Source organism: Tauraco erythrolophus, unplaced genomic scaffold (genome assembly GCF_009769465.1).
Source record: "Tauraco erythrolophus isolate bTauEry1 unplaced genomic scaffold, bTauEry1.pri scaffold_77_arrow_ctg1, whole genome shotgun sequence".
NCBI classification, from domain to species: Eukaryota; Metazoa; Chordata; class Aves; order Musophagiformes; family Musophagidae; genus Tauraco; species Tauraco erythrolophus.
In genome coordinates, this window is record NW_028238644.1 from 35,194 (window position 1) to 100,313 (window position 65,120).

The following is a 65,120-nucleotide window of genomic DNA, read 5'->3' on the forward strand; positions in this document are numbered from 1 at the left end:
CTCGGAAGGGTGCTCAATTGATAGCAATAACGCTTCACACCGAAAAGGGACCAGAGAAAACTATTGCCCTCTTCCCATACGTCATGTCAGGAGTCCCACCCTTGCTGGGAAGGGACGCCCTAGCTCTATTAAAAGCCAGAGTGACAAATTTACCGTAAGGGCCACTGCCGCATACCCACTTCCACCAATCAGACTGACATGGAAATCATCTGACCCGGTGTGGGTCGAGCAGTGGCCCCTGTCGAACCCTTGAATGGATGCTCTTCTTGAGCTAGTTGACCGCGAACTACAACGAGGTCATATAGAATCTTCCATTAGCCCATGGAACACCCCAGTTTTTGTAATACCCAAACGAACCGGTGAGGGGTTTCGTCTGCTCCATGACCTGCGTGAAGAAAACAAGAGAATTCAGCCAATGGGTCCTGTTCAAACGCTGTTGCCCATGAACTCTATGATACCGGAAGGACAACCATGTGCTGTCCTTGATATTAAGGACTGTTTTTTCTCGATACCTCTGCATGAAGAAGACAAGGAGCGGTTTGCTTTTTCTGTTGTGTTTCCAAACAGCCAACACCCTAACCTGCACTTCCAGTGGAAAGTGCTGCCTCAAGGAATGATCAACTCGCCTACCATCTGTCAGATCACGGTGGATCAGGCGTTAGCACCGGTTCAACACAGTGACCCAACCGCGACTATCATTCAATACATGGACGACATTCTGATTGCCGCGCCAACAGGAAGCCAGGTAGACCAGCTAGTGTCAGCGGTCTCGGAAACCCTGGAAACAAATGGGTTTGAAATCGCGAGCGCAAAAATTAAAAGAGGACCATGTGTGAGTTTTTTGGGAATAGGGATCACGAGTTCTTACATAACCCCTCCCCAAATAAAAATCCGTCGGCACATCAAAACGCTGCATGACATGCAACAGTTAGTGGGGTCCTTGCAATGGCTCCATAATATCGTCCTGATCCCTCCCGAAACCATGGCCCCCCTGTATGATTTTCTAAAAGGAAAACAGCCGTGGGAGCAAAAAACTCTGACGACAGAAGCAATGAACTCTCTTGACTTTATCGAACAACAGGCATCATCGAGCACGCTCGCTAGGTGGAACCCAGACGTACCACTTGACCTGTATGTACACTTCACAGAAGGAGGGGGAGTAGGGGCACTAGCCCAAGGCCCCCCTGAAAAAGCTCAACCAATACAATGGATAGTTCTGGGAAAATCGTCACGTGCATTTTCTCCAGGAGTTGAGTGCCTTGGTAATCTTATCATGAAAGGCAGGAAACTTGCCCTAAGACACTTGGGCATTGAAGCCGCCAGGATATACCTGCCCTTCCGCAAACAGCTTCCAACGCGATCAGTAGCAATGTCAGAATACCTGGCCATAGCAGTAGCAATGTCAGAATACCTGGCCATAGCACTCGTCGGATTCGGTGGAGAAGTTCAGTATGCTACAAAGCCTCCCTGGACCCAAATGCTGACAATTGTCGACATCGACCTTCCACAGAAAATCATGGATCGACCCCAACAAGGACCAACAGTCTTCACAGATGCATCCTCAGCGACCTCAACTGCAGCAGCAGTATGGCAATCAGAAGGAGAATGGCACTGCATTAAAATGACCGATTATGCGCTTTCAGTCCAACAGCTAGAAGTGGCAGCCGTGGTACTCGCGTGCGGACTGTTCCCGATGGAACATCTCAACATAGTGACTGATTCGATGTTCGTGGCCAAGCTTTGCCTAGCGATGTTGAGGCCCGGCGTGTCAACATCCACAACAGCCCTAATGCTAGAAGAAGCACTTTTTTCCCGAAAAGGCACGATATCAGTCATCCACGTCAACAGCCATAACCCAATCAAAGGGTTTTTTCAAACCGATAATGATAAAGCAGACGCCGCTGCAAAAGGATTATGGACGCTAAGAGATGCACGTCAGCTACACAAGTCTCTCCATATTGGAGCTAAAGCGCTAGCGAAGAAATATGGGATTTCAGTCACTGATGCAAAACATATAGTGGCCACATGCCCCCACTGTCAGAAAGCGCCGCTGTGGTCTAGTGGAGTCAACCCCAGAGGTCTTAAAGCCTCTGAAGTGTGGCAGACGGATTTTACGCTTTGTCAGTTGCTGAAACCTCGAGCGTGGCTAGCGGTAACTGTAGATACATATAGCGGAGTGATTGTAGCTACACAACACCTTAAGACCGACTCCAAAGCGACCATCCAACATTGGCTGACGGCCATGGCATGGCTTGGCGTCCCTAATCAGATCAAAACGGACAACGGTCCGAATTTTGTTTCTAGATCAGTCTAGGCATTTATTCTGAAATGGGGTATTACCCTGACACATGGTATCCTGTATAATAGCACAGGACAAGCTATAGTTGAACGTGCGAACCAAACTCTGAAATCTAAACTGGAGGTACTAGAAAAAACAGAAGGCTTTACCAATGCCATTCCCCCGAGAGACCAAGCACGCCTGCTAGCAACTGCTCTGTTAGCACTAAATCAATTTCCCAGGGGGGAGGAAGTGAATAGCCCCACCCAGAAACATTGGGCCACCCGAGCACTAGAAGGAGGCCCGCCAGTCATAATTAGAAATGAGCTGGGAGAATGGGAACAAGGGTGGAAACTAGCTCTGACAGGGCGAGGGTACGCTGCCGTCAGAAAAGATGGCAGAGTTAAGTGGTGTCCACTTAAGTCCATTAAACCGGACCTCCAGAATAAAGCTAATGAAAACTCTAAGTTTTTGTCCACAGGACCGGATCATCGGACGCCCCCGTAACCCATACACTCCGGTGGCAGGAGAGGACACCCCGGTGACAGGAGAAGACGACAAGTCCACAAGCATCCTGTCCACATCTGACAGCTCCGCATTGGCAACTTCCAAACAACGGCAAAATAGCCCCCATAGCGAGGGGCCGCGATGTTTTTGTGTTATTTTACTTCTGGAGCTTGTAATGCCATCTAGTGGCTCGTATGAACATCAACCATGGGAATGGGTGCTGATGACATGGGAGAACCAAAAGATACTACAAAAAATCGTTACCCCAGGGCCCCCTAGCTTTCAGGTGTTACTCTGTGAACTAGCTCCAGTATTCCCCTGTTCAAATGATGCAAGTTATTATATATGTCCCAGCTCTAACCCCGGCAGATCTTACTGCAATGCCCCTGATCAATACCATTGTGCCTACTGGGGATGTGAAACTATAGCCACAGATTGGACGCCAGGGGCAGGGCTGGATAAATATTTAAAAATACAAGAAGGACCCTACGGGTGCGTCACCCCCCCAAAAAAAAACCCTGAAACCAGGATTTGCAGCGACCCATGGGATACTCAGAAATTGGTGTCACTATCTTATGTTAAACATAACCAATGAGAACGACTTGGGGTGGACTATTGGAAAAACTTGGGGCCTTAGATACTACGAAACCAGTAAAGATAGGGGGAAAATGTTTTCTATTAGAAAAACAGGAAGTAAAGAGCGGCACAGCGATTGGCCCTAATGCCGTAATCGGCACAGCAATTGGCCCTAATGCCGTAATCAAAAACAATAACCAGCGAAGAAAAGAAAGCTTGCCGATCCCCACCCGCGTTCCAACCACTCCCCTACCAGCTACGCGAATAGTTCCTTCAAGCGAACCAAGTATGAATCCCCACTATCTGCCTGACATGCCATTTTTTGATGTGTTAGATGCTACCTTTTGGTCGCTAAATCAGTCAAACCCGAATCTCACGAGCTCTTGTTGGTTATGTTACGATGTGTATCCCCCCTTTTATGAAGGCGTTGCCCTCAATGTTCCCTTTAACTACTCATCAGACAGCAGCCCAGCCCAATGTAGGTGGAACACACCACGAAAAGTAATCACCTTGAACCGAGTCAGAGGCCAGGGCGTGTGTTTTGGTAATACCACACTGGCAAACCAGAATGGTGCTGTTTGTGTGAAAACTGTTGCGATTGATAAAACCTGTAGATGGGCAATCCCGTCCGCACCTGGAATGTGGATCTGCCAACAGTCAGGGATAATCCCATGTGTGTCCCTTAGACTTTTTAATGACTCTGCTGACTTTTGTGTACAAATTTTGATTGTTCCCAAGGTCCTATACCACTCAGAAGAAGAGATGTATCATTACTGGGGAGAAGATGACAACAGACTCCAAAAAAGGGAAATATTGACAGCTGTAACGATAGCGACGCTGCTTGGTTTGGGAGTAGCCGGCACGGCCACAGGAGTGACCTCCCTGGTGAGCCAGCAACGAGGCCTGTCTCAGCTGCAAGCAGTCATCGATGAAGATTTGCAAAAAATCGAGAAATCTATGACCTTTTTGGAAAAATCCCTCTCCTCGCTTTCAGAAGTTGTTCTACAAAATAGACAGGGACTAGACCTTCTATTCGTGCAACAAGGAGGTCTTTGTGCTGCCTTGAAGGAGGAATGCTGCTTTTATGCCGACCACACTGGAGTGGTTAGAGATTCGATGGCCGAACTGAGAGAGAGATTGGCTCAAAGGAAGAGACAGGGAAGCCAAACAAGGGTGGTTTGAATCATGGTTCAGCCATTCACTGTGGCTGACCACCGTGATGTCTACCTTAATGGGCCCAATCGCGACAATCATGCTGGCATTAATCTTCGGACCCTGCCTGTTAAATAAGCTTGCGTCGTTTGTGAAGAGCCGACTGGAGAAAGTCAACATTATGTTCGTGGAACACCAACAATTGCTCTAAGAATGTACCCATTTAGCGTTACCCCCAGTCACACCCCGTTGTTCCCAGTCGCCTCCCAATAACCACTTACCCAATGTGCCTTATGTCCGTTATTATAACACTAAGATGTATATTTTTAAACTTTAGATTTTTAACTCTAGACTTTTTACCTAAGATTTTAGATTTTATACTTTAGATTTTTATATTTTAGACTACCTCGTATACTTTAGATTTTTAAACTCTGGACTTTCTAGCTAGAATTTTAGATTTTTTAGACTACCTCGTTAAGCATAGGGAGGGGGGAAATGTAGGTAGTTAAGGCCTGGCGGTCGGAAGATATCGCACTGTACGGATAGTTAGGACCCCACGCTGTACGGATAGTTAGGACCCGCCCCCCATCCAGATAGCCGATAGTGTTCAGCTCATGATGTAAGCAGACGGAAGCGATGTTGCAAACCTAAGCTATATAACACTGTGTCATTTACTAATAAACGCCATTTGCCATCCACCACATTGGTGTCTGTGAGCTAATGGCCCGAGCGGCTCGCGATCGGTCGTGTCGTCCCTGAACCAGGTCGTCACACCTCATTAGGCAACATGTAGGGAGATAATCAGGGGGGCAAAAGCCCAACTGGAACTTAGAATAGCCTGCTCCGTAAGGGACAACAAAAAGTCCTTCTATAAATACATTAATAACAAAAGAAGGGCTAAAGATCACCTCCAGCCCCTACTGGACACAGGGGGTACGTTAGTCACTAGGGATGAGGACAAGGCTGAGGTCCTTAATGCCTTCTTTGCCTCAGTCTTTAATAATAAGGTTAGTAGTTCCCAGGTGAGCTGGCCTATGATGTCTGAGAGCAGGGAGGGAGAGCAAATCGAAGCTCCTGTGATCCAAGAGGAACGGGTCAAGGATCTGCTTCTTCGGCTGGATGCCCGCAAGTCTATGGGGCCTGATGATATCCATCCGAGAGTCCTCAGAGAGCTGGCGGATGTCATTGCCAAACCCCTGTCCATTATCTTTGGGCAGTTTTGGCTCACTGGGGAAGTTCCGCTGGACTGGATGCTGGCGGATGTTACCCCCATTTACAAAAAAGGGCAGAAGGAGGATCCGGGGAACTACAGGCCTGTCAGTCTGACCTCGGTGACGGGCAAAGTCATGGAACAGGTTATCTTGAGTGCTATTAATGAGCACATACAGGTTAACTGGGTGATCAGGCCCAGTCAACATGGGTTTATGAAAGGCAGGTCTTGCCAATCAAACCTCATCACCTTCTATGATGGAATGACCCACCTGGTTGACGAGGGAGGGGCTGTGGATGTAGTTTGCCTTGACCTCAGTAAAGCCTTTGATACAGTTTCTCATAGTGTTCTGGTTGAGAAACTGATAACTGCTGGCCTGGATAGGCACACCCTCCTTTGGGTTAAAAACTGGCTGGATGGCCGGGCCCAAAGAGTGGTGGTAAATAGGGCTAAATCCGGCTGGAGGCCGGTCACCAGTGGGGTTCCCCAGGGCTCAGTGCTGGGTCTAGTTCTGTTTAACATCTTTATCAATGACCTGGATGAGGGGATTGAATGTACCCTCAGTAAATTTGCGGACGACACCAGGTTAGGAGGCTGTGTCAATCTGCTCGAGGGTAGGGAGGCCCTTCAGAGGGATTTGAACAGACTGGATAGTTGGGCTGAGGCCAATGGCATGAGCTTTAACAAGGCCAAGTGCAGAGTCCTTCACTTGGGGTATAAAAACCCCAAGCATCGCTATAGGCTCGGAGAAGAGTGGCTGGAGAGCTGCCTGGCAGAGAAGGACCTGGGGTTGTTGGTTGACTACCGGCTTGATATGAGCCAGCAGTGTGCCCAGGTGGCCAAAAAGGCCAATGGGATACTGGCGTGTATCAAGAATAGTGTGACCAGCAGGAGCAGGGAAGTGATCCTGCCCCTGTACTCGGCACTGGTGAGGCCGCACCTGGAATATTGTGCCCAGTTTTGGGCCCCTCGCTTTAAGAGAGATACTGAGCTCCTGGAGCGAGTCCAAAGAAGGGCGACTAAACTGGTCAAGGGGCTGGAAAATAAAACTTATGAGGAGCAGCTAAGGGAGTTGGGGCTGTTTAACCTGGAGAAGAGGAGGCTGAGGGGAGACCTGATTACAGCCTACAAATACTTGAGAAAGGATGGCAGGGAGGTAGGGGAAGGGCTCTTTACATTAGTGTTGGGTGATAGAACAAGAGGAAATGGGTATAAGCTTAGTCAGGGCAGATTCAGGTTGGATGTTAGGAAGTATTTCTTCTCTGAAAGGGTTGTCAGCCACTGGAATAGGCTGCCCAGGGAGGTGGTTGAGTCCCCATCCCTGGATGTGTTTAAGAATAGGGTGGATGATCTACTTAGCGATATGGTTTAATGGGGATTAGGGATGGTTGGACTCGATGATCTCTAAGGTCTTTTCCAACCTAGAAATCTATGAAATCTATGAAATCTATGAGTGTCCAGAACAACGGCGCCAAGGGAACGCTGGGTGGTGCAATAGCCAAGGAAAGTGATCGCACATGTAAAAGAAGATTGACAAGCGGATCCACTGGTTGTAATGAAGTTAGGGAAGGAACAAAAGGAAATGGAATTTTTAGTGGATACGCACGGGGGCAACATATTTGGTTTTAAATCAGGCCTTGATGCCTTTAGGAAATGATTACATTGTAGTAAAATGAGCAACTGGCCGGAGTGAAAAGGCTTACTTTTTTGAACCTTTAAAATATAAACTGGGTAAGCAAGTGGGCATTCATAAATTCTTGTATATGCCTAACTCCCTAAAAGCCCTTTTGGGAAGAGTTCTATTAGAACAATTGGGAGCCACGATAAAATTCAAAAAAGGTGAAATTGCTCTGGAGGTAAATGATCATCAGTATATACAAATAATGAGATTGCTTTTAGTTAATTTTCCCACAGAAGGAAAAATGAACGCGGAAATCACCGACCAGATATATCCCGGAGTTTGGGCAACTGATGTTCCAAGACATGCCAAAAATGCCCAGCCGGTGGTAATAATTTGAAAAACAGACACAGAGCAGTAAGAATTAAACAATACCCACTAAAAAAGGAAAATAGGGAAGGGATTCGCCCAATCATAGAACGATTCCTAGAGTTAGGTTTATTAAGAGAATGTGAATCAGAGTTTAATACTCCTATCCTCCCAGTTCAAAAACCAGATGGTACCTATAGGATAGTTCAAGATCTGAGAGCCATTAACAAAATAACGGAAGATCTATACCCCGTGGTTGCTAATCCATATACCCTGTTAACCACCCTGACTCCTGATTTGACTTGGTTTCCAGTTTTAGGTTTAAAAGATGCCTTCTTTTGCCTCCCTCTCCATGAAGCCAGTCAGAAAATTTTTGCTTTTGAATCCCAAGAGTTGTCGAAAGACCCAGCTCACCTGGACGGTGTTGCCATAAGATTTTAAGAACAGCCCTACGATCTTCAGGAACCAACTAGCAAAAACCTGGACCTTATCACGACCAAGACCAGAGAATCCTGCGTTGTCTGGACTGTAAGTTTACTAAATTTTCTTGGGCTTCAGGGGTGTAAGGTACATGTAACATTGCAACAAGTTACATATCTTGGGTATGAAATCAGTGCCGGTCAGCGTTTCCTGGAACAAGCCCAGAAAGAAGCTATATGCCAGACCCCCCCAACCACAGACTGTGAAAGAGCTACAAACTTGCTTAGGAATGATGGGGTGGTGTCGGCTCTGGATATAAAACTATGGCTTGCTTGTTAAACCACTGTATTCTTTAGTAACATCCAGCCAAAAACACCTCCAGTGGGATATGGAGTCGAACCAGGCATTCCACCACCTGAAAAAGGCCCTGATGTCAGCACCAGCATTGGGACTCCCTGATGTGAGTAAACCATTTTTCTTATTTTCCCATGAGAAGCAGGGAATAGCATTAGGGATACTGGCACAGGACCTGGGACCATACAGACAAGCTGTGGCGTACTTTTCCAAACAACTGGAGGCCGCCGCAAAAGGATGGCCCAGTTGCCTGAGAGCGGTGGCAGCAGTCATCCTGAATATCCAAGAGGCCCGGAAGTTTACCTTAGGCCAGAAAATGACTGTTTTTGTGTCCCACGCAGTGTCTGCGGTCCTTGAAGCAAAAGGGGGACATTGGCTCTCCCCGCAAAGGTTCCTGAGGTATCAAGCCATCATGATCGAACAGGATGATGTTGAAATTATAACTACTAACATTGTTAACCCAGCTTCGTTTCTTAGTGGGAACACCAGAGAACCAGTGGACCATGACTGTCTCGAAACAATTGAGACTACACACTCCAGCCGCGCTGACCTCAAAGATGCCCCCATAGAGGGGGTAGAACACTGGTTCACAGACGGAAGCAGTTATGTTTTAAGTGGAAAGCGACATTGGGGATACGTCGTCACCACTTCAGAAAAAGTACTAGAATCAGGACCATTATCAGCTGACACCTCAGCACAGAAAGCTGAAATGATAGCCCTGACTCGAGCTCTAGAAAGAGCTCAAGGAAAAGTTGTGAATATTTGGACTGATTCTAAATATGCCTTTGGAGTTGCACACGCCCATGGAGTTTTATGGAAAGAGAGGGGGAATGCTGAATTCCCAAGGAAAAGCTATCAAGCATGCAGAAGAGATTTTAAAACTTTTTAATGCAGTACAACTTCCTGAAAGAGTGGCAATTATGCACATCAGGGCACACCAGAAGGTGAGCACAGAATTGGAAAGAGGAAATGAACTGGCAGATAGACAGGCAAAACAGGCTGCTAGAAAAGAGATAAAGGTAGAAGGGGCACTAGTCCCCAACAGATGCGTCTTTAGAAGGTAAGCCAGAGTATACAAAGGAGGACTGTAAACTCATTACAGATCTAGAAGGATCATATAATGAGGATGGATGGGCCATGACACCACACAGAAAACTTACAGTTCCTTCTTATATGGTTTGGCCATTAGTCTGAGAAGAACACAAGAAAGGCCATTGAGGGGGCAGAAGCATTATACAAATATCTTATCAAAAGTATAGTGGCTCTAAATCTGTATACCACTGTTAGACAAGTAACTCAGCAATGTGATCTCTGCCTCCGGACTAATCCAAAGACCATTGCAAAGCCAGAAATGGGCCAAATTGGGAAGGGGTATGGTCTGGGACAACATTGGCAAATTGATTTCTTGGAACTTCCTAGAAAAGGGAGGTATCGATATTTGTTTGTACTAACTGATACCTTTTTAGGCTGGGCAGAAGCCTTTCCATGTAGAACAGCTAAAGCTCGAGAAGTAACCAAAGCATTACTCCAAGAAATAATACCCAGGTTTGGAGTCCCAGCAGTAATATCCTCAGACAGAGGACCACACTTTATCTCTAAGGTAGTGCAACAAATTAGTCACCATCTAGGAATAAATTGGCAATTACATACTCCATATCGGCCACAATTGAGTGGTCAAGTAGAGAAAATGAATTACTTGATTAAACAACAAATCGCCAAATTGGGACAGGAAACTAATTTGGCTTGGCCCCAATCCCTGCCTCTGGCAATTTTACGAATATGAACTAGACCCAGAGCAAAAGAAGGGCTGAGCCCATTTGAGATTTTATATGGGCGGCCTTATGGAGTACAAAAGGGGGTGTCTTCACAAATTGGTGAAGAGATTATGACTGCCTATCTGGTGGCATTAAGCAAACAACTCAGAAAAATTGAAAAACATGTATTCGGAACTCGAAGCAGAGGTCTAGATGGACCTGTACATGATATACAACCTGGAGATTTTGTATATGTCAAGTCTCTTGCAGAAAAAACTTTGAAACCGCAGTGGGAAGTACTGTTCCATTCCAAGTACTGTTCCATTCCAAGTACTCCTCACCTTCTACACAGCAATCAAGATCAAGGAGCAGAATGCCTGGATTCATCACTCCAGAGTAAAGAAGGCCCATAGATCTCCATGGAAGGTCACACAAGTCCAACCAGGGAAATTACTTTTTTTTTGGTTGGTGCACCAACCAAAAATATAGAGGGCATTTACCAACTTCAAGGAAATGTAGGAGAAAAAATCAAAGTAGGATGCCGAATGATTAATGGAATCACCCATAAAAAGGCATCCCAAATTACTATCTCAATTACTCCCACAAATAAAAGCACAAAGATCTGTGCTTCTAAAGAATTAGACAGTTGGCATAATTTCACACTAGTACAAACCACTGAAGTGGTTTGTCTCTGGGCCGATAGTGCTATTGGACTGTCATTCAAATTTAAAATAAATGCCGTAGCTGGGCCCGTTACAACAATGCCCTCTGCGATAGTTACACATCATAAAAAAGATGTGTCTATCACACAACCTACACCAGCACCTAAGCTCAAACTCAAAATTTATGAAATTGGTCCGTAGGTATTAAGAAACACAGGACAGCAGCAAGTGTTATTCAACCCAGAATGGTCTCTCAAAAGGGGTTGAGTTATCAATGCAAATTAACAATTCAGAAATCCAGCCATTGTGTTCTCCCTTCTTATGAACCTCTTGCGAAGGATAGACTACTTGGCTAAGAAAGAGGAAGGATATTTTTCAAAGACAAAAACCAAAAGACCTGACGGGACTGTTAGGAACAGGGTTGGGAGTTCTGAATACCATAGACTCAGAAGTAATAATGAACAAGCTGGCCGCTTGTTCCTACAGATCTGGCAAAACTGCAATGGCCCTTACAATCCTCCTTATTGACTTTAGGAGCTCATCAGTGGTTAGCATCACAAATCTTACCAGACTGGGAACAAACAAACATAAGAGATCACAATATAATTGTAGACGTGATTGACAGGCTACAAGCCAATGTCTCGCTAGCCCTGAATTGTGTTCAGGCCCAACTATGGATGCAATCAGTAACCACCCCTATTATAAGAAAAGGAGAAGAAGGGATATTTCCCACTGAAATCCGAAAGGTAGTCCGGGATGGTGCCACAAGTAAAGAAAGAGAGCTTCAGTCCAGGTGGAATATGGCAAATTTTACTTATAACCCCACCACGCACACAGTTGCGGCCTTTGTACTAACCATTCATAATGCCCTAATAACTGTGATCCATTCCATCATAGCTTTAGGGATACACCATGACAGAACCCTGCTTTATCCTTTCAAACATAGAACACGGGCCCAAAAGGAAAGAGGCAGATAGCAAACCATAGATCTAGAATCCTGCATTGCACAAGAACAACGAGGATTTCTATGTGACAGTAATACCATACGAGCACAAGATATCTGTCTTGATACTGATCAAAAGGTGTGTCATTTTGAAATTCGCCCTGATGTTGGCTCAGACAATCATAATATATGCAGGGAAAGGTAATGCATGTCTACGAACAAAATGTAGCTCCATATTTGTAGAAGGGATGGAAATAGAAACTAAAAATCATTCAAACTTCTGCATCTGTAATTTCACTCAGATCACGGGATGTGACTTCCATTATTCTGCTCTCGTCACATCCCATCAAATTCTAAAGTCAGACTATACATTGATCTACGAGTTATTACCCACACATATAGAAACAAATTTAACTCTGACAAAGAAATTTCTGCAACATCCTGGTTTAATGCAAATACTGGAAAAATTAGAAATAGCAGACAGAAAACTCTGGTGACAGTTCATTATGATGCAAATGAGATAAGAAAATTGTAAAAAGAGTAGAAAAGGATGGAGAACATAAATGGTAGGAAGCACTTTTTGGATGGTCACCTTCTGCTACAGGACTTTTCAATCATCTAATACATCCTGTTATATACTGTTAATAGCTACAGCTGCTTTAATATTGTTACTAACACGGCTGTACATATGGGTTTGGCGCATGTTTAAAAGGGTATCTTCAAGGCACAAAGCATTATATCGGGAAACTTAACGCAAGTAAAAGAATTTACTTGATTTAATAGAAAAGGGGGGACTGATAGGGGGATAGGTATAGGAGTAGGTATAAGACCATATAAAACTATATTAGCTATTATTTCTATGGATAGTTATAAGAATAGGCCTAAGACTACATAAGACTCTGGAATACATAGCTCTGTGAAATGTTAGAAGTTATCAAATACTAATCCCTGCTTTGAAATACTACCTGAAAAGAAGGCCAGTGAGAGAGACAAAATAAATGATGGCAAGATTGTAACTCGTGATCCATAGGGAGAAAAACAGACAAAGAGGAGAGATAAGGACTAACAAGAACTAACATTTGTCTTCAAACAAAAGAAGTAGGAGACATGCAGATGTCCACTCAAGGCCAGGCCAGGCTGGGAAACGGTTTGGCTCTGCAACCTCAGCTGAAACAGAAATTTTAGGGAAGAAGTGAAAACACACAGTGAGGAAGACCTAACGGCCTTCATCCTGAAGACCCCTGCCCACAACCACCAGGAGGCATGTCGAGGAGGAGCCTGAGATGGATCCTGAGGCGAGGGCTATGGAATTGATCTCCTGGGAGAGACTGCCCTTTTGGGGAGGGGGTTATGAGTATGTCTGTATAAATACAAGAAAACTGCTACGGCGGGTGTGCATGTTTGTGGTGGAGCGATCCCCCGTGCACCCAGCGCTGCAATAAACATACCTACTTTACAACTTTCCAAGTTGTGGACTCTGTTTCCGCACGTCAGCACCACTGTAACTCCTGGATAGAAAATCAGCAAGTTCTGTGCCTGGCAGCATGCCCTCGCCTGTGGATACCAAAAAGCTAGAAGCAGAAATTTTCCAGCTGCTGCAGCATCCTGTGAAAGTTCTTTTTCCCATGCAGGCTAGCTGAGAAACAGTTTGAGGTTTTTGTAAACTAAGACTTTATCTTGCACCTGTAGCTTGTTGTGCAGTCTTGTTTATGGTACACTGGGAAAGTTGTTTTGAAATGGGTGTCGTAGCATTTAGCCAATCACTCTGGGAGGTGGATGGTCAAGTGACCAATAGCCTTGGCCATCCCTGTGAACCATGTTATATATACGGATTTGTAATTAATTAAATGTTGGCATTGGCATTTTGGCATTTTCTCCTGGACCTGAATTCTGTGTCGTTCTTCTGTCCGTCCCTGGCACGACAGTGACATTTGGTGACCCCGACGTGATACAACCGCAACTGAATTTAGAAGGCACGTGCACTCCCCCCGAGGCTCCGGGGACAGAACTCTAGACTGAAAAGACGGGGAAAAGCTCTGTGAAAGAAAGCACGATATTTTCTGCCTTCAAAAATGTTATAATGATTGCGGGAGCTGACATAAGTGATGAAGCTCTCCGTGAATTGCTAAATTGGGCAGCAGAACATGAGTTTGTAGCTGATCCTAACATTGCCCTTAGCCCAGAAGCTTGGAAACTGTTAGAGGATAAGTTCATTCATGAAACCATGTTTGGACATAAGAACGTAACCGACCTGCTACGTACATGGGGGACCCTATATGATATAATGCAGAAGTGGACAGCAGGAAGAGAAGGAAAAGAATTACCGGGCTCTGACGAATCCGAGGGTGAAGGTTCTGAAGGGGACGATGAGTTATCTGAGGGAACACTGACACCGGACAGCACAGGCAGCATATCTGCTGCGTCTCCGTTGCCCTCGGGGACTGAGAGTCTCGTGGGGACTGCGCGGGGGTCCTACCTCTCCCCACGGGATTATGTTCCGCCTAAGTATCCTTCTCCATGCGATTTTGTGATGCTGGAATACCCCTCTCCAGTGGAACAGTTAGCAAAACTAACCGGACAAAGCAAAGTGTTGGAGTGTCCCCCACCCTTTGCCCCAGCGGCGCCCCCCCCCCTCCTATGCACTACAGCCGCCCGTACAGCCCGTTACTACAGCGGGATCTGTCCTTCCTGCGGCTCCGCCATTGCCGCAGTCAGTCATGGCAGCCAGGGTTCTACTGCAACCAGGAGGGGCAGGAGGTATCATGGCGGCGTCAGCTCTGGCACCTTTGTGTCCCTCACTGGTGCCCGTAGCACTCGGCTATCCAGCACATGTGCCAGCATCCGGGCATTTCCCAGTGCAGGCGCAGCCGGCACAGCCGCCAATGGCAGATTTCTCAGCTCACCAGCATACGGTGGTTTTGCGAGAAATATTACAGCAACTAGCGGTGCTGATGGAGGTGGTGCGACAGGCTACCGCTGCTGGACCCGCGCTGGGACGACCTGGGCTGGCTGTGCCAACCGGCCCGGCGGCGGCCCCGTAAGTGGCACGAGTTGGCGCCGTCAGCCCCTGTGGCGGTGGCCCCGGAAGTGGCACCGAGCGCGGCGCCAGCACGGACAGCGGTGCCGCCGCAAGCTGCAGCTTCCCAACCTGCATTGCCGTGCATAGTTCCGCAACCATCCACAGCCTCCGCCACTACACCGCCCGCTGGCCCGGCTCCTGTACCCTGCCAGTCTTCCTCATCTGTGAGACCATCGGATATACTCCTGCCCAACAATGCAAGCAGTGTTACTACAGACACGCTTACTGCACTGCGGGAAACTGTGGCGGTGGTCAGACACCGGCAACCAGTAACACAGCTGGCCTACAATCGTCCTTGGACGCTTCCCGAATGTAGTGTGACTATGTGTCTAAAAAATTCAAAACGGTTTTGGGAAGCGATCAAGAGGCGGGCTCTGGAGGCTGGGGACTGGGATTTAATAGAGAAAGTTGGGATGCCTGAAGATGAAAAGGGACCTGAACAGGTTGTCATAGTGCTTCAAAGTGCTGTGCAGGTAGATGAAGGTGGTAGTGAACCCACAGAAGGTATCATCCAAGCCTTTCCTGTACAGAAAGCTCTTCCTAACTCAGGTCAGTCTGACACACATGAAGTTATCACTTGGAGAGTGGTCCAAGATTTACAATCCAAAGTGGCACAATATGGGCTAGGGTCTCCTGAAGTCATGCAGATTATTAGAGTGCTGAATACTGACCTGCTCTCTCCATTTGATATTAAGCATTTAGGTCAGGTATGATTTCAACCTGTACAATATACAGTTTCTGAGGCAAATTGTAGAAGGATGGCTGAAAAAGCTGCAGCTGGGAATATGCAAATGCCTCCAAATGATCCTAGATATGGAGTTCCAGCAGATGCTCTTATGGGAGCTAATGCCTTTTCTGATCCTGATCTTCAAGCTACCTGGCATGCTCAAGTCCTTGAGCTGGCTCAGAAAATTGGTATGAGAGCCCTATTAAAAGGCATGGGCATGGCTGCTCCTAAAACACGATATGTGAAGATATCTCAGGGGCAGAAAGAGCGCTTTTTATCTTTCATGGAAAAGATTGCTGCAGCCCTTGAAAAACGGGTCAAAGATGAGACCCTGAGGTGGCTATTGTGCAGACAACTAGCGAAAGATAATGCTAATGATGAATGTAGAAAGATCATAGATGCTTTGCCAGGGGAACCCACGCTAACAGAGACGGTTGAAGCCTGTTCCAAGGTGGGATCTGAGAATCATAAATCTGCTCTGGCTGCAGTTCTGCGGCCTATTCAATTCAAAAATTTTGATCATGAACTAAAAAGGCAACCTAAGAGTGAGAGCAAGCAAAAGCAGACCAGACAAAAGAGGAAAAATAAGGACAACAGGAGAGCCGCTCGCTGCAAGAGATGCGATAGGCCAGGCCATTTTGCAAAATGCTGTGAATCTATGTACGAAGACATTCCAGTGCATCTTTTGCTTTGCGAATCTTTAGACTTTGCTCCTATAAGCAAGAACTGTCTTCGCTGCACACCTTGCACAGCACGAAGCATGCTGTCAGTGCTTAAATACAGAAAAAAATTAGAACACATTGGCATTTTCTTATCAAAAGTTGCAGGATACAAACCTCCAGGAAGATATGATTCACTCGCTGTGTCATCCCTATCATCTTCACTAATACTTCTGGACTTTCCTTGTACAACAACTTGTGCCTGTAAGAGCAGAGCATAATTGGCTACTGGTCATTCTCAGCTCACCGACCACCATTCATAAGAATACTTAATTCTAAAAGAAGTCTAATAACCAAAAGTCAATCACAGTACATATAGACAAAGGCTCACACAGATTTTTCACAGTATTTTGTACTAGATAGTCAACCTTCCCTCAGTTCAATTTAGGCCACGAAATTCCAACTTTAGTGCTGAATTTCCTAATGGAATTTTAGAATCTACTTCTTGAAATGCTTAATGAGGTAGTTAAATAATACGCAAAATCTGGTTTTGAGAATGTTCTATATGCTTCTATAAAAGTGTTTAAACTTATTATGACAAAAAAACAGAGTCTAGAATCAACTGTTGTTTCAAAACTACACCTCAGTTCCTTGCTTTTTGACGCTGGTTTCTCTTTCCACTGCCCCTCAGTATGCAACCACCTTAATTCCTCTGTTTTTCCTCACCATTCTGTTTCTAAAGGCTTATCTTCGGCAGCTTCTGAAACATTTAGATTTTTATTAACAAAGTGAAAATGCAGAAAAAAAGCTTTCAAATATCCTGGGCCAACTGAAAAAGAAGAGGATAGCCTATAGAGGGTGGAAGCGGAGACAGAGAGCCTGGGAGGAATACTGAGAAGTTGTACGAGTGACCAGGGATCAGGTGAGGAAGGCTAAAGCCCTGAAGGAATTGAATTTGGCAAGAGATATAAAAAGCAATAAGAGAAGCTTCTATAGGTATGTAGGGCCCGGGGAGCAGACAGCCCGTGCCGAGGTACTGGCGAAGGCGGAAAGGCTCCCGCCCCGAGCCGCGGCCAGGGCGGACACAAACCCCTCCGCCGGCGGGGCCCCTCCCCTCCCCTCAGGTGGTGGCGGTGGGGAGGAGCGGCGCAGTGCGCAGGCGCAGCGCCTGTGGGGAGGGCGCGTCTCGCGTGACGCGGCGATCTCGCGAGAGGGGCGGGGCGGCGGGAGCGCTGCGTGTGGCGGCCCGGCTGGGCTGTCCGTGGGCTCGGCGCGGGTGGCGGGCCATCCGGCAGTCCCGCCGCGGGCTGTCGGCCGACCGGCTCCCCTCAGCGCGCCGCTGGCGGGGCCGCCGCCGCGGGGCGGAGCGGGAGGTGCCGCCCGCCCCGCGCTCTGCCGCTCGTCAGGCCATGGCCGCGGCGGGAGCGGTGCCGCACAGCCTGGCCGCGGCCCAGGTCAGCGCCGCCGCGCTCGGCCCCTGGCCCGGCGGGTCATCCCCGGCCCTCGGGCCGCCCGCGGGCGCGGCGGTGGCTCCGCCGACGTCGCCTGTCGGGGCCCGGCTGCAGCGCGCCGGGCCGTGCCGGTGCCCGCCGGGGAGCGGAGCGCGCCGCGGCGGCCTCGCAGCCCCGGGAGCCGGTGGGCTGCTGCGGATCCGGGGGGCAGCGGCCGCCGTCGCCCGGCAGCGGGGCGCGAAGGCTCTCTGAGGGCTCGGCGAGGTAAGTGGCAGTTGTGAGTCTTTCGGTGTTTTTGTGCGTTTTACTACTTCTTTCCCACCCGACAGTACACAGTCAGTCAGTGTGTTCATTGGAGAAACAGCTGTGCAGGCCGAAGGAATTGTGCGAGTTGGCATTAAACGTGGTTCGTTCCCGCTGCGGACTGCTGTAGCTGCTTAGGAGTGAAAGCGAGAGGTGAGAGAAGTGCTGCAGACTTGGTAGTAAAGATTAAGGGTGCCTTGTGTTGTCTCCTGCATGGCTGGTGTGGCAAGGCTTGCTTATGTTACGGTAATAGCCAATAAAAACTGTTATTAGCAAACTTTTTGTATGTTGCAGTGACTTCTCTTTGTAAGTCAGCAGGAAACATAGAAGCAAAGGAATTAAATTATATCGTTACTGTGGAAGTAATGTTTCAGTAGCCTTGCTTTCCTGGAAGAATCCTTGTGGTTTGACTTTTTTTTCTTTTCTTTCCCCTTCTTGAAGCAAGAAAGATCTAAGTTAGTTGCGTTCTAGAATTGGGCAACTTGATCTATGCCTGGCTAATCTCTTTATCGCAGTCTAGTAAGTTATACCGTGAAGCAGGGAACACAAAACGCGTGGGCATCTCAGCAAGGGCGGGCATTCTTTTCACGCAAGTTATCCGTAATCGTAGGAAACAGCAACAAGAGCTACGTTGGACCACAGTCCGCCTCTTCCGGAAAAGTAAGGGGCTGCAGAACGGACGTAATTCTGACTTTCTGTGTTTCCAGAGTCGTGTGCTGCCTCGGTCAGGTCGGCGGCTGCGCTAGCACCTGCTGAGCGTTATCAGAGCCTTTGTGGACTTTGTCCCGGGTGAAAGGAAACGGCTCGTTGCTGGGGAAAGTAGTAGCAGGAGACAGTAACTTGACTTTTCTCCTGTTTGCTTTGTGCCTGTGAACGGTCTGCTGAGTTACAGCCCTACGTGTGCGCGCAGCACAGCCGAGGAAGAGCACGTGGCGCGCTGGAGTGCAGCACTGCTCGTGAGGGACGTCCGGCTTTTTCTCGGTAGCACATGGACCAGAGCTGTCAGAGCAACTGAGCTGAGCGCGCTCCTCTGCCGGCGGGTCACTGTGTGACCCAGTTCGAGTCACTTAACCTCTTTGTTCTTTAATGAGCTTCCTGCGTAAAGGGTGAAACGCTGTGCGGGCGTCTGCTGAGCTACTGCACCTGTCATCTAGTAATCTCAATGTACCTGTGGCTCTGGAAGAGGATAGCGTAGCTTTGCCGCATGCGTCTTGATGGCACAGCCTAGTTCTGGATTAATTGGTTTGCTTGCAGGTGCTGCCTAATGCACTGAAGGAGATGACAAGCTTTCAGAAAGCTGAAAGGAGCAAGAAGGCTGTAGAACTTGAGCTGTGTTTGAAGCTTGCTGGAATCCGCCTTCTTACTGCGTCGCTCGCTGTCCTGGTACTGCTCATCTGACAGTCCGCTGAGCTCTTGAAGGCCTTTTAATAGTACTCATGGGACACCAGTGCTGGGGGATTCAGGCAGGTGACTCTCACCAGGATGGTAGCAGTAGCTTGTACAACAGAGCTACAGGCTGTTTGCTCTCAGGCATGAAATGAATTCTGTTGTTAGATTTGGAGGGTCTGCGTGGGTGGTGCTGCAGGAACCCGGTTGTTGTGTGTTCTGGTACCTGCTGCTTACTTAGGTGTGCTCTCCTTAGTCGCACTGAGTTTGGATAGCTGTCCTGGGAACCAGATTCCTTCTTAAAGGACTCTGGAGGTGCTTTGAGATACTAATACTGAAAATCATCAACTGCCTAGAAAGCCTTGGCTTTAAGCGAGGCATTCCACAAGGCCTGAAATTAGATGACAGGAATTCCCCTCACCACCCAGGCTGTGAGATGGAGGTACCCGCGGTTCAGATCCACGGCGGTACGTAGGTTCCCAGTTCCTGCAGGTTCTCTCGGGAGTGAACTGTGACAGGAGTGAGTTTGCGGATCAAAGCTGTTCAGAGGCAGGCACAGTTCCCTCGCTGTGTTGAGGCTCTTGTGTTAATTTTGAAAACATTGCAGACTGACTTTGAGAGCAAGTGTACTTCTGCAGTAGTAAGAGTTATCTGAAGAGCGTGATGCTTTAGAAGCAGCGTACCCCACTTATCTATGGCTCTCATCTTGCATCTGCACTTAACTGATGTGAAGAAATTATTTAAGGTGTTTCTAGTGTCCAGGGAGACCGTAACAAGTTCAGGGCTGGTATCCCCGGTGCCCTTAGCAACATCTAGAAGTAATAAAACCCATCAAGTAAAAGAGGAATTATTTTTACTTGTTTAGTGTCTCAGATGTAATGACTAGCCCTTTTTAAATTCCGATTTTGAACTCCAGTGCTTCGGTGGAACCCCTAATGCAAACAGCTGGTCGAACTTCATGAAGTGAGGATTAACTTTGGGCACTTGCATTCAGATACTTGAAAGAAGCTATTTTATTCAGTAAGTGCTTAATATTTCCTGGAAATTAAAGCTGCTGAGTTTGCTCCTCATGGGGATTGCTGAAGGTGATACGTTTGCATATCACTCACTGCTTTTGCGAATTACGTGTTTTCAGCTGGTTTGCTGTGTGTTTTTTCTTGTCCACTACATGGAATCTGTTCAACTTTGCTGCTCCTGCATTTTGTACCCTGGCTGGAAGCTGACTAAATTTATGGGCCCTGTCCATTACTCTTAGGAGAGCTGAATATTTCATAAAAAAATCATTGAAAATCATTCTTGAGCAAACAAATCTCGGCTCGCAGACCCAAAGAGGTCCTGGTTGCCTTTGACCTCGGCTGCCACCTGGCAATGAGGATGAGAAACTTACCATGTGCTATAGCTGATTTTGCCTCGCCGTGTATAAATAGCAGCAGTTCCTGGCAAAAGCTCGTGATCTGCATGTGCCTCTTGGAGTGGGGCATTAACTTTGCGTAGGGAGAAAACTGTGCGCTGGAAACTTGAAGTCGCTGGAGCAAAGATTGGAGTGTCTGTCCCCATAAGTCTCAGGGCCGTGACCGTGTAGTTTCCCCTTCCTTAAAGAGGAGCCTGTCTTTGTGATGAGCTTGGACTTGTATTCCATTTCTTGTTGAAATGCAGGGTTAGGAAGAGTGTTTGGGTTTTCAGGGGTGCAGGAAAGAAATGTGCACATCACTTTCCTAAAAGATTTCAAGCTGGACGGGGTATAGTGTTCTGTTTGCTGCCTGGTGGAGAGGATGGGCTCCCGCCTCTCGAGTTGGAGTACTTACTTTCGATTCCCTGAGTTTCCTGCAACTCGATGTGACTGTAGGAAGGTCACGACTGTGTCTTGGCTTTGCAGGCTGCCGAAGATTGCAGGCTGCCGAAGCGGAGGGAAGGAGGCAGCCTGCAGTCTTCGGGGGAAGCCTTTCTGTGTCCGAGAACAGCCCCTGGCGTGATCTGGGCGCGGGCTGTAGGTGCTCCTGTAACGTGGGTCAAAGCGAAGCGTGTGGCCCTGATAAGGTCTCAAGTATGTTGTGTAACTTCTTGTAGCAAGCTTGTTAATGCAGACAAGTTATCTTCCTGCTTGCTCAGTCCAAATGGCTCTTGGTGAAACACTTGCTGTTCCTTCCTAGTGCAGATGAATATAGAGTGCCTTTTTTGCAAATGCTTGGTGTTCTTCCTCTTTGTCTGCTTCTGTGGCTTACCCCCAGCAAGCCCAGCTGTGGGCACAGGGCTTCCAACTGAACACCACAGCTTTTTGCTTTTCTGTTTAAGTCTGGTGCAGCTTTTGTTTTGGGAAGCTGTTTATCGAGGTCTCTGGCTGTGCACGGTAAACCTCCTTGTGAGCAGGTCTTGATGCTGCTCTCCAGGCACCCGTTTGGTCTCGGCGCTGTCTCTCGCAGCGGTATCACTGTGTTGTGATGTAAACCTCAGCACTCTGTCTCCTTGAAAATTCAAGTCTGGTTTTTCTTCTGTGCAGAGTCTATTGGAAGGCTTTCTGCTCCTGGGTGTTGTGCATGCCTGCGTTGCGGAAATTGATACCGCTGCCAGGCATGGGACTTGGCTGGTTGCTTTTAAATTCTAGTTTATAAGCTGCACCTGTAGTGGACACTGCACTGTGTTGCCCAGAGCAAGGGCTGCCTTAGCTTTATTGGTGTAGAAGCAAACACAAAATGCTAAGTATAGGATATCTTTTTTTTTTCTGAAATTGTGGAAAATCATTTGTTTTATTTCTCCAACTTGGGGGAAAATCCAGAAAGAATGAAAGATGGTAAAATCTGGATTTGGGAAAAATTTTTGTAATGTGTTGGTAGACTATAAAGGTAATAAAAGCTACTCTGCCTGCACCGAGAAGGGCTGATTCTCTTTAGTCTTCTATGAAAAATGCTTTTAAAAGAGTTGAATCTGGACTGATAGGCGTGTCAGAGGTAGCTGTTCAGAAAGCATCCCAACAACTGACGTCTTAGCCTCCTGACTGTAAGAAGTGGTGTTCCTTCCCTGGTCAGGGATACCTGTGGACAGAGTGGGTGAGCCTGCATCAGAGGACTTTCTCTGTAGTTTAAAGCCAGATGCTAATAGAAAGGTCGTGCGGCCTCTGGCTCATGTGCTAAATTCTTTTGGCTAGCTCGAAGCAGCACGTTTGGTCTGGCTCCGTTTCTGCACTCCAAAACCGTCCAGTTTTGACTCCAAAACTGTCAAAACAACCCCACCAACTCCACCAAATTTTGAGGACTAGCCAAGAAAGATAAAGGTGGTTTCTGAAGTTTGCTTCTATATCCAAGATGCCTTTCTGGCAAAGTGGTGGAAAATGCATCTTGCCTTCCTCTGTAACAGAGAATTCACAGGGAGACGCTGGCTTGGTTGGGGAAACTATAAATAATGAAACGGTTGGAGCAGGTAGGTAATAAGAGATAAAGTGCAGTAAGGAGCTTGATAATCTGATAGGGTTAATGTTAATGTTATGACACTGCACAGCAGGAGTGATCAGCTCAGGGTCTTGCATTAATCCATGAGGCAGTGCAGGTGGTGAGGGTTGCTGGTGCTGAGTGTTTACATGTGTGTGTGTGTATATATATGTATATATACACACACTTATATATATGTACACACACACATATATATGAGGTTCTCATGAGTTCCAAACATCTGTTAAAAAACCAAAACCCAACGAAAACAAACAAAAGCAAACCAAACCAGGAAACCCCACAAACCCTATGGTTTGGCTAGGCTGCAACTTTTATTGTAAACCTCTGCTTTCGAGTGTGTAAATAGAAACTTCTGAGTCCTCCTTTGGCCTAGAAGTGACAGTGCTGGAGCTGTGTAGCTGTCCTGGGCCAGTATGTGGCTCCCTCCTGAGTGGAAGAAAATACACAGAAGCAGCGACTGTAAAATGAAATATGAATAAAGCCTGTGCCATCAGGATATCTTGGCGATAAAAGACAGCCCGGTGGTGGTGGTGGTTCTTGTTCCAGAGCTCTAGTTTAGCTCTGCAACACCCAGCTTTTTCAGCCTTTTACTTATGTTGTCATTTATCCCTCTGCAAGAGAACTGTTGGTTCTTAACTATGTTAAGGTTGTGGAGTGTCATCATTAGTGCTTTTCATTTGCAGAGGAGCCTGTTTCTTGAGCTGTGTAGCCCTTGTCAACTGGGCACCTGTGAAAAGGTGGTGTTGCTTAAGGATATCTCTTGCTGTTCTTGTCTTTCAGGACTGATGTTTGAAGCCGAAAATGCTGCAGAACACTCACCTTTAATTATTTAAGAACAGAGACACTTACTGCTCGCTTCTTTTTAAAATAAATGCCGTCCAGTTTGAGATCTTGCTTGCCTGGCTGCTTTGGATGTTTGTAGCTACTGAGTCCTGTTTTCTGAGCTCTCACCTCTGGATGAGGTTTGTTTTGGTGGTGTTACACCAGGCTGGCCTGGCAGCAGAGCGTGGGAGTGGCTGCGGAATCTCTGGTGTTCCGGATTGTGATGCAACAGCTTGCAGGCCGTTGACCTGAGTCCAGAGGAGGGCCACTAAGATGATCCGAGGGCTGGAGCCCCAGTCCTGTGAAGACAGGCGGAGAGAGTTGGAGCTCTTCATCCTGGAGAAGAGACGGCTCCGGAGTGGTCTTATTGCAGCCTTCCAGTGCTTAAAGGAGGCCTACAGGAAAGCCGGAGAGGGACTTTTTACACGGGTATGTAGTGATGGGACAAGGGGCAATGGATGTAAACGGAAAGAGGGTAGATTTAGATTGGATATAAGGAAGAAATTTTTCACTCTGAGCGTGGCGAGGCACTGGAACAGGTTGCCTAGAGAAGTCGTGGCTGCCCCATCCCTGGGAGTGTTCAAGGCCAGGTTGGATGAGGCTTTGGGCAGCCTGGTGTGTAGTGGAGGGTGTCCCTGCCCGTGGCGGGGCGGGGGGTTTGGAACTAGATGATCTTTGAGGTCCCTTCCAACCCTAACCGTTCGATGATTGTGTGACCTCCCAGATCGGGCAGGACCTACGAGAAGGTGGTCCGCCCTGCGCGCCCCCAGATGGACTGCCTGCACCCTTTATCTCTGTATGAGAAGCAAAGAAGCTGCAGTGCGGATCTTGCAGTGCCATGTGCCCATTCAGCTTTCAGTGTAAAACTACTTCGTGGCAAGGACAGGCCATCTAAGTCTTTGTATGTCTGTTCCTGTGCAGTAATTTCTCTTATTTGAATCCTAATGATAGGGCCTGCGGTTCTCTAGGTTTTTTGTCCACTCCTGTTCTTATGCCTTCTATAAGGCCAAGCATGTGCTACGGGTTATTTCTAGCACGGAAAATTTTAAGAGCCCACGTGGTCCCAGCCCTGATGCTATCCAGCCTGAAGCCTCTGGAGCTGCTGTGTGTCCCCAGCTGGCTCCTCCTGCCTGGAGAGTGCCAGGGCTGCCGGGGCGGGCTCCCTCCGGCTTGGCCATGTTCCTGGCCGTGTGATGTGACAAGTTGCCGTTTTCTGTTCTGCTGGCAGGAAAATCCTAGGCTTTCTTCCCTCCGTGTGTTTAAATGATCCCTTTGCCCCTGCAGTCCTGACCTGGCTGTCAGACTGGCAATGGAGGGAGGGTTTTGTCGCACTTAAACGTGTTGGAACGTGGATGTGGGCTTTAGGGGCTCTCCTGTGGAGGAAATGAAAGAGAATTTTGTGCTACGCCTTACAACCCTTTCAGGCAGAGACCTGGGGAGACCTGCAGCGTATGGAGTCTGTGTCTTGGAATGCTCGTGGTACAGCAGTGCTGTGACCCCAGCCCGAGGCCGGAGACACGTGCGGTGCTGGATGCTGTCCCTGTGTGTAGTTCTGACCTGCAAAGGTGAGGCAGGAGAAGGAAGATGAAATTGTTTTAAGTGTCAAGGTGAGGGAGGTAAGGTGAGATTGATGGCTAAGCAGTGAGAAATGCCCAGATATCCCTCGTCTTAGGTAAGATCTTGTGCTGTGGTCTGCAGGTAGAGCGGAAACGTGAACCTCGAGAGCGGCTGGAAAACAAGCCTCTTCCTGCTAATAGAAATACCTTAAGGCATTTATGAAACTTTAGCCTTCCTCTTATCTTCCCTGTGACCGTTTTAACGTGGTTTCTGTTTCTCCTTCTAGATATAGTTGCTGAGGCTCTAAAAATGTCTTCACGCTTCCGTAATATCATCCTATGCACCGTCCCTGGAGTGCTGGCACTCCTTGGCTGCTGGTGGGTGTATTCCCGTAGAAGAAACCCTACAAGCTCTCCTGACGAGCAAGCAGTAGGCGTGGAAGAGCAGCAACCGGAAGAAGTCCCGGAGAATGATTCGGCACCCGAAACGGGAGCGTATGCTCCTCGAAGACTGCCATCGGCATCGAGGGCACTGACGCAAGAGTCTTTGGGAATCACAGAGGAGATCAGCAATGCAGAGCAGTCAGATGATTGTTCATTTAAGCCCCCTAAGGAAAGCCAGCTGCCAGAAACTGTGCTGTCGGATACTGACTCTGTGACAGCCCTTTGCTTGGGATTGGAGAAGGAAGCCAAGAATTCTGCAGTGAGCGTGTTACCGGATAGTTTGGAGTCCAAGTCCACTTGGATCTGCCAGGCTGCTGCCGGCCGAGTTGAGACACCTCTGGAGACGGCAAGCGCGTTTTCCTCGGATCAGACGCTCGCGGAGGAAGCTATGGGAGCGGATGAGAACGCTGCCGCGACGAGCGATGCTGCGGTACTGACATCCCTGTGGACTGAGGAAGGGGATCAGAGTGTGGCAGATCCCAGTTGTTTAACACACAGCCGCTTACCCGGCCCTGTCCAGGGAGACACAAAAGACCGTCGGCTGAAGAACCGTGTGTGCAGTGAGTCCCAAGCAGTTGATCAGACTCCTGTGGACAGCCATGGAGGGTCACTGCAAAACTTGCCTTTGGTTACGGAGGGCTCTGAGTACAGCCCATGCGCATCCGAAGGTGGGAAGAACGTGCGGGACCTATTGCAAAACACGATGCTGTCCGTCACGTCGTGCCAGCGTTCGGGCTCACTGAGCATATCTGCAGCTCAAGACACGTCTGCTGAGCAGAGCTCAGCACCAAGTGCAAAACCTCCTGCTCTGAAGCTGTCTGGAGGCAGTGAAGTGCCATACAGTAATGGCATACTGAAAGAGGACGGTCCAGACTTGCGCCAGGAGGGTAGCAGAGCAGCAGGGATGGGTGGAGATCGCTCGGATGGTAAGGGATTTGAAAACCCTCCTCCAAAAACACGATGAACAAGCATTTTGTGTTGTAAGCCTTCTGCTTCAGAACGCGTTCAGATAAATCCTCTTCGTGTGTAACTTCCCCGGTAGATGAATGTTTAGCCCTCGTGCATTAGTTGGGGATGCGTTTGCTCTCAGAATTCCCATCTCTGTAGGATCCAGTGTTTGCTGGGTGATCTTCAGGGTATGCTGCAAAGGGGTGAAGCGGCAGCTCCCCTTCCAGCACAGAGCTCATTACCTAAAGCTCAGCCTGTGCCTGAGTTGCCCAGTGGAATGGAGCGTGTCTGGACGTGGGCCAGGCTGTCGAACACCTTGCTGCTTTGAGACCCGCTCATACAAATGGTTTCTGCCCCGTTGCAGGCAGCCTCTAGTAAGCACTGGGTTCTTCTCTGTGTTTATGGGCTGCTGCTGAAAGGCGGCTGCCAGGCAGGTTTCTGAGGTGCTGCTGGATGAACCAGGGAAGGGTTCTGATGCATTGTGATAAAATCAGTTGGTTGCAGACCGATTCCCTGAAGCCTTTTTGCTTGGAAGGGTAGGTGCATGCCAAGAAATGCCAACAAGGAGCAACGTTCATGGCGTTCCCCCATCTGTCTCTGTGTTGCTTTTGCCTTCTCCATGCTGGCTGATGTGTGCCTGGCACAATACAGAGCTGTCTGAGCAACCGTTGACCTGTGTGACCTTGGGGATGGACCTTAAAATCCTTTATAGGATCCTGTGGTGCCAACAGCCCTTAATGATGGGGTGTCTTTTGTAATTGCTACAAAGTAGTGGGAACGCTGCTTGTTGCGAGGCACGGGGATTGAGTTGGCCAACAATCAAGGATTAAACCCACCAAACATTTTTCACTGGTGAGGGTAACCACAGGAAGAAAATGGTTGTGGTGTTTTGTGAATGCCGGTGTGACAAGAAGGTCCAAGAGTGTGTCCTGCAGCCTGGTGACGACGAGGGCCGAAAGGTCTGTGCTGAGACAGCTGAAGGGCAGGAGAGGGGTGGAGCAGGTCAAGTGGATAACGTGGCTATGTTGGATAAGAGGTCCTACAGCTGCCCATCGCAGCCAGGCTGAGAGACTTAAATTGTCATCCTTGTCTAGGAAGTCTATGGCAAACAGCTGCACCGTTTGCCTTGGACGTTCCAGGCATCTGTGCTGTGTTAGTGGTGAAGATGAGGCAAATGCGAAGCAGCTGTTGGGTTCATTTTTCCCTTTGGTCTCGCACTGTAGGGTCTGAATACTTGCGAGTGAGTATCTTCATGCTTCTGCGTGTTAATCTGGAGGAAGGATACCCTGACTGTATCTGGGGTCTGACCAGGGGGAAACTTGTTGAGTTTGTCCCCCTCCCCAGTGGAACTATTCCTGGTATCAACTGGTTTTGGGAACAAAACATAGCTCAGCTCTGGCACCTTGTTTCTTCAAGCCCGTGACCAGGTTGGGAGGGTGGCAATCCCTTGCAACAGCTAGTAGTGGGCACAGCTGGCACTCGGGTCCCTGTGCAACCCCTTTTGGGGCAGGTACGTGCCATCAGTGCCAAGAGCAGACGAACAGGTTGCACGTCCCTCTCTGCGTGCTGAACAGCCTGCCAAGAGCCCTGCTTAAGCGGTGGGGAAATGCAAAATGCCGCGCAGCAGCTCAGCGTGGATGTGAGCAGAGCTCTCGTTCAGCTGGTGACTTTGGCTCAGAGTGCCTTGTCTCTGCTGCTGTGTAAGGTGTCACTGTGTTTGAAGGGCTCCTGCTGAACTCGGGCCTCCTTCTGTTGCGTTCCCAGAGGTGTGCAGGTTTTTCTCCAGGACTAAGAGGAAACTTTCATTCGGCTATGCGTGACGGGGCTTCGCCCTTTCTGAAATACTGGACAACCTGATACAGGAACATCCCAACTGAATGCATTGGAAGAGCCCGATGGAACCTCTCTGTGAAATGTTGTATTTTCGTGGCCTTGTGTCTGGTAGCTGGATTGTGTGGGTTGTCTGAACGCTGACACTTGTGCCTGTCTTGTAGGTTCGGATGTAAATTGCATGGATTTCGTGGACAGCGGCTGTGCCATGAGGAAGACAGTGGCTCGTCCGAACTCTAAGCTGGGAGGAGAATCCGACAAGTCTGACTTCGTTATCTGGGAAATCGAGGTCCCAAAGGTAACCAGCCGCTGGCCTGCTTGCGCATCCTGCCCCGTCCTACCTAGCCATCTTCTGGCTCTTCCAGTGTGCTGCTGGCTCAATACCATCCCAGGGAGCTCAACGGCAAATCAACAAGGATTTGAGCGTTTAGCTCCTACTAGGACTCAACAAGAGAGAAGAGCCAGCACACAACTGTAAACAAGAGGCATGCCAGGGCTACACCGGGGGTAATGTTGGTTGTTGGACTCGTTATTCCCCGTTATCTCCCACTGCAGTCTCTTAGTCTGATGCTTTGAAAGCATTCAGAAGGCTTTGAGGGCACACGATTGTTAAGAGCAGGTGATGAAGTATTTTTTTTTTCTTTCCGCTGTGTAGAAGGGTTATGCTTCAACTGCCTGTCCAAACCTTTCCTCGCAAGCTGAATGCTCATCTGAGCTGTTCTGTGGAGCTGCTCTGTCTGTCTGTATAGCGAGCTTTCTTTTGGGTTGAGAGAGAGAGAGTGTGGGTTTTTAAGACGATGTTCGTACCTTCTTCCCCGCTTTGTATGTACCAAATCACCTGTGGCTGTCCTGCACAGCATCGCTCTTGCAGTTCTGCTTCTCAGCAGACCCGAATGCTGCCAGCCAGGAACGTGAGCCAGCAGCTCCCGGCTGGGATAAGCGTGCTGCCTCGAAAGCTTGGCTGCTGCCAGCCCGGTGAAGACACAGGAACGTGCATTTTAGCAGATCGGTAAAACACAGGCTAAGGAAGCAGTTCTACAGCAGAAAAATAGGTTAATGAAGACAGGCTGTCACTTTTCTTAAAGTAGTTAACTTGACATTGTATAGGATTATCCATACGGACTGTGGCCCAACACTACTGCTCTGGTAGCTGGTCTCTGACAGTAAGTGGTGGCAGGTGCCAGTGAAAGAGTAGAAATGACAGGGCTTGCACAGATGTCTCTTCCTCACCCTGCACAGCTGCCCAGGGCCTCTGTAGTCTAGTGGGCATGGTAGCCTGGTTTACTCTTGTGAATTTGTCTGCTCCCTTTCTGACCTAATCAGCTTGTTTAAAAATTGTGAAAACTTTGTATTTTGTATTTGAATGAAAAATGCATCTAGCATGTGAGACTGGGAGAGGACGTGACTTTGCTTGACGGTAGGAAGACAGTAGTCTTTAGCAGGCCCGGTTTTCTCCCATCGTGTCTTTGTGGCGTTCCACAAGACACGAAGAGGGATCTGTCAAAGTGAGCTGTGCTTACTGAGCTGTATGTGCCTTGACGTATCAGAGAGCAGCTGGGCTCTGCGCGGCTCCAGCGTTGCCTTACGTTTATCCTGCCTGGCCCTATGCTAGAGGAGCTGGGAACGTGGGTGAAAGAAGCCACAGGGAACAGCGTTGGTTGATCTGTGTTTCTCTTCCTGACTGTTGCTTTCCTGTCCCTTTCGCAAAGGAATTAGTCGGCCGCTTGATCGGCAAACAAGGAAGATTTATGAGCGTCTTGAGGCAAGCGTCTGGTGCCAAAATTTATGTCTCAACGCTGCCTTATTTCGGTGACTCCCAAGTCTGTCACATCGAAGGTAAGTGGAATGTCTCTTTATTGATGGTCTGATACGTAGCTCGGGGCCCTTAATTAGGTGGGCAAGGAATTTAAACAGATGTAGTGGCTTCGAGAGTCCAGTGCTTCACAAAACGTTTCTGCTCAGTGCTGTCACAGCAGAGGTAGATGCCAAGTCGCCTGTGCCTTGGCGTGGGAACCCTCTATTCTAGAGGCGAGAATGCATTTTACTGTCTTTGGCTGCTGTACTTGAACCAGCACCTTTTGCAGGATCACTTCAGGCTCGAAGGAGGAGCTCTGGGATGTCTGTCAGCAAACGTGGTCTTGACTGTGAAGGACGTTAGATTAGTTGTGGCTGAAAAATACCTGCCAGTGAATTGGCTTCATACTGGAGGCTAAAGCTGTTGAAACTGAGGCCTCACAGTGGGAGCTGCTCATGTCGGTCTGATACCAGGTTACACGGCCAATCTGTTAAAACGGGAATTGTTGATGTAGCGCCGAAGGCTTCTGGTAGCTCTATTGCTTCACAAGCTGAGGGAGGGTGTCCTCAGCATATCTGTGCCACAGACTTTCTGGGGGATTTTTGTCTTCCAGGCTCCGCGCAGCAAGTCGAAACGGTACTGAGCCTGATCGGCAAGAAGTTCAAAGAGCTGTGTCTCACCAACATCTACGCTCTACCTCCACCGTCACCACTGACGCTTCATTCCCTTCTTATGACTGCCTGGGTAAGTCCCAGCTTGCTGCTGTGCTGATGTCGGGGCGGAAGGCTGTTGTGAGTCGCTGCTGTCGTAGTGCGCTCTGTCCACGTGGCTGGTTCACAGGTGCCTTCAAAAGCAGTTTGATTTGGTGTCGCTGTCTGTTGTCCAGCTTATGTAACTGTTACGGATCAGACTTATCTACCTGTTCTTCCACGACGGTTTCGATTCTGCCAGAGCTGAGAAATGTAGAATGGTAGAAACATTTAGGTTGGAAAAGACCTGTAAGATCGAGTCCAGCCATTAACCTAACACTGCCAAGTCCGCCACTAAACCGTGTCCCCAAGTGCCACATCTACATGTCTCTTAAATACCTTCAGGATAGTGACTGAACCACTTCCCTGGGCAGCCTGTTCCAATGCTTGACAACCCTTTTGGTGAAGAAATTTTTCCTAATATCCAAAGTAAATCCCCCCCCGGTGCAGCTTGAGACCATTTCCTCTTGTCCTATCGCTTCTTACTCGGGAGAAGAGGCTGAGACCCGCCTCGGTACAACTCCCTTTTGGGTAGCTGTAGAGAGCGATATGGTCTCCCCTCAGCCTCCTTTTCTCCAGGCTGAACACCTCCAGTTCCCTCAGCCACTCCCCATAACACGTGTGCTCCAGACCCTTCACCAGCTTTGTAGCCCTTCTCTGGACACGCTCCAGCACCTCAATGTCCTCCTTGTAGTGAGTGGTCCAAAACCGAACACAGTATTTGAAGTGCGGCCTCACCAGTGCCGAGTGCAGCGGGATGGTCGCGTCTCTGGTCCTGCCGGCCCCACTATTGCTGATACAAGCCAGGATGCGGCTGGCCTTCTTGGCCACGTGGGCGCATTGCTGGCTCATATTCTGCCAGCCGTTGGCCAACACCCCAGGTCCTTTGCTGCCAGGCAGCTTTCCAGACACTCTTCCGCAAGCCTGTAGTGTTGCATGGGGTGGTTGTGACCCAGGTGCAGGAGCTGGCACTTGTCCTCATTGAATCCCGTACGGTTGGCCTCGGCCCATCAATGCAGCCTGTCCGGATCCCTCTGTAGAGCCTTCCTTCCCTCCAGCAGATCAAAACGACGTGTTGATTTGCTGGCTCTTCCTCTTTCTTCCCTCATCGTTCCCTGCAACTGGAAGGATAGAGGAGAACACAGCTTGTGCTCCTGATCCCTTAACCAGTTGACCCGAGGCCCTGAAGCCTCTCTCGATTGTCCTTGGACCGTAGCAGAATGTTTCGCCAGACTCCCATTCATCTCATGGAGCTGCGTGTCTGGCCTGGTAGGCTTTTACCTACAGACTAGAGGTTTGCCTACGCAGGTCACACTTGTCTGGAGCCGAGTTGATTGTCTGCCCCCTCTGCTTAAGGGCCGCTTGGTGTGAGGTCGAAATGCCGCACTAATCCGTTGCCATTACTGATATTGTCCCTAAATCCTGAAGCTGGTCATCTCAGAATGTGGGGTGTTTTTTTCGTGATGGTATTTAGTTACACTTGGAGGAGGCTTTTATGTCAGTGTTTCCCAGAAGAGTTATTATGCTTCTTTTGCTATATGGATACCTAAAAACATTTTTTTGCTTACATTGGGCCTCAAGAATCTCTAAAGTAACTGCGCACATAGCTGTCTCCATGGATGTGAAGACAGACTTTGTTCTGGAGAGGTGAACTCCTGCTGGGAAATTAAAGGTGAACACTAATGAGAGTTTCTTTTCTGCACATGGCAGCTGTTCCTCCCGGATGGAGTCACTGTAGAGGTGGTGGTGGCAAACCAAGTTGATGCAGGGCACATGTTTCTGCAGCAGCATACGCACCCCACTTTCCATGCCCTGCGTAGCCTGGACCAGCAGATGTATGCCTGCTATTCTCAACCTGGAATTCCAACCCTGCCAACTCCAGTACAAGGCAAGTAACTTGGTCGCTCGCAGATTGTTCAGTTGAGAAATAACTTATAGGATCATGCGAAAGCCTGATGCCCCTGAGTTAAGCCTGGCAGGTTTCCCAGTGGATAAGAATGTGACAGCTCGCTTGTCATTTCCTCATATTTTAAGCTGCTGCCATAGTACAGGCGTTGCTGTGCTCTTCCTTAGCCCACTCGTCCCTGGAGCACCTCCCCAGCCACTTGGTTGCAGGCTGAAATTCAGAAGAAGTCCACCTCGGGTTATTTCTAATCAGCTTGGCATCTGGTGTATTTTTGCTGACAACGTGTGGAACTACTCCCGGATCTCCACAGTGTGTCCGTCTGCACGTGATGTGAGGTGGAGGGCGCATCCACGTGGAAGGGTTGTTAGCGCGTACGTTCCTTTTTGGAAACAGACCTCGCTATTGGCAACCAAAGGCTGGAGGGAGCTGGATGCCTGGGTAGAAGAGCACGGTGGTGGCAGACAGACTGGAGAGTAAACCCCCGTCTCCTGTGTCGCGCTGCAGGGCTGGTCTGACGGGGGTGCGTGCGGGTGGTGGTGGTGGTGGGAGAAGATGGAAGCAGCAGCAGAAATGCTGTTGATTCTCAGTAGATCACTGTGCAGCACTACTGATGCCTCAAGTGCTGGTTTCCGGATGTCCACTTACACTGAGCCTTCTTCTCTGTGCTCTTCTGTTTTGCAGTTGGTATTGTCTGCGCGGCTCCAGGCCTGGATGGGGCATGGTTACGGGCTCAAATTATCAGCTACTTCGAAGAGACCAGTGAGGTGGAAGTCAGATACGTGGACTATGGAGGATACGAGAAAGTGAAGGTGGACGTGCTCAGACAAATCAGGTGTGTAGCTCCTCTTCTATGGCCTGAGGCCATGTCTGGCCTCAGTCTTCATCAGAGGCATCCTTACCGCTTGAATTGCTTATAGGATTTTATTTTTTTTTCCTCAGCTGAAGCGGGAAATGGTAGAAAGGTTTGCCTGCGCAGTGGCTGTGGATTCCTTGGGAGCACAGCAAGCTCCTGCAAGGCTGTTTTTCAAGGGGAGGGGAGAGGAAATGGCGACTTCTGCCACTTCAGTGTGGCAGAACTCAAAGCAGAGTGAATTGATTAGCCAGCAATAAGATTCAGCTTCTCTGCCCCAGCCGCGTTGGCTGGGAGAGCCGTCTTGGATGAGGGTTTTCTTACAGGAGCCCATGAAATACTCAGTTGGGCCCCAGAGGGGGGAGAAAAGCAGTCCAGCCTCCGTGATGGAGGTGGCTTTTGCTTGGAGCCCAATGCAACTTGGCACGCTAATGAGACAGTTTATTGTTGCTGCTCAGATTGCTGGGAGAATAGTCTGATTTCTTTTTTTGACTGTCATCAATTTTAAACTGAATTCCTGTTAGAACAATTGATTAATCAATGTCGCCTTAAAGAATACGGGAGTAACTTCAAGCCATGTTTTTATTCTGATTGGTTCTCTTCTCTTTAAGGTCTGACTTTTTATCACTGCCTTTCCAAGGAGCAGAAGTTTTACTAGACAACGTGGCGCCACTTCCAGGTAACGGGGCTCTCGACGTGCCGTTGGCACTCCTCCGGCAGCTTTCGGTGGATGTCAGCTGTGTGCAAGCAGTGATTCTGTCTAAACCTTCTCCCTCCTGCTGCAAGCGCAGCCTCTGATGTGACTAGAGCAAGGATTGGAAGAATAGTTTTTTATTCTTCTAAATGTGCTAGCATGGCAGAACCTGTCCGACTGCAGGCGAAAGATGATAAATGTCCAGGCTTTTTCCTGCGTGGAGAAGAGAATGAATTCCTCTCCTATCCATACAGCAAGTTGGCAGGACTGGCAGGGTGCAGGTGAAGTAGCTGCAACTGCTCTGCCTTCTTCTGTCCTGGAGTAGCTGGAAATGCAAACTTAGTTTTCATTCTGCTAGACGAGTATCTGACATTTTCCTACGGAAATGACTGATGTGTGTAGTGCTGTATTCCAAGACTCCCCTCCAGTCACTGGGAGAATGTCAGTCACTGCCTAGAAATGCTTTCTGGTTTGCTCTTTTTCCCCTCCCCACCCCCCCCTTCTTTTCCAGTGGTGTTAGAGATGCGTGCTATATTGGGGTCTGAAACGCTGCCCTTCTGGGTGTGGAAGGGGCGGCTGCGGGAGCAAGGGGTCAGGCCAGGGTTTCGCAGTGGGGTTTGTGGCTGGCAGGACTGCAGGAGGTGGATGGGGAGGTTTAAGCTGCTTCTAGCAGAAGTGAGTGTTTGTTTTTTCCCTGAGGGAATCGACCCCCTTGAGTAGTTGTGGCGTTGTAAGGGGTTCCCTTGCCGCTGGAGATGGCCTCAGGGTGGGGGGCACCAAGGAGAAACTTTGTTTTGCAGCAATTTGGTAGGAAATAAGCAGCTTTCCTCCAAAACAAAACCACTTCTGTCTGGTCTCCAGTGTAGATTGTAACTGCATTGCCAAGGCCACGAGGGTTTCTGCTGCATCACAGGTGTGGGGTTGGCAGCGGTACCCCCGTAAGCTCTGCGGGCCGAGAGGTTTGAGCTGCCAGTGCTTGCAGAGTGCCTTTGGCACTGCTCCGGTGCCAGCCAGCCTGCGGGGCAAAGGCTTTTGAGTTCCAGTTTACGGTATTGCACTCTGTGCAGGGTCAGCAAAGTCCTGAAGCCCCTGCGCTTAGTTTATTAAGGATCAAAATAACTAGGAGGTCAGACAAGATTAGCTGAATAGTCCCTTCTGGCTTTTAAGGCTTGTAAATCTCTCATTTGTTTTTTCCTTTTCTTGCCAAAGGTGAGGATTGCTTTTCCTGCGAAGCCAACGCCGCTGTCAGCGAGATGACCCGAGGTGCTGTCCTGGTGGCACAGGTACATGAGAGCTGTCTGGGTAAAGCCTTGCTGCTGATTTGGCCGCTGCCGTTCTCCTCTCTGCCCTTAGCGTGTTGTGTGTGTTAAAGCCAAAGCCAGCGCCTGTAAGCCCGGCTGCTGGGCAGGGTTCTTGTTGCGAAATCTTGGTGCTGAGAAACTTCCGTTGTGTAGCATCAGCACTGCTCAGCCCTGCATGGCTGGGAAGGGATGAGTGTTCCCTCCCGTTACTGATGCGGGCAGGGAGGAAGGTCACCTGAGTGGGTTTGCAGAGCACAAAGTGGCCTCTTGTCCAGCGCATCGAGCGTTCGCCTGGGTCTGCGCTGCTTTGCCGGTCTCAGCTGTCTTTGCAACACTGACATGCGGGATCTGCCCTCTGGCTGGCCAGAGGGAGAAGTGAGGCTTCTGGCAGTGTCCCAAAGGCTTCTGCGTGCAGTGCCTGGTCTCAAGGAAGAGGCGCTTACCTCCTTTTGAAGTGCTTCTCGTAGTGGCCGTAGCTATCCACGTAAATTAATTGTGACGAGTGGGAAGCTGATGCTTTTGCGACGCTCAATCTCGTAACTTCCTGTGCTCGAATGCAACACTCAAGCGCATCGCTGACTCTAGCAAGGGCATGGGCTTGAGGGACTAGAGCAAACTTGCCAGCGAGGTGTCCCAGCTGCCTGGTGGCAGTAGCTAGTTTCCTTCTAGCCTACACACGAGTTTAAGCGTTGAGTACCTGATCTGCGGTGAGTGACGCTGGCCTTGCATGCTCCGTGGTCCAGACCAGAACGGCTGCACGCTGATGTTCTTCTGTGTTTCCAGGTCACAAATTATGACAGTGCAACAGGTCTGCCACTGATACAGCTGTGGAACGTGATGGGAGATGAGGTATGTATGTTGACGTCCCTGTTTTTTCAACACCGTTAGAGTTTATGATCATGCAGACTTTTTAGTGTTTATTTTATTGGTGTTTCTTGCTAGTGGCTTGTTCACCTTTTCTACTTTTTTGTTTTTCACCTGCCCTTAGGCGGTGTCAGTCAACAGAACTCTGGCGGAAAGAGGATTTGCTCAGTGGCTCAACTACTAGCAACGTCCGAGACGCCTTGACACGTCTTTCGGCAGAGAGCAGCGAAAGAAGAAATCCTGGTTCGCACTGTTACCATTTGCTTTGGCAACTTCAAACACGACCTCTTTACACCTGACTGCGGAGTCTTGTGGTCCATTGAAACTCTACTTTTTTGGCCCCAATGCCAAAGCCTGCGACGCCGCTGACCCCTTCCTCTGCACCCCCGGCGGGCTGGAGGGGCTGCACCAGCCCACGCTGGTGGGGGGGGGATAGGGTCTGTGGGACCACGCACGCCGTGTGTTTTGACGGTCTCGTGTGCCCGTGTTGTTGTTGGGAACAGGCTCCTCTTGGGGAAGGATCCGAGGAAGGAAGCGAGGGGGACGTTAAAAGTAACGGCCGCTGGCGCGAGGCGCTGCCCGGCGGCGGAGGAGGAGGAGGAGGAGGAGGAGGGGGGCCCGGGGAGCGGACAGCCCGTGCCGAGGTACTGGCGAAGGCGGAAAGGCTCCCGCCCCGAGCCGCGGCCAGGGCGGACACAAACCCCTCCGCCGGCGGGGCCCCTCCCCTCCCCTCAGGTGGTGGCGGCGGGGAGGAGCGGCGCAGTGCGCAGGCGCAGCGCCTGTGGGGAGGGCGCGTCTCGCGGGACGCGGCGATCTCGCGAGAGGGGCGGGGCGGCGGGAGCGCTGCGTGTGGCGGCCCGGCCGGGCTGTCCGTGGGCTCGGCGCGGGCGGCGGGCCATCCGGCAGTCCCGCCGCGGGCTGTCGGCCGACCGGCTCCCCTCAGCGCGCCGCTGGCGGGGCCGCCGCCCCGGGGTGCCGCGGGGCGGAGCGGGAGGTGCCGCCCGCCCCGCGCTCTGCCGCTCGTCAGGCCATGGCCGCGGCGGGAGCGGTGCCGCACAGCCTGGCCGCGGCCCAGGTCAGCGCCGCCGCGCTCGGCCCCTGGCCCGGCGGGTCATCCCCGGCCCTCGGGCCGCCCGCGGGCGCGGCGGTGGCTCCGCCGACGTCGCCCTGTCGGGGCCCGGCTGCAGCGCGCCGGGCCGTGCCGGTGCCCGCCGGGGAGCGGAGCGCGCCGCGGCGGCCTCGCAGCCCCGGGAGCCGGTGGGCTGCTGCGGATCCGGGGGGCAGCGGCCGCCGTCGCCCGGCAGCGGGGCGCGAAGGCTCTCCGAGGGCTCGGCGAGGTAAGTGGCAGTTGTGAGTCTTTCGGTGTTTTTGTGCGTTTTACTACTTCTTTCCCACCCGACAGTACACAGTCAGTCAGTGTGTTCATTGGAGAAACAGCTGTGCAGGCCGAAGGAATTGTGCGAGTTGGCATTAAACGTGGTTCGTTCCCGCTGCGGACTGCTGTAGCTGCTTAGGAGTGAAAGCGAGAGGTGAGAGAAGTGCTGCAGACTTGGTAGTAAAGATTAAGGGTGCCTTGTGTTGTCTCCTGCATGGCTGGTGTGGCAAGGCTTGCTTATGTTACGGTAATAGCCAATAAAAACTGTTATTAGCAAACTTTTTGTATGTTGCAGTGACTTCTCTTTGTAAGTCAGCAGGAAACATAGAAGCAAAGGAATTAGATTATATCGTTACTGTGGAAGTAATGTTTCAGTAGCCTTGCTTTCCTGGAAGAATCCTTGTGGTTTGACTTTTTTTTCTTTTCTTTCCCCTTCTTGAAGCAAGAAAGATCTAAGTTAGTTGCGTTCTAGAATTGGGCAACTTGATCTATGCCTGGCTAATCTCTTTATCGCAGTCTAGTAAGTTATACCGTGAAGCAGGGAACACAAAACGCGTGGGCATCTCAGCAAGGGCGGGCATCCTTTTCACGCAAGTTATCCGTAATCGTAGGAAACAGCAACAAGAGCTACGTTGGACCACAGTCCGCCTCTTCCAGAAAAGTAAGGGGCTGCAGAACGGACGTAATTCTGACTTTCTGTGTTTCCAGAGTCGTGTGCTGCCTCGGTCAGGTCGGCGGCTGCGCTAGCACCTGCTGAGCGTTATCAGAGCCTTTGTGGACTTTGTCCCGGGTGAAAGGAAACGGCTCGTTGCTGGGGAAAGTAGTAGCAGGAGACAGTAACTTGACTTTTCTCCTGTTTGCTTTGTGCCTGTGAACGGTCTGCTGAGTTACAGCCCTACGTGTGCGCGCAGCACAGCCGAGGAAGAGCACGTGGCGCGCTGGAGTGCAGCACTGCTCGTGAGGGACGTCCGGCTTTTTCTCGGTAGCACATGGACCAGAGCTGTCAGAGCAACTGAGCTGAGCGCGCTCCTCTGCCGGCGGGTCACTGTGTGACCCAGTTCGAGTCACTTAACCTCTTTGTTCTTTAATGAGCTTCCTGCGTAAAGGGTGAAACGCTGTGCGGGCGTCTGCTGAGCTACTGCACCTGTCATCTAGTAATCTCAATGTACCTGTGGCTCTGGAAGAGGATAGCGTAGCTTTGCCGCATGCGTCTTGATGGCACAGCCTAGTTCTGGATTAATTGGTTTGCTTGCAGGTGCTGCCTAATGCACTGAAGGAGATGACAAGCTTTCAGAAAGCTGAAAGGAGCAAGAAGGCTGTAGAACTTGAGCTGTGTTTGAAGCTTGCTGGAATCCGCCTTCTTACTGCGTCGCTCGCTGTCCTGGTACTGCTCATCTGACAGTCCGCTGAGCTCTTGAAGGCCTTTTAATAGTACTCATGGGACACCAGTGCTGGGGGATTCAGGCAGGTGACTCTCACCAGGATGGTAGCAGTAGCTTGTACAACAGAGCTACAGGCTGTTTGCTCTCAGGCATGAAATGAATTCTGTTGTTAGATTTGGAGGGTCTGCGTGGGTGGTGCTGCAGGAACCCGGTTGTTGTGTGTTCTGGTACCTGCTGCTTACTTAGGTGTGCTCTCCTTAGTCGCACTGAGTTTGGATAGCTGTCCTGGGAACCAGATTCCTTCTTAAAGGACTCTGGAGGTGCTTTGAGATACTAATACTGAAAATCATCAACTGCCTAGAAAGCCTTGGCTTTAAGCGAGGCATTCCACAAGGCCTGAAATTAGATGACAGGAATTCCCCTCACCACCCAGGCTGTGAGATGGAGGTACCCGCGGTTCAGATCCACGGCGGTACGTAGGTTCCCAGTTCCTGCAGGTTCTCTCGGGAGTGAACTGTGACAGGAGTGAGTTTGCGGATCAAAGCTGTTCAGAGGCAGGCACAGTTCCCTCGCTGTGTTGAGGCTCTTGTGTTAATTTTGAAAACATTGCAGACTGACTTTGAGAGCAAGTGTACTTCTGCAGTAGTAAGAGTTATCTGAAGAGCGTGATGCTTTAGAAGCAGCGTACCCCACTTATCTATGGCTCTCATCTTGCATCTGCACTTAACTGATGTGAAGAAATTATTTAAGGTGTTTCTAGTGTCCAGGGAGACCGTAACAAGTTCAGGGCTGGTATCCCCGGTGCCCTTAGCAACATCTAGAAGTAATAAAACCCATCAAGTAAAAGAGGAATTATTTTTACTTGTTTAGTGTCTCAGATGTAATGACTAGCCCTTTTTAAATTCCGATTTTGAACTCCAGTGCTTCGGTGGAACCCCTAATGCAAACAGCTGGTCGAACTTCATGAAGTGAGGATTAACTTTGGGCACTTGCATTCAGATACTTGAAAGAAGCTATTTTATTCAGTAAGTGCTTAATATTTCCTGGAAATTAAAGCTGCTGAGTTTGCTCCTCATGGGGATTGCTGAAGGTGATACGTTTGCATATCACTCACTGCTTTTGCGAATTACGTGTTTTCAGCTGGTTTGCTGTGTGTTTTTTCTTGTCCACTACATGGAATCTGTTCAACTTTGCTGCTCCTGCATTTTGTACCCTGGCTGGAAGCTGACTAAATTTATGGGCCCTGTCCATTACTCTTAGGAGAGCTGAATATTTCATAAAAAAATCATTGAAAATCATTCTTGAGCAAACAAATCTCGGCTCGCAGACCCAAAGAGGTCCTGGTTGCCTTTGACCTCGGCTGCCACCTGGCAATGAGGATGAGAAACTTACCATGTGCTATAGCTGATTTTGCCTCGCCGTGTATAAATAGCAGCAGTTCCTGGCAAAAGCTCGTGATCTGCATGTGCCTCTTGGAGTGGGGCATTAACTTTGCATAGGGAGAAAACTGTGAGCTGGAAACTTGAAGTCGCTGGAGCAAAGATTGGAGTGTCTGTCCCCATAAGTCTCAGGGCCGTGACCGTGTAGTTTCCCCTTCCTTAAAGAGGAGCCTGTCTTTGTGATGAGCTTGGACTTGTATTCCATTTCTTGTTGAAATGCAGGGTTAGGAAGAGTGTTTGGGTTTTCAGGGGTGCAGGAAAGAAATGTGCACATCACTTTCCTAAAAGATTTCAAGCTGAACGGGGTATAGTGTTCTGTTTGCTGCCTGGTGGAGAGGATGGGCTCCCGCCTCTCGAGTTGGAGTACTTACTTTCGATTCCCTGAGTTTCCTGCAACTCGATGTGACTGTAGGAAGGTCACGACTGTGTCTTGGCTTTGCAGGCTGCCGAAGATTGCAGGCTGCCGAAGCGGAGGGAAGGAGGCAGCCTGCAGTCTTCGGGGGAAGCCTTTCTGTGTCCGAGAACAGCCCCTGGCGTGATCTGGGCGCGGGCTGTAGGTGCTCCTGTAACGTGGGTCAAAGCGAAGCGTGTGGCCCTGATAAGGTCTCAAGTATGTTGTGTAACTTCTTGTAGCAAGCTTGTTAATGCAGACAAGTTATCTTCCTGCTTGCTCAGTCCAAATGGCTCTTGGTGAAACACTTGCTGTTCCTTCCTAGTGCAGATGAATATAGAGTGCCTTTTTTGCAAATGCTTGGTGTTCTTCCTCTTTGTCTGCTTCTGTGGCTTACCCTCAGCAAGCCCAGCTGTGGGCACAGGGCTTCCAACTGAACACCACAGCTTTTTGCTTTTCTGTTTAAGTCTGGTGCAGCTTTTGTTTTGGGAAGCTGTTTATCGAGGTCTCTGGCTGTGCACGGTAAACCTCCTTGTGAGCAGGTCTTGATGCTGCTCTCCAGGCACCCGTTTGGTCTCGGCGCTGTCTCTCGCAGCGGTATCACTGTGTTGTGATGTAAACCTCAGCACTCTGTCTCCTTGAAAATTCAAGTCTGGTTTTTCTTCTGTGCAGAGTCTATTGGAAGGCTTTCTGCTCCTGGGTGTTGTGCATGCCTGCGTTGCGGAAATTGATACCGCTGCCAGGCATGGGACTTGGCTGGTTGCTTTTAAATTCTAGTTTATAAGCTGCACCTGTAGTGGACACTGCACTGTGTTGCCCAGAGCAAGGGCTGCCTTAGCTTTATTGGTGTAGAAGCAAACACAAAATGCTAAGTATAGGATATCTTTTTTTTTTCTGAAATTGTGGAAAATCATTTGTTTTATTTCTCCAACTTGGGGGAAAATCCAGAAAGAATGAAAGATGGTAAAATCTGGATTTGGGAAAAATTTTTGTAATGTGTTGGTAGACTATAAAGGTAATAAAAGCTACTCTGCCTGCACCGAGAAGGGCTGATTCTCTTTAGTCTTCTATGAAAAATGCTTTTAAAAGAGTTGAATCTGGACTGATAGGCGTGTCAGAGGTAGCTGTTCAGAAAGCATCCCAACAACTGACGTCTTAGCCTCCTGACTGTAAGAAGTGGTGTTCCTTCCCTGGTCAGGGATACCTGTGGACAGAGTGGGTGAGCCTGCATCAGAGGACTTTCTCTGTAGTTTAAAGCCAGATGCTAATAGAAAGGTCGTGCGGCCTCTGGCTCATGTGCTAAATTCTTTTGGCTAGCTCGAAGCAGCACGTTTGGTCTGGCTCCGTTTCTGCACTCCAAAACCGTCCAGTTTTGACTCCAAAACTGTCAAAACAACCCCACCAACTCCACCAAATTTTGAGGACTAGCCAAGAAAGATAAAGGTGGTTTCTGAAGTTTGCTTCTATATCCAAGATGCCTTTCTGGCAAAGTGGTGGAAAATGCATCTTGCCTTCCTCTGTAACAGAGAATTCACAGGGAGACGCTGGCTTGGTTGGGGAAACTATAAATAATGAAACGGTTGGAGCAGGTAGGTAATAAGAGATAAAGTGCGGTAAGGAGCTTGATAATCTGATAGGGTTAATGTTAATGTTATGACACTGCACAGCAGGAGTGATCAGCTCAGGGTCTTGCATTAATCCATGAGGCAGTGCAGGTGGTGAGGGTTGCTGGTGCTGAGTGTTTGCATGTATATATATATATACATGTACTTATACATACATATATATGTATGTATATATGTATATATGAGTGTTTGCATGTATATATATATACACATGTACTTATACATACATATATATGTATGTATATATACTTATACTGTACTTATATATGTACTTATATATATGTACACACACACATATATATGAGGTTCTCATGAGTTCCAAACATCTGTTAAAAAACCAAAACCCAACGAAAACAAACAAAAGCAAACCAAACCAGGAAACCCCACAAACCCTATGGTTTGGCTAGGCTGCAACTTTTATTGTAAACCTCTGCTTTCGAGTGTGTAAATAGAAACTTCTGAGTCCTCCTTTGGCCTAGAAGTGACAGTGCTGGAGCTGTGGAGCTGTCCTGGGCCAGTATGTGGCTCCCTCCTGAGTGGAAGAAAATACACAGAAGCAGCGACTGTAAAATGAAATATGAATAAAGCCTGTGCCATCAGGATATCTTGGCGATAAAAGACAGCCCGGTGGTGGTGGTGGTTCTTGTTCCAGAGCTCTAGTTTAGCTCTGCAACACCCAGCTTTTTCAGCCTTTTACTTATGTTGTCATTTATCCCTCTGCAAAGAGAACTGTTGGTTCTTAACTATGTTAAGGTTGTGGAGTGTCATCATTAGTGCTTTTCATTTGCAGAGGAGCCTGTTTCTTGAGCTGTGTAGCCCTTGTCAACTGGGCACCTGTGAAAAGGTGGTGTTGCTTAAGGATATCTCTTGCTGTTCTTGTCTTTCAGGACTGATGTTTGAAGCCGAAAATGCTGCAGAACACTCACCTTTAATTATTTAAGAACAGAGACACTTACTGCTCGCTTCTTTTTAAAATAAATGCCGTCCAGTTTGAGATCTTGCTTGCCTGGCTGCTTTGGATGTTTGTAGCTACTGAGTCCTGTTTTCTGAGCTCTCACCTCTGGATGAGGTTTGTTTTGGTGGTGTTACACCAGGCTGGCCTGGCAGCAGAGCGTGGGAGTGGCTGCGGAATCTCTGGTGTTCCGGATTGTGATGCAACAGCTTGCAGGCCGTTGACCTGAGTCCAGAGGAGGGCCACTAAGATGATCCGAGGGCTGGAGCCCCAGTCCTGTGAAGACAGGCGGAGAGAGTTGGAGCTCTTCATCCTGGAGAAGAGACGGCTCCGGAGTGGTCTTATTGCAGCCTTCCAGTGCTTAAAGGAGGCCTACAGGAAAGCCGGAGAGGGACTTTTTACACGGGTATGTAGTGATGGGACAAGGGGCAATGGATGTAAACGGAAAGAGGGTAGATTTAGATTGGATATAAGGAAGAAATTTTTCACTCTGAGCGTGGCGAGGCACTGGAACAGGTTGCCTAGAGAAGTCGTGGCTGCCCCATCCCTGGGAGTGTTCAAGGCCAGGTTGGATGAGGCTTTGGGCAGCCTGGTGTGTAGTGGAGGGTGTCCCTGCCCGTGGCGGGGCGGGGGGTTTGGAACTAGATGATCTTTGAGGTCCCTTCCAACCCTAACCGTTCGATGATTGTGTGACCTCCCAGATCGGGCAGGACCTACGAGAAGGTGGTCCGCCCTGCGCGCCCCCAGATGGACTGCCTGCACCCTTTATCTCTGTATGAGAAGCAAAGAAGCTGCAGTGCGGATCTTGCAGTGCCATGTGCCCATTCAGCTTTCAGTGTAAAACTACTTCGTGGCAAGGACAGGCCATCTAAGTCTTTGTATGTCTGTTCCTGTGCAGTAATTTCTCTTATTTGAATCCTAATGATAGGGCCTGCGGTTCTCTAGGTTTTTTGTCCACTCCTGTTCTTATGCCTTCTATAAGGCCAAGCATGTGCTACGGGTTATTTCTAGCACGGAAAATTTTAAGAGCCCACGTGGTCCCAGCCCTGATGCTATCCAGCCTGAAGCCTCTGGAGCTGCTGTGTGTCCCCAGCTGGCTCCTCCTGCCTGGAGAGTGCCAGGGCTGCCGGGGCGGGCTCCCTCCGGCTTGGCCATGTTCCTGGCCGTGTGATGTGACAAGTTGCCGTTTTCTGTTCTGCTGGCAGGAAAATCCTAGGCTTTCTTCCCTCCGTGTGTTTAAATGATCCCTTTGCCCCTGCAGTCCTGACCTGGCTGTCAGACTGGCAATGGAGGGAGGGTTTTGTCGCACTTAAACGTGTTGGAACGTGGATGTGGGCTTTAGGGGCTCTCCTGTGGAGGAAATGAAAGAGAATTTTGTGCTACGCCTTACAACCCTTTCAGGCAGAGACCTGGGGAGACCTGCAGCGTATGGAGTCTGTGTCTTGGAATGCTCGTGGTACAGCAGTGCTGTGACCCCAGCCCGAGGCCGGAGACACGTGCGGTGCTGGATGCTGTCCCTGTGTGTAGTTCTGACCTGCAAAGGTGAGGCAGGAGAAGGAAGATGAAATTGTTTTAAGTGTCAAGGTGAGGGAGGTAAGGTGAGATTGATGGCTAAGCAGTGAGAAATGCCCAGATATCCCTCGTCTTAGGTAAGATCTTGTGCTGTGGTCTGCAGGTAGAGCGGAAACGTGAACCTCGAGAGCGGCTGGAAAACAAGCCTCTTCCTGCTAATAGAAATACCTTAAGGCATTTATGAAACTTTAGCCTTCCTCTTATCTTCCCTGTGACCGTTTTAACGTGGTTTCTGTTTCTCCTTCTAGATATAGTTGCTGAGGCTCTAAAAATGTCTTCACGCTTCCGTAATATCATCCTATGCACCGTCCCTGGAGTGCTGGCACTCCTTGGCTGCTGGTGGGTGTATTCCCGTAGAAGAAACCCTACAAGCTCTCCTGACGAGCAAGCAGTAGGCGTGGAAGAGCAGCAACCGGAAGAAGTCCCGGAGAATGATTCGGCACCCGAAACGGGAGCGTATGCTCCTCGAAGACTGCCATCGGCATCGAGGGCACTGACGCAAGAGTCTTTGGGAATCACAGAGGAGATCAGCAATGCAGAGCAGTCAGATGATTGTTCATTTAAGCCCCCTAAGGAAAGCCAGCTGCCAGAAACTGTGCTGTCGGATACTGACTCTGTGACAGCCCTTTGCTTGGGATTGGAGAAGGAAGCCAAGAATTCTGCAGTGAGCGTGTTACCGGATAGTTTGGAGTCCAAGTCCACTTGGATCTGCCAGGCTGCTGCCGGCCGAGTTGAGACACCTCTGGAGACGGCAAGCGCGTTTTCCTCGGATCAGACGCTCGCGGAGGAAGCTATGGGAGCGGATGAGAACGCTGCCGCGACGAGCGATGCTGCGGTACTGACATCCCTGTGGACTGAGGAAGGGGATCAGAGTGTGGCAGATCCCAGCTGTTTAACACACAGCCGCTTACCCGGCCCTGTCCAGGGAGACACAAAAGACCGTCGGCTGAAGAACCGTGTGTGCAGTGAGTCCCAAGCAGTTGATCAGACTCCTGTGGACAGCCATGGAGGGTCACTGCAAAACTTGCCTTTGGTTACGGAGGACTCTGAGTACAGCCCATGCGCATCCGAAGGTGGGAAGAACGTGCGGGACCTATTGCAAAACACGATGCTGTCCGTCACGTCGTGCCAGCGTTCGGACTCACTGAGCATATCTGCAGCTCAAGACACGTCTGCTGAGCAGAGCTCAGCACCAAGTGCAAAACCTCCTGCTCTGAAGCTGTCTGGAGGCAGTGAAGTGCCATACAGTAATGGCATACTGAAAGAGGACGGTCCAGACTTGCGCCAGGAGGGTAGCAGAGCAGCAGGGATGGGTGGAGATCGCTCGGATGGTAAGGGATTTGAAAACCCTCCTCCAAAAACACGATGAACAAGCATTTTGTGTTGTAAGCCTTCTGCTTCAGAACGCGTTCAGATAATTCCTCTTCGTGTGTAACTTCCCCGGTAGATGAATGTTTAGCCCTCGTGCATTAGTTGGGGATGCGTTTGCTCTCAGAATTCCCATCTCTGTAGGATCCAGTGTTTGCTGGGTGATCTTCAGGGTATGCTGCAAAGGGGTGAAGCGGCAGCTCCCCTTCCAGCACAGAGCTCATTACCTAAAGCTCAGCCTGTGCCTGAGTTGCCCAGTGGAATGGAGCGTGTCTGGACGTGGGCCAGGCTGTCGAACACCTTGCTGCTTTGAGACCCGCTCATACAAATGGTTTCTGCCCCGTTGCAGGCAGCCTCTAGTAAGCACTGGGTTCTTCTCTGTGTTTATGGGCTGCTGCTGAAAGGCGGCTGCCAGGCAGGTTTCTGAGGTGCTGCTGGATGAACCAGGGAAGGGTTCTGATGCATTGTGATAAAATCAGTTGGTTGCAGACCGATTCCCTGAAGCCTTTTTGCTTGGAAGGGTAGGTGCATGCCAAGAAATGCCAACAAGGAGCAACGTTCATGGCGTTCCCCCATCTGTCTCTGTGTTGCTTTTGCCTTCTCCATGCTGGCTGATGTGTGCCTGGCACAATACAGAGCTGTCTGAGCAACCGTTGACCTGTGTGACCTTGGGGATGGACCTTAAAATCCTTTATAGGATCCTGTGGTGCCAACAGCCCTTAATGATGGGGTGTCTTTTGTAATTGCTACAAAGTAGTGGGAACGCTGCTTGTTGCGAGGCACGGGGATTGAGTTGGCCAACAATCAAGGATTAAACCCACCAAACATTTTTCACTGGTGAGGGTAACCACAGGAAGAAAATGGTTGTGGTGTTTTGTGAATGCCGGTGTGACAAGAAGGTCCAAGAGTGTGTCCTGCAGCCTGGTGACGACGAGGGCCGAAAGGTCTGTGCTGAGACAGCTGAAGGGCAGGAGAGGGGTGGAGCAGGTCAAGTGGATAACGTGGCTATGTTGGATAAGAGGTCCTACAGCTGCCCATCGCAGCCAGGCTGAGAGACTTAAATTGTCATCCTTGTCTAGGAAGTCTATGGCAAACAGCTGCACCGTTTGCCTTGGACGTTCCAGGCATCTGTGCTGTGTTAGTGGTGAAGATGAGGCAAATGCGAAGCAGCTGTTGGGTTCATTTTTCCCTTTGGTCTCGCACTGTAGGGTCTGAATACTTGCGAGTGAGTATCTTCATGCTTCTGCGTGTTAATCTGGAGGAAGGATACCCTGACTGTATCTGGGGTCTGACCAGGGGGAAACTTGTTGAGTTTGTCCCCCTCCCCAGTGGAACTATTCCTGGTATCAACTGGTTTTGGGAACAAAACATAGCTCAGCTCTGGCACCTTGTTTCTTCAAGCCCGTGACCAGGTTGGGAGGGTGGCAATCCCTTGCAACAGCTAGTAGTGGGCACAGCTGGCACTCGGGTCCCTGTGCAACCCCTTTTGGGGCAGGTACGTGCCATCAGTGCCAAGAGCAGACGAACAGGTTGCACGTCCCTCTCTGCGTGCTGAACAGCCTGCCAAGAGCCCTGCTTAAGCGGTGGGGAAATGCAAAATGCCGCGCAGCAGCTCAGCGTGGATGTGAGCAGAGCTCTCGTTCAGCTGGTGACTTTGGCTCAGAGTGCCTTGTCTCTGCTGCTGTGTAAGGTGTCACTGTGTTTGAAGGGCTCCTGCTGAACTCGGGCCTCCTTCTGTTGCGTTCCCAGAGGTGTGCAGGTTTTTCTCCAGGACTAAGAGGAAACTTTCATTCGGCTATGCGTGACGGGGCTTCGCCCTTTCTGAAATATTGGACAACCTGATACAGGAACATCCCAACTGAATGCATTGGAAGAGCCCGATGGAACCTCTCTGTGAAACGTTGTATTTTCGTGGCCTTGTGTCTGGTAGCTGGATTGTGTGGGTTGTCTGAACGCTGACACTTGTGCCTGTCTTGTAGGTTCGGATGTAAATTGCATGGATTTCGTGGACAGCGGCTGTGCCATGAGGAAGACAGTGGCTCGTCCGAACTCTAAGCTGGGAGGAGAATCCGACAAGTCTGACTTCGTTATCTGGGAAATCGAGGTCCCAAAGGTAACCAGCCGCTGGCCTGCTTGCGCATCCTGCCCCGTCCTACCTAGCCATCTTCTGGCTCTTCCAGTGTGCTGCTGGCTCAATACCATCCCAGGGAGCTCAACGGCAAATCAACAAGGATTTGAGCGTTTAGCTCCTACTAGGACTCAACAAGAGAGAAGAGCCAGCACACAACTGTAAACAAGAGGCATGCCAGGGCTACACCGGGGGTAATGTTGGTTGTTGGACTCGTTATTCCCCGTTATCTCCCACTGCAGTCTCTTAGTCTGATGCTTTGAAAGCATTCAGAAGGCTTTGAGGGCACACGATTGTTAAGAGCAGGTGATGAAGTATTTTTTTTTTCTTTCCGCTGTGTAGAAGGGTTATGCTTCAACTGCCTGTCCAAACCTTTCCTCGCAAGCTGAATGCTCATCTGAGCTGTTCTGTGGAGCTGCTCTGTCTGTCTGTATAGCGAGCTTTCTTTTGGGTTGAGAGAGAGAGAGTGTGGGTTTTTAAGACGATGTTCGTACCTTCTTCCCCGCTTTGTATGTACCAAATCACCTGTGGCTGTCCTGCACAGCATCGCTCTTGCAGTTCTGCTTCTCAGCAGACCCGAATGCTGCCAGCCAGGAACGTGAGCCAGCAGCTCCCGGCTGGGATAAGCGTGCTGCCTCGAAAGCTTGGCTGCTGCCAGCCCGGTGAAGACACAGGAACGTGCATTTTAGCAGATCGGTAAAACACAGGCTAAGGAAGCAGTTCTACAGCAGAAAAATAGGTTAATGAAGACAGGCTGTCACTTTTCTTAAAGTAGTTAACTTGACATTGTATAGGATTATCCATACGGACTGTGGCCCAACACTACTGCTCTGGTAGCTGGTCTCTGACAGTAAGTGGTGGCAGGTGCCAGTGAAAGAGTAGAAATGACAGGGCTTGCACAGATGTCTCTTCCTCACCCTGCACAGCTGCCCAGGGCCTCTGTAGTCTAGTGGGCATGGTAGCCTGGTTTACTCTTGTGAATTTGTCTGCTCCCTTTCTGACCTAATCAGCTTGTTTAAAAATTGTGAAAACTTTGTATTTTGTATTTGAATGAAAAATGCATCTAGCATGTGAGACTGGGAGAGGACGTGACTTTGCTTGACGGTAGGAAGACAGTAGTCTTTAGCAGGCCCGGTTTTCTCCCATCGTGTCTTTGTGGCGTTCCACAAGACACGAAGAGGGATCTGTCAAAGTGAGCTGTGCTTACTGAGCTGTATGTGCCTTGACGTATCAGAGAGCAGCTGGGCTCTGCGCGGCTCCAGCGTTGCCTTACGTTTATCCTGCCTGGCCCTATGCTAGAGGAGCTGGGAACGTGGGTGAAAGAAGCCACAGGGAACAGCGTTGGTTGATCTGTGTTTCTCTTCCTGACTGTTGCTTTCCTGTCCCTTTCGCAAAGGAATTAGTCGGCCGCTTGATCGGCAAACAAGGAAGATTTATGAGCGTCTTGAGGCAAGCGTCTGGTGCCAAAATTTATGTCTCAACGCTGCCTTATTTCGGTGACTCCCAAGTCTGTCACATCGAAGGTAAGTGGAATGTCTCTTTATTGATGGTCTGATACGTAGCTCGGGGCCCTTAATTAGGTGGGCAAGGAATTTAAACAGATGTAGTGGCTTCGAGAGTCCAGTGCTTCACAAAACGTTTCTGCTCAGTGCTGTCACAGCAGAGGTAGATGCCAAGTCGCCTGTGCCTTGGCGTGGGAACCCTCTATTCTAGAGGCGAGAATGCATTTTACTGTCTTTGGCTGCTGTACTTGAACCAGCACCTTTTGCAGGATCACTTCAGGCTCGAAGGAGGAGCTCTGGGATGTCTGTCAGCAAACGTGGTCTTGACTGTGAAGGACGTTAGATTAGTTGTGGCTGAAAAATACCTGCCAGTGAATTGGCTTCATACTGGAGGCTAAAGCTGTTGAAACTGAGGCCTCACAGTGGGAGCTGCTCATGTCGGTCTGATACCAGGTTACACGGCCAATCTGTTAAAACGGGAATTGTTGATGTAGCGCCGAAGGCTTCTGGTAGCTCTATTGCTTCACAAGCTGAGGGAGGGTGTCCTCAGCATATCTGTGCCACAGACTTTCTGGGGGATTTTTGTCTTCCAGGCTCCGCGCAGCAAGTCGAAACGGTACTGAGCCTGATCGGCAAGAAGTTCAAAGAGCTGTGTCTCACCAACATCTACGCTCTACCTCCACCGTCACCACTGACGCTTCATTCCCTTCTTATGACTGCCTGGGTAAGTCCCAGCTTGCTGCTGTGCTGATGTCGGGGCGGAAGGCTGTTGTGAGTCGCTGCTGTCGTAGTGCGCTCTGTCCACGTGGCTGGTTCACAGGTGCCTTCAAAAGCAGTTTGATTTGGTGTCGCTGTCTGTTGTCCAGCTTATGTAACTGTTACGGATCAGACTTATCTACCTGTTCTTCCACGACGGTTTCGATTCTGCCAGAGCTGAGAAATGTAGAATGGTAGAAACATTTAGGTTGGAAAAGACCTGTAAGATCGAGTCCAGCCATTAACCTAACACTGCCAAGTCCGCCACTAAACCGTGTCCCCAAGTGCCACATCTACATGTCTCTTAAATACCTTCAGGATAGTGACTGAACCACTTCCCTGGGCAGCCTGTTCCAATGCTTGACAACCCTTTTGGTGAAGAAATTTTTCCTAATATCCAAAGTAAATCCCCCCCCTGGTGCAGCTTGAGACCATTTCCTCTTGTCCTATCGCTTCTTACTCGGGAGAAGAGGCTGAGACCCGCCTCGGTACAACTCCCTTTTGGGTAGCTGTAGAGAGCGATATGGTCTCCCCTCAGCCTCCTTTTCTCCAGGCTGAACACCTCCAGTTCCCTCAGCCACTCCCCATAACACGTGTGCTCCAGACCCTTCACCAGCTTTGTAGCCCTTCTCTGGACACGCTCCAGCACCTCAATGTCCTCCTTGTAGTGAGTGGTCCAAAACCGAACACAGTATTTGAAGTGCGGCCTCACCAGTGCCGAGTGCAGCGGGATGGTCGCGTCTCTGGTCCTGCCGGCCCCACTATTGCTGATACAAGCCAGGATGCGGCTGGCCTTCTTGGCCACGTGGGCGCATTGCTGGCTCATATTCTGCCAGCCGTTGGCCAACACCCCAGGTCCTTTGCTGCCAGGCAGCTTTCCAGACACTCTTCCGCAAGCCTGTAGTGTTGCATGGGGTGGTTGTGACCCAGGTGCAGGAGCTGGCACTTGTCCTCATTGAATCCCGTACGGTTGGCCTCGGCCCATCAATGCAGCCTGTCCGGATCCCTCTGTAGAGCCTTCCTTCCCTCCAGCAGATCAAAACGACGTGTTGATTTGCTGGCTCTTCCTCTTTCTTCCCTCATCGTTCCCTGCAACTGGAAGGATAGAGGAGAACACAGCTTGTGCTCCTGATCCCTTAACCAGTTGACCCGAGGCCCTGAAGCCTCTCTCGATTGTCCTTGGACCGTAGCAGAATGTTTCGCCAGACTCCCATTCATCTCATGGAGCTGCGTGTCTGGCCTGGTAGGCTTTTACCTACAGACTAGAGGTTTGCCTACGCAGGTCACACTTGTCTGGAGCCGAGTTGATTGTCTGCCCCCTCTGCTTAAGGGCCGCTTGGTGTGAGGTCGAAATGCCGCACTAATCCGTTGCCATTACTGATATTGTCCCTAAATCCTGAAGCTGGTCATCTCAGAATGTGGGGTGTTTTTTTCGTGATGGTATTTAGTTACACTTGGAGGAGGCTTTTATGTCAGTGTTTCCCAGAAGAGTTATTATGCTTCTTTTGCTATATGGATACCTAAAAACATTTTTTTGCTTACATTGGGCCTCAAGAATCTCTAAAGTAACTGCGCACATAGCTGTCTCCATGGATGTGAAGACAGACTTTGTTCTGGAGAGGTGAACTCCTGCTGGGAAATTAAAGGTGAACACTAATGAGAGTTTCTTTTCTGCACATGGCAGCTGTTCCTCCCGGATGGAGTCACTGTAGAGGTGGTGGTGGCAAACCAAGTTGATGCAGGGCACATGTTTCTGCAGCAGCATACGCACCCCACTTTCCATGCCCTGCGTAGCCTGGACCAGCAGATGTATGCCTGCTATTCTCAACCTGGAATTCCAACCCTGCCAACTCCAGTACAAGGCAAGTAACTTGGTCGCTCGCAGATTGTTCAGTTGAGAAATAACTTATAGGATCATGCGAAAGCCTGATGCCCCTGAGTTAAGCCTGGCAGGTTTCCCAGTGGATAAGAATGTGACAGCTCGCTTGTCATTTCCTCATATTTTAAGCTGCTGCCATAGTACAGGCGTTGCTGTGCTCTTCCTTAGCCCACTCGTCCCTGGAGCACCTCCCCAGCCACTTGGTTGCAGGCTGAAATTCAGAAGAAGTCCACCTCGGGTTATTTCTAATCAGCTTGGCATCTGGTGTATTTTTGCTGACAACGTGTGGAACTACTCCCGGATCTCCACAGTGTGTCCGTCTGCACGTGATGTGAGGTGGAGGGCGCATCCACGTGGAAGGGTTGTTAGCGCGTACGTTCCTTTTTGGAAACAGACCTCGCTATTGGCAACCAAAGGCTGGAGGGAGCTGGATGCCTGGGTAGAAGAGCACGGTGGTGGCAGACAGACTGGAGAGTAAACCCCCGTCTCCTGTGTCGCGCTGCAGGGCTGGTCTGACGGGGGTGCGTGCGGGTGGTGGTGGTGGTGGGAGAAGATGGAAGCAGCAGCAGAAATGCTGTTGATTCTCAGTAGATCACTGTGCAGCACTACTGATGCCTCAAGTGCTGGTTTCCGGATGTCCACTTACACTGAGCCTTCTTCTCTGTGCTCTTCTGTTTTGCAGTTGGTATTGTCTGCGCGGCTCCAGGCCTGGATGGGGCATGGTTACGGGCTCAAATTATCAGCTACTTCGAAGAGACCAGTGAGGTGGAAGTCAGATACGTGGACTATGGAGGATACGAGAAAGTGAAGGTGGACGTGCTCAGACAAATCAGGTGTGTAGCTCCTCTTCTATGGCCTGAGGCCATGTCTGGCCTCAGTCTTCATCAGAGGCATCCTTACCGCTTGAATTGCTTATAGGATTTTATTTTTTTTTCCTCAGCTGAAGCGGGAAATGGTAGAAAGGTTTGCCTGCGCAGTGGCTGTGGATTCCTTGGGAGCACAGCAAGCTCCTGCAAGGCTGTTTTTCAAGGGGAGGGGAGAGGAAATGGCGACTTCTGCCACTTCAGTGTGGCAGAACTCAAAGCAGAGTGAATTGATTAGCCAGCAATAAGATTCAGCTTCTCTGCCCCAGCCGCGTTGGCTGGGAGAGCCGTCTTGGATGAGGGTTTTCTTACAGGAGCCCATGAAATACTCAGTTGGGCCCCAGAGGGGGGAGAAAAGCAGTCCAGCCTCCGTGATGGAGGTGGCTTTTGCTTGGAGCCCAATGCAACTTGGCACGCTAATGAGACAGTTTATTGTTGCTGCTCAGATTGCTGGGAGAATAGTCTGATTTCTTTTTTTGACTGTCATCAATTTTAAACTGAATTCCTGTTAGAACAATTGATTAATCAATGTCGCCTTAAAGAATACGGGAGTAACTTCAAGCCATGTTTTTATTCTGATTGGTTCTCTTCTCTTTAAGGTCTGACTTTTTATCACTGCCTTTCCAAGGAGCAGAAGTTTTACTAGACAACGTGGCGCCACTTCCAGGTAACGGGGCTCTCGACGTGCCGTTGGCACTCCTCCGGCAGCTTTCGGTGGATGTCAGCTGTGTGCAAGCAGTGATTCTGTCTAAACCTTCTCCCTCCTGCTGCAAGCGCAGCCTCTGATGTGACTAGAGCAAGGATTGGAAGAATAGTTTTTTATTCTTCTAAATGTGCTAGCATGGCAGAACCTGTCCGACTGCAGGCGAAAGATGATAAATGTCCAGGCTTTTTCCTGCGTGGAGAAGAGAATGAATTCCTCTCCTATCCATACAGCAAGTTGGCAGGACTGGCAGGGTGCAGGTGAAGTAGCTGCAACTGCTCTGCCTTCTTCTGTCCTGGAGTAGCTGGAAATGCAAACTTAGTTTTCATTCTGCTAGACGAGTATCTGACATTTTCCTACGGAAATGACTGATGTGTGTAGTGCTGTATTCCAAGACTCCCCTCCAGTCACTGGGAGAATGTCAGTCACTGCCTAGAAATGCTTTCTGGTTTGCTCTTTTTCCCCTCCCCACCCCCCCCTTCTTTTCCAGTGGTGTTAGAGATGCGTGCTATATTGGGGTCTGAAACGCTGCCCTTCTGGGTGTGGAAGGGGCGGCTGCGGGAGCAAGGGGTCAGGCCAGGGTTTCGCAGTGGGGTTTGTGGCTGGCAGGACTGCAGGAGGTGGATGGGGAGGTTTAAGCTGCTTCTAGCAGAAGTGAGTGTTTGTTTTTTCCCTGAGGGAATCGACCCCCTTGAGTAGTTGTGGCGTTGTAAGGGGTTCCCTTGCCGCTGGAGATGGCCTCAGGGTGGGGGGCACCAAGGAGAAACTTTGTTTTGCAGCAATTTGGTAGGAAATAAGCAGCTTTCCTCCAAAACAAAACCACTTCTGTCTGGTCTCCAGTGTAGATTGTAACTGCATTGCCAAGGCCACGAGGGTTTCTGCTGCATCACAGGTGTGGGGTTGGCAGCGGTACCCCCGTAAGCTCTGCGGGCCGAGAGGTTTGAGCTGCCAGTGCTTGCAGAGTGCCTTTGGCACTGCTCCGGTGCCAGCCAGCCTGCGGGGCAAAGGCTTTTGAGTTCCAGTTTACGGTATTGCACTCTGTGCAGGGTCAGCAAAGTCCTGAAGCCCCTGCGCTTAGTTTATTAAGGATCAAAATAACTAGGAGGTCAGACAAGATTAGCTGAATAGTCCCTTCTGGCTTTTAAGGCTTGTAAATCTCTCATTTGTTTTTTCCTTTTCTTGCCAAAGGTGAGGATTGCTTTTCCTGCGAAGCCAACGCCGCTGTCAGCGAGATGACCCGAGGTGCTGTCCTGGTGGCACAGGTACATGAGAGCTGTCTGGGTAAAGCCTTGCTGCTGATTTGGCCGCTGCCGTTCTCCTCTCTGCCCTTAGCGTGTTGTGTGTGTTAAAGCCAAAGCCAGCGCCTGTAAGCCCGGCTGCTGGGCAGGGTTCTTGTTGCGAAATCTTGGTGCTGAGAAACTTCCGTTGTGTAGCATCAGCACTGCTCAGCCCTGCATGGCTGGGAAGGGATGAGTGTTCCCTCCCGTTACTGATGCGGGCAGGGAGGAAGGTCACCTGAGTGGGTTTGCAGAGCACAAAGTGGCCTCTTGTCCAGCGCATCGAGCGTTCGCCTGGGTCTGCGCTGCTTTGCCGGTCTCAGCTGTCTTTGCAACACTGACATGCGGGATCTGCCCTCTGGCTGGCCAGAGGGAGAAGTGAGGCTTCTGGCAGTGTCCCAAAGGCTTCTGCGTGCAGTGCCTGGTCTCAAGGAAGAGGCGCTTACCTCCTTTTGAAGTGCTTCTCGTAGTGGCCGTAGCTATCCACGTAAATTAATTGTGACGAGTGGGAAGCTGATGCTTTTGCGACGCTCAATCTCGTAACTTCCTGTGCTCGAATGCAACACTCAAGCGCATCGCTGACTCTAGCAAGGGCATGGGCTTGAGGGACTAGAGCAAACTTGCCAGCGAGGTGTCCCAGCTGCCTGGTGGCAGTAGCTAGTTTCCTTCTAGCCTACACACGAGTTTAAGCGTTGAGTACCTGATCTGCGGTGAGTGACGCTGGCCTTGCATGCTCCGTGGTCCAGACCAGAACGGCTGCACGCTGATGTTCTTCTGTGTTTCCAGGTCACAAATTATGACAGTGCAACAGGTCTGCCACTGATACAGCTGTGGAACGTGATGGGAGATGAGGTATGTATGTTGACGTCCCTGTTTTTTCAACACCGTTAGAGTTTATGATCATGCAGACTTTTTAGTGTTTATTTTATTGGTGTTTCTTGCTAGTGGCTTGTTCACCTTTTCTACTTTTTTGTTTTTCACCTGCCCTTAGGCGGTGTCAGTCAACAGAACTCTGGCGGAAAGAGGATTTGCTCAGTGGCTCAACTACTAGCAACGTCCGAGACGCCTTGACACGTCTTTCGGCAGAGAGCAGCGAAAGAAGAAATCCTGGTTCACACTGTTACCATTTGCTTTGGCAACTTCAAACACGACCTCTTTACACCTGACTGCGGAGTCTTGTGGTCCATTGAAACTCGTTTTGCTCAACTGTTCCTATTTCACTAGAAACACATACCTCACCTCAGTGACAGGCGGGATGGTACAAGCCATAATGGCAGATACTGTAGCTTTAAAGCAAAACATCCTCCCTGGCCTCTACTCAAAGTAGAATGGAAGCTGTGTGACCTCCGGCGGGTCCCCCCCGGCTCCGCCACCCGCCCTGCAAGGGCATCGCGGGACACGTGCGGGAGCCCCCGGACAAGGTGAGGACCCCCCCCGCCATTGCCACTGGCCACGCGCCCTGCTGCGGGGTGGGGGACCCCACAGCTGCTCACGGTCTCCCACCGCCGCAGGTGCCAGATGCGGCGCTCCGGGACGAGCTGCCGTCGGGCGAGAGCTTGTCGGAATCGGGGACGTCGCAGCACTTTGCCGGGGAGGGGGGAGGGAGGATATGGTGGGGAGGGGGGTGCTGGGGAGGACCCCCCGGCACTGACACCTCGCCCCGTGCCGGCACCTGCGGGTCGCTGACACGGATGCTGGCTAGTGGGATCGGCACCTTCCCACTCCCCGACTATGGGGGGGTCCCTGCCAAGAGCACCTGCAAACCGCAGGGCCGCCCCGAGCCGCTGCCTGTGCCGTACCGGCGCGGCCACCCGCCATCACCCAAGTGCCACGCAAGGCCTGGACGCTGGAAGTGCCCAGCGTGGAGGGGCTGCTGGTGGCTGGCAAGCACCGGAGCGCCCTGACATGCCGCCCTCCGGCCCGCATGGCCGCCGTGCCGGTCCCCAAGGTCAGTGTCCTGCCGTGCCACATGCTGGGGGTGTGTGAGGGACCGCCGACGGTGCCGGGCATGCACCCTTCAAGGGCAGGCAGTTCTGGATAAAGAGTCTCCCTTCTAACCACTCCCGGCAGCTTCAGGGATGCTCATCTCATTCTGTTCCTTAGGTGTGTGCAAACAGCTACTAAACCCTTCATGAAATTCTTGCCCAAAAATTTTAACCCCTTCATTGTTGGATAACATTTCTTTATCCTTGTGAATTCTTTTACAAAAGTCCCTGTTGTTCATATGTAAGAACTGTGGGTAGCACCCAAACTCTTTAGTCAATTTGGTTAATTCATACCAGAAAATAAGCTTCAATTGTTAATATTGTTACTGCTACCAGTACTACAAGCGAAGGATGTATTAATAAGTTTAACACTGTGGAATCACACACACAGTTACAGTTGGGCTTTGACCTTGATGATTTAAGCCTGTGTTCTTGACCAAGTTGGGAAACACCGATCAAGAGGAAGAATGCTGATGAAAAGGAAAAGGGAGTGTGAGCAGCTCCCATTCAGCTTAGCAGATAGAAAATGATGCTTTTTTAGGCATAGCCAATAGAAAAGCTAAAACAGGCGCGTGCACTACTGGTTGTAACCAGGCATAACTAAGCAAAGGGCACGTGGACATATGGTGGCTGTAGTGACGATCTGTAAAAGCTGCTTGTAAATTGTAATAAACATCTCTGGGATCACATCTACAGAGTCCGTGCGTTAAGCCGCTGCATAGAATCGTAGAATCATAGAATGGTTAGGGCTGGAAGGGACCTTCAAAGGTCATCTAGTCCAAGCCCCCTGCAAGGAACAGGGATATCTCCAACTAGATCAGGTAGCTCAGGGCCTCATCCGACCTGGCCTTGAACGTCTCCAGGGATGGAGCATCCACCACCTCTCTGGGCAACCTGTTCCAGTGTTCTACAACTCTCACGGTAAAACATTTTTTCCTAATATCCAATCTGAATCTACCTCCCTCTATTTTAAAACCATTACCCCTTGTCCTATCACAACAGGCCCTCCTGAACAGCCTCTCCCCATCTTTGTTGTAGGCCCCCTTGAGGTACTGGAAGACCGCTATAAGGTCACCCCGGAGCCTCCTCTTCTCCAGGCTGAACAGCCCCAACTCTTTCAGCCTGTCCTCAAAGGAAAGATGCTCCAGCCCTCTTATCATCTTCGCGGCCCTCCTCTGGACCCTCTGGACAGGAGAGAGTTGTCCCTGTGTGCTGGAAGTCGAGCCGCCGGGGTAGAAAACCAGCTTGGATGACAAAGGAGATTTGGGAACATCTCAAAAGAAAAAGGGATGTCTATAAGTCTTGGAAGAATGGGCAGGCATCCAGGAATCAATACAGGGAGGAAGTTAGGACATGTAGGGAGATAATCAGGGGGGCAAAAGCCCAATTGGAACTTAGACTAGCCAGCTCCGTAAGGGACAACAAAAAGTCTTTCTATAAATATATTAATAACAAAAGGAGGGCTAAAGATCACCTCCAGCCCCTACTGGACTCAGGGGGTACGTTAGTCACTAGGGATGAGGACAAGGCTGAGGTCCTTAATGCCTTCTTTGCCTCAATCTTTAATAATAAGCTCAGTAGTTCCCAGGTGAGCTGGCCTTCGGTGTCTGAGTGCAGGGAGGGAGAGCAAATCGAAGCTCCTGTGATCCAAGAGGAACGGGTCAAGGATCTGCTCCTTCGGCTGGATGCCCGCAAGTCTATGGGGCCTGATGGTATCCACCCGAGAGTCCTGAGAGAGCTGGCGGATGTCATTGCCAAACCCCTGTCCATTATCTTTGGGCAGTCTTGGCTCACTGGGGAAGTTCCGCTGGACTGGAGGCTGGCGGATGTTACCCCCATTTACAAAAAAGGGCGGAAGGAGGATCCGGGGAACTACAGGCCTGTCAGTCTGACCTCGGTGACGGGCAAAGTCATGGAACAGGTTATCCTGAGTGCTATTAATGAGCACATACAGGTTAACCGGGTGATCAGGCCCAGTCAACATGGGTTTATGAAAGGCAGGTCTTGCCAATCAAACCTGATCACCTTCTATGACAGGGTGATCCGCCTGGTTGACGAGGGAAGGGCTGTGGATGTAGCTCTTAACCTCAGTAAAGCCTTTGATACAGTTTCTCATAGTGTTCTGGTTGAGAAACTGATAACTGCTGGCCTGGATAGGCACACCCTCCTTTGGGTTAAAAACTGGCTGGATGGCCGGGCCCAAAGAGTGGTGGTAAATGGGGCTAAATCCGGCTGGAGGCCGGTCACCAATGGAGTTCCCCAGGGCTCAGTGTTGGGTCCGGTTCTGTTTAACATCTTTATCAATGACCTGGAGGAGGGCATTGAATGTACCCTCAGTAAATTTGCGGACGACACCAAGCTGGGAGGCTGTGTCGATCTCCTCGAGGGTAGGGAGGCCCTTCAGAGGGATTTGAACAGACTGGATCGTTGGGCTGAGGCCAATGGCATGAGCTTTAATAAGGCCAAGTGCAGAGTCCTTCACTTGGGGTATAAAAACCCCAAGCATCGCCATAGGCTCGGGGAAGAGTGGCTGGAGAGCTGCCTGGCGGAGAAGGACCTGGGGGTGTTGGTTGACTACCGTCTTGATATGAGCCAGCAGTGTGCCCAGGTGGCCAAAAAGGCCAATGGGATACTGGCGTGTATCAAGAATAGTGTGACCAGCAGGAGCAGGGAAGTGATCCTGCCCCTGTACTCGGCACTGGTGAGGCCGCACCTGGAATATTGTGCCCAGTTTTGGGCCCCTCGCTTTAAGAGAGATACTGAGCTCCTGGAGCGAGTCCAGAGAAGGGCAACTAAACTGGTCAAGGGGCTGGAAAATAAAACTTATGAGGAACGGCTGAGGGAGTTGGGGCTGTTTAGCCTGGAGAAGAGGAGGCTGAGGGGAGACCTGATTACGGCCTATAAATACTTGAGAACAGATGGTGGGAAGGTAGGGGAAGGGCTCTTTACATTAGCGATGGGTGATAGAACAAGAGGAAATGGGCATAAGCTTAGTCAGGGGAGATTCAGGTTGGATGTTAGGAAGTATTTCTTCTCTGAACGGGTTGTCAGCCACTGGAATAGGCTGCCCAGGGAGGTGGTTGAGTCCCCATCCCTGGATGTGTTTAAGAAAAGGGTGGATGATCTACTTGAGGATATGGTTTAATGGGGATTAGGGATGGTTGGACTCGATGATCTCTAAGGTCTTTACCAACCTAGAAATCTATGAAATCTATGAAATTGAGATTCAGTAAGAGCCAAGCTTAAAATTTCAATAGGATTTTCTTCTGGTATTTTAAATTCTATTTCCCATTATTGAATTTTATTTCAGCAGCGAATTGTTCTAACAAATCTCTTCCCAATAGTGGTCTGGGAGCCTCAGGCAGGTAAAGAAATTTGTCCAGTTTTAAATCTTAGTGGTTTCAAAAAGAAAGCTTTTTCAACCTGCCCGGTTGCCCCCACAATATTAACAGTTTGTCTGCTCACAGGCAATAAGGTCTGATTCAGTTTACTCCGGTGTCTCTCTCATTCAAAATTATAATTTCTCATCACCAGTACATTTGCCGTAACATACACTGATTCTGCCCAATCAGGGCATTACCTCAGGCTCCAGGACTATGTTCTCGACTTCTTCTTCTAGGAGCGTTTCTCTTACCACGTCTGCGTTTTCCTCTGTTTGGGGCAGCAGTGAACAGGCTCGCCTGCAGTTTCTATCCTCACGCTTTTCTCTGTCGTCCCGTACAACACTTTGTTCTCCTCTCACACCATTATCACGTGCAGAACAACACCTCTGCCTCTGTTTACAACTTTCTTTTTGCCTTCGTCCCCTTTCTCTGCCCTCTGCACATTACCAATACCATCATTGTTACACATCTCCATTGGGGAGCCACCATCAACTCCAAATCCTCTTTCTCACCACTGCACCTCCAACACCTCTTTCCAATGTTACACGCTGAACAGCATCTTTTCAGTTTTTCATTTTGCTTATTTTGATCCTTTTCTAATGCCAAAACAAGGGGGGCCAAATTTATACCACATTCCTTTTGCCACTCAGGACGATTTCTTAAAGTGAAAAACATATCAGCATATACCACCTCATTTCATTTATAATTTCTTCTGAGAAACAGCATCAATTGCAATAAAGTATTATAATTCCATTATAAGTATTATTATTCGGCCATTTTCCTCATCTTCCAATTTATATAACAGCCACCACTGGTCACAGTTTTTGACTAAAGTTTTCTGATTTATGTTTCCTCCCAGGGGACCCCCAATATCTTTCCAAAGTGCCAGGATACATCCTAACAGACTCTTTTTCAAAATTCCCCCGCTCTGTTGGTTACCCATTATTTACTGGATTATTATTATCCCAATCCTGTTGTTACCAAACAAATTACTAAAATCACGCCTTCTAGGTATAGCTAATTATCAGTAAAATAACTCATTCGCTCTCATTTGTCAATCGCTTCGTCTGTCTCTGGCTGTTTCCCTTGTGGGAGGACAGAACCACGGATCACGACTCCACAAGTTTTACAATCACAAAAATATCCAGCTGTACAAACAATTAATACAACTCCTAGAAACACACAATCACATAGGCTTCAGTCATTAGCATTTCACTTTCCAGATAGTTACCGATTCCCGTGGGACTCGCACCCACAATCAAAATCGTCTTTACCAATTCCAGTGGGACTCGCACCCACAATCGAAATCGACTAAGGGTACACCATTAAGGCGCTGGCTGCCCGGTATACACTGTCCTGCACAAGTTTCACCTTGTGGCTTATGAAGAGCTGCCCAGTGGACTGGTCCCCAACCCAAGGAATAAAAGAAAACCTTTTCTAAGATGGTCCTTGTCTGTTCCCGCAGTGATCCGATGGAGGCGAGGAGTCCCTTCGGATCAATTTCCAGGGTACCCAAGGGAGTCCTGTTCTCAGCAGGTCCTGCAGCTGAACAGACAGGATTCCACCTGGGGTGCCAGTTCTGAGTCAAAGAAACTTAACTGTAGTGTAGTAAGCACACGGACTCTGCAAATGCCAGGGATAGAATCTAAGTTTGTTTTCCCTTTACCATATATATGTAGCATACAGAGCCCCTTCCCATGCTCCAATCAATGGTAGAATCGTGTATTTCTGTATTTTTAAGTCTTACACAGCAGCAGTCAAAGCATGTACACAGCCCCTGTTTATGCCAGGTGTTCTTCTCACGGGATGTGCACGGCCTGGATGCCAACCTTGCTGCATGCTTCACTCTCTTGAACAACAACGATATCCTTTGTTTGGTCTCTGGAACATCTTGATATTATTGCAGGGCTCAGAGATGAACAACAGCCGTGAGAGCCCTGTCTTTTCGCACAGCTCAGAATCCTCTTCTCTATCCACACAAACCCAGCCGAGCAAACTCTGTCCCTCTGTCCTGGTGCTGCCTGGAGAGCCCCTTTGGCTGTGCCGTGCTCAGCTTGGTGTTACCAGGAATTGATTGATTCCTCATCAAATGCTTGGGACATAGAATCATAGAATGGTTAGAGTTGGAAGGGACCTCAAAGGTCATCTAGTTCTAACCCCTCTCCCATGGCCAGGGACACCTTCCACTATACCAGGTTGCTCAAAGCCTCATCCAACCTGGCCTTGAACACTTCCAGGGTCAGCACTGTCTCCCTTGGCCGAGGGGTGCTGATGTATTGACAAGGAACATGCAGAGGGTGGATAGGTGACTGCATCTCACCAGCCTTCTATGGGCTCCGGCTGTTGGGACGGGGGTTTGGTAATCAGACTGATGCGTTATCGCCCGCCAGGTTTCGTTCCGCTACCACTGCCAGCTGTACTCAGAGTGGCAAAGGACCAACCAGAAAGTCCGCTTGATGATCCCGGCCTCGTGGAGCCCTCATCCCATGCCCCTCTCTCCTCTCTGCCAAGCTCATGAAGAAGACCGCAGGTGAAACCACCGTCTGAGCCGTCCCTCGGCTGCTGCGCCACGTGGCTGCTGGGGCGAGGGCAGCTCTTCGGGGCTGGCAGAAGCAAAGAGAATCGGGTGTCCCCGCGGGCGCAGGAAAGGCGGTGGCAACTGTGGAGGCATTAGAAGACAATCATCCCACCCGAAGGGACTTCGTGGTCAGCACATACTTTATGCTATGGCAAACGGACGGATAATCAACGTCTGTCGTGTGAAATGGCCCAAAGGAGCCGGATGGCAGAATATGCCTGTCTGCAGGGACACCTTCCTGTAACTAAATACCATACATGGAAAATATCTCCCTATATCTATCTATCTAGACAGAATATTATTTTTTACTGGCCATGCATATTGTGTTTCAGTCCTTTTGTGTTGATGTTCTAAGCTTCAATATAGAAGCTGGCAGCCCCATCTCATTCCGAGGTTAAATCTGTGCCTTTTCTCCAAATGAGCATATAAAGGACACTTTTCATCGACCGTTCTCGAAAGTCTCCTTCTCCTTTGCACTAAACTGGTTTTGATAATACTGCAGCAGCCTTTCCCATTACTCTTTGGTCTCTTTCGTGGTGTTTCTGTCCTTTCTAGAAAGTTGTGTGTTTTTAATAATTATTATAATCCCAGAAGGAGTAAAATGACATAACACTGAATGGAGACATTTTGGATTGTAAAGTACTGCAATTTTGAGAATTTCAAAATAAGTTTCAAAACGAGAAAATCTTTTCCTGTGCAGACGTGATCTCACAAAATGCTTTCCTTGCAGGTCCTGGCTCATCCCCAGGGCTCGGATGCACTCAGCTCTCGGTATGTCTGGCAAAGGCAGATGGAGGATCTGAGGGTGAGAAGCGATGGCTCGTGCTAGCTCAACCCACCACTGCCTTTTGCTTTTAAGATTCAGAAAGGAGCTTTCCTGACCCCAGAAGGTGAGAGTTGGGAGTCTCGTGGTTGCTGATGTCCTTTCACCATCTTGAGGCTGGACCTCTCGTAGTACTGGTTGCACACACATGTGCCTTATGGGACAGGCCGTGGTCTGCAGCCGCTCGGCAGGACGCAGGTGGTCTCGGCTGTCTCTGCGCACTTTATTTGCACATTCCTGGGCAGCAGCCAGAGGAGCTGCTGTCATTTGGTTCATCCCTGAAAGCGCTGCCTGTTGTGTCCTCTCGCGAAACACCCCAAGATCACCGATTCCCAGAGAACAGCTCTGGGTCCCTTCTCCTGTGGGGCTGATGTTCCTCCTCCTCCTTATCCGCCTGCGTTTCCAGCACATCCAGCTAATGACCCCCTGTGTCTTGGGGTGCCCAATCTGCGAAGGTCTCCCTGAGTTTGGCATTAGTCCATGTCTCTC

The 65,120-nt window shown here is 49.7% G+C and overlaps 2 protein-coding genes across 2 annotated transcripts; both read left to right on the plus strand.

Moving 5' to 3' along the window:
- Nucleotides 1–17,717: 17,717 nt before the first annotated feature.
- On the plus strand, nt 17,718–36,834 carry LOC147525728 (A-kinase anchor protein 1, mitochondrial-like). Its single transcript, XM_086631057.1, has 12 exons — nt 17,718–17,762; nt 18,578–18,722; nt 25,557–26,639; nt 28,656–28,789; nt 30,201–30,327; nt 30,900–31,030; nt 32,746–32,923; nt 33,623–33,773; nt 34,403–34,470; nt 35,695–35,768; nt 36,570–36,635; nt 36,775–36,834. The coding sequence occupies exons 1-12, from the start codon at nt 17,718–17,720 to the stop codon at nt 36,832–36,834; spliced, it is 2,262 nt and encodes a 753-aa protein (XP_086487183.1).
- Nucleotides 36,835–37,680: 846 nt separating this feature from the next.
- On the plus strand, nt 37,681–56,913 carry LOC147525729 (A-kinase anchor protein 1, mitochondrial-like). Its single transcript, XM_086631058.1, has 11 exons — nt 37,681–37,987; nt 45,635–46,717; nt 48,734–48,867; nt 50,279–50,405; nt 50,978–51,108; nt 52,825–53,002; nt 53,702–53,852; nt 54,482–54,549; nt 55,774–55,847; nt 56,649–56,714; nt 56,854–56,913. Exons 1-11 carry the CDS (start codon nt 37,681–37,683, stop codon nt 56,911–56,913), a joined length of 2,379 nt encoding a protein of 792 aa, XP_086487184.1.
- Nucleotides 56,914–65,120: the final 8,207 nt, after the last annotated feature.

Coding starts and splice junctions, on each gene's coding strand:
- LOC147525729 (XM_086631058.1), top strand. CDS start 37,681: ATGGCCGCGGCGGGAGCGGTGCCGCACAGCCTGGCCGCGGCCCAGGTC. Junction 55,848..56,648: donor GTGCTGTCCTGGTGGCACAG/GTACATGAGAGC, acceptor CTGTGTTTCCAG/GTCACAAATTATGACAGTGC. Junction 56,715..56,853: donor GGAACGTGATGGGAGATGAG/GTATGTATGTTG, acceptor ACCTGCCCTTAG/GCGGTGTCAGTCAACAGAAC.
- LOC147525728 (XM_086631057.1), top strand. CDS start 17,718: ATGGCCGCGGCGGGAGCGGTGCCGCACAGCCTGGCCGCGGCCCAG. Junction 18,723..25,556: donor AGTCCGCCTCTTCCGGAAAA/GTAAGGGGCTGC, acceptor TTCTCCTTCTAG/ATATAGTTGCTGAGGCTCTA. Junction 26,640..28,655: donor GGGTGGAGATCGCTCGGATG/GTAAGGGATTTG, acceptor CCTGTCTTGTAG/GTTCGGATGTAAATTGCATG.